This window comes from Aythya ferina (genome assembly GCF_964211825.1).
Source record: "Aythya ferina genome assembly, chromosome: 16".
Classification (NCBI taxonomy): Eukaryota; Metazoa; Chordata; class Aves; order Anseriformes; family Anatidae; genus Aythya; species Aythya ferina.
In genome coordinates, this window is record NC_140315.1 from 14,259,768 (window position 1) to 14,329,034 (window position 69,267).

Consider the following 69,267-nt stretch of genomic DNA (forward strand, 5'->3'; position numbering starts at 1 on the left):
GCACTCAACTTACAGCAGCTTTCTCCGTGCTTTATTCCTGGATGGAGACATAGGGCTCTGATATGCCTGTTGTAAGACCAGGCCTGTCACGTTGTTTGCTGTGGGACGGCATCTCCTTACAGTGATGGGTGGACAGAACAAGCATGTGAGAATGTCTTCCTTTGTGCCACCAGATGACAGCATCCTCGCTGGGGACACTGCGCTACAGTCAGCAAACATACTCCATGTCTCCATCTGAGGCCTATAGGCAGTGAATAAATCACAATAGGGCAGGTTCCCTTCCCCAGAACGGGCACAGGCGATGTCACGATGTCTGTGGCACTTGAGAGCAAGTGGTGTTCAGCTGGCACGTCTGAGCCGGCACTGGTAATTCCTCACGGGGCCTGCCAGCAGAGGAATCCAAGCAGCCAGCCTTTGGGGATGAGCTGAAAATTCACTCTGTTGCTGTGGTGCCCCAAATTCCCAGCAGCATCTATCAAATGGCGTGTCGCAGAACCAGTTTAAATGCTAAGCAAGCTCTGCCTGGTAACTCAGATACCTCCACATTGTGTTTGTTTTTTATTTTTTTCTTGTTGATTTATTTATTTACTGGTATCCAAAGAGAATCATCTGGGGGAAAGATGTTTGCTGATGAATGCCGATGGCACTGCCCTATGGCATGTGGGATGGGGGAGGAAGAGAGGCGCGAGGAAGTTCAACGCATGGCATTAAATGCCACCACGGCCAGGCTGGGTACAGACTTCTCCACGGCCGCAGAGGGACTTCTGAGACATGTAATGAGTGAAACCTCTTCTCAGAAATTTTCTTCTGAAGCAATTATTTCTGAAAATAAATGTTTCAGGAGAAAAAGGTATGGATTCTCCCATTGCTGCTGGGCCTTTAGTCTACAGGAACCACCGATGCCGTTCTCTGTCTCAAGTCAGAGCACTACGAGTGAGCTGCGTCCGCCTCCTCTGGGGGACCTCCTGCCAGCCACCCCAGGTCTTCTCATGGCTGTTGCCTCTCTGACACGGTGCCCCTGGGAGCAATGTGCCCACCCCGTGTCCTAAAACCCTGCAGAGCATGGGGAAATGGGGCCCTGAGCCGTTTATGGCACCGAGCTGGGGAATGGGGCAGCTCCTGGTGTCCTTCACCTCCTCCATCCCCACATGGCGCCTCGCACCCCCTGCCAACAAATATCCTTCAATACAACCAGAAACGTGTACGGGGCAGACGGAGGCGGTAGGGCTCAGCGTGACGACCACCCTTGGGACCACATTTGTGAGAAAAACACCTTCAAACTCTAACTTTTGTGTTTATTTTTCTATGGGGGGGACGGGCACCGGACCGCAATGGCGGCACCCCCTTCACCGCACTGAGGCGAACCCGCTCCCGGGGCTCCCCTCACGAACCAGAGGGGCCGGGGGGCTGCGCTATGAGCCCGGCCGGAGGGCGGCGAGCCCGGGCTCGGCCCCTCCATCCCCTTCCCCTTCTCCTCCCCTCCCTCCCCTCAGGGCCGCCATTGGCGGCGCCGGTGCCGGGCGTGAGGCGGGGCCGCGGCCCCGGAGCGGGGCGGCGCCGGCAGCGGCGGGCGGCAGCAGGTGGCTCCGCACCGCTCGGCTCCGCTCGGCTCCGCTCCGCACCGCTCCGCTCGGCCCCGCAGCGCCCCGCACCGCCTCGCCGAGGCCCCTGCCGCAGCCAAGACGCCGCGGGCCGTGCTCCGAGTGAAGAATGGCGCGGCCAAGCTGGCCAAGCCACCGGCGGCGGCGGCGGCGGCGGCGGGGGAAGCCCCCGGCGGTGCCCCCGGCTCCGGGCTGTTCATGGAGCGGTCGCAGAGCCGCCTCAGCCTCTCCGCCTCCTTCGAGGCCCTGGCCATTTATTTCCCCTGCATGAACAGCTTCGACGAGGAGGACGCGGGTAGGGGGAGAGGGAGCGGTGCGGGCTCGGGGCTGGGTGGGGGAAGGAGCCGAAAGGGGCTGGGGAGGGGCTGTGGGGGGCGAGGGGACGGTGCCTGCCCGGCCACCGCTGTGCTGGGAGCAGGTAGCGAGGGGGCTGCGCTCCCAGGGGTCGGGGGCTGGCGGGGGAGCTGGGGGCTGTGGGGTGCCGGCACTCGCCCTGGCCCAAGGTGAGGGCTGGGGGTGTCAGTGGTCCCCACCTGTGGGCTCCTTTTGGGGTCCCCTTCGGCTCCCCGGCCACAAGGAGCGGCTGCCCAGGGGTGGTCCAGCACCCACGGTGTGCCTGGCGCTGGGATGCCCACCAGTACGCATCAGGGAGCGTGTGTCCGCGGAGGTTAGGAGGGAAGGCGTTTCGTGGCGATGAAACATGCTCTGTCTTCCCATCGGTATCGAAACCGGGGGAGATTTGCCAAAGAACAGCTTCAGCATCAGCCGCCTGGTGCTGGCTGCCTCCAGGGAGGAGGTGGGTTTGCTGCCGGACATCGCGGCCGGCTCTCAGGCTGGTTGGGCTGAGGGGTGCTGAGCCTTCAGGGCTGGGGAGCGGGGCAATCAGTCCCTTTAAACGAGAGTGAAGTGGATCATGACATACATGGAAGTGCAGAAGCCTCTCAGAGCGGGTGCGGTGGTTTTTGTCTGCTTTGTAAAGACGTTTCTGGCCTCAAAGAGTTGGCAGTGTCCATAAAATGAGACCAAGCTTCAAAAAGAGGGCTGTAGGGTAAGGAAAAGCAGGAAAGAAATTGGATTGAATGGGAAAGGAAGGGCACCGGGTGCTGGAGAAGGTGCCGGGAGTGGAGGGCAGCACAGCAGCTGTGTGGGTAGGGAGGGCACAAGGCAGTGGATGCAGTGGCTGTAAGCGCTTCATCTGTCCCCAGTGGCTCACTCGTAAATGAAAGATGTTTTTCACAGTCCGTGCTGTGCAAGAGACCGAACCCATACATGAATCTGAGCAGCAAATAATGAAAGTTGGTAACTAAGGCGTGTTTTAACATGGACTGTCATGGTTGCATCCCTCAAAATGCCGGCATGCTCCTTTGTCTGGGAGCTCATCCCAGGATGTGCAGATGCCAGCAGGAATACATGGGCAAATCAGCACTGCTGCACCTTTAACATTGTTGTTTCTAAAGGAATTGACGTAAGAATAAATTCATCATCTGTGTGATTAACTTATGATTGTCATCAGCATCATGCAAGGATGCCAGGCAGCAGGCAGAAGATTGCATCCTCCAGTGGATAGATATTTATTTTAATGTTATCCTCAACATTTTGCTCTTGATTTATTTTCACTTCATGTTTGGTTTGGATGCCGGGGAGCATGCATGGCGATAATGGGAGCTTTGGGAAGTCTTGGCGCTGTTGCTTCAGAAATGACTGATGGTGAGACATGCTGGAGTACAAGCACCCGGCGCGAAGCCCTGAGCAGCATTTCGTTCCCTGCTGCCCAGCCCCTTTGCTCGGCACTGGGTGATGGTTTAAGCAAATGCTTCCTGTTCCAGCGCTTAGAAAAATGGGTTTGCACACAATTGTATTTATTTATTCACACTTAGTGAATGCTCATGCATGAATGCTGATAGGCTGTCTTTATACAGCACAAGTGCTCACCTCTGAATTAAATAAATCTACAATTAAGACCTCATTCTCCAGCAGCTTAAGAGAGGATCTTGCCTGCCTGAGTTAGCCTCATCAGTAAAGCTGTTTGGGGTGCTGTGCAGCACACCGGGGATGTTGCAGCGTTTATTTCTGTATTTTGTGCCTCTGAATGTGTGTTCAGACACGTATGAGCAACCAGTAAGGATGAGTGTGTGCTGCTTTGTATTTGTGTGTGTGTGTTAAAACCAGAAGCCTGGATTTTTTTTTTTTTTTAAGGAAGTAAATGTCACAAAAGGGAAATGATAAATGATGAAATTGTGCCAGAAGAGATTCTGTAATTTTCATGCCCATGCGTAGAGTGAGGTTCTGACCAGTTTGGGTTGCAGTGTGATTTCTGTCCAAAAAAAAAAATAAAATCTTGATAGCTCATTCAGGGAGGTGAATGTTGCATATGGCAAGATGTTCTCCACAGGAGGTGGCAGCAAAAAAATAAATAAATTGATCCCACGAGCATTGGTAAAGTAAGCAAGCTTATTTCAAACAGGCACATCATCCATTTTGTCTGAAGCTGAGAAGCACATCTTTAGGAGAATGCTCATCCTACGGAAAAAGACGAGGAGTTGATAAATGGCCACACCACTCCTTCTGAACAGAGGTGCTTGGGAACTAATGAGAACTCAAATCATCAAACAAGGACAATTTTTGAGTTGTTTCATTTGAGTTACTACAGGTGGGTCAGATTAAAGGGATTAGAAGGAAGTTTTCAGGAGAGCCCATGCTGAGAGGTGTGGTGACATGGAAACAGCTAGCCAGGTTTGGCCAGTGCTGGAACCATCTGGGGGTTCTAGGATGTTCCACTTTTTCTCTTGAAAAATGGATCTGCTTTTGAGAAATGCTTTTACTTGTAATGTTTCCTTTTTTGTATTGGCCCTTTTGTTAGTGTCCATCTTTCAGGCAGCAGATGAGAAGGCTGTTCTCAGCTTCTCTTCTGCTTGCCACAAAACCGGTGATGATGTGAGAAAACTGATTTCTCGGCAGTGGAGTGGATGCAGATGCTGCTCGTATCACAGTGCACAGAGGCTGGAGGCGAGTATACACAGGACAGTGATGGCAGTGAAGGACCTGGAGCGAGAAAGTGGATTTTCTGAATGCTTCCAGAGCTAATCACCCCGTGGGGAGGGGGTGATAGAGCCTCAGATGTGTGCCGTGGCAAATAAGATCACGTGCCTGTCTCTCCAAAGAGATGGATGTGGAGTGGCACTGAAATTTGCTCTCCTGTGTTGTAATACCCTGTTCATTCCTCAGCTGCTTACACAAAGAGGATACTCTGAGCAAACACTGAGCTCTGTTCGCTGGTAAGCTGCAGTGGGGCTCTGAAATAACAGAAATTACTGTCTGCACTCAATAGTGTAAGGACTCGAGGTTAATAACTCTTTTGATCTCGGCATGGTAATGTTGCTGTGCTTCCTGCCGGCTGAGTGCTGCTGCCTTTGCTCCACGAAGGTCCCCATCAATGTCAGCGGAAGGTAAGGATTCTGAAACTGTGGTTATTACCTGCTTAGGTGTTGGTTTAACTTATGCAAATGCCTGTCCTGAACTCTGTTAGTTTTTCCCTAATGGAGTAGTAGACTAAAAAGAGTTGTTTTTTTTTTTTTTTTTTTTAAATTAAGCATAAATGTCCAAACGGTTACATGCCTCTCTGTACAAAGCAGGGTGGTTTGCCTTGGTTGCACTTGTCCTGGGGATTATTCCTCTGCCCTGCTGGCCTTTGAGGGCCTGCCTGCCATCCCGGGGCCCTCTCCTGACTTGCTTTGCCTGCTGTCCATCACCAGCATGTTAAATGTGACTGACTGCACTCTGTGCACGTTTCTCTAGAAATGCAAGCCTTAAACCCATGCATATTTTTAACTAAGCACAAATCTTGGTTGTGTGAAGGATCCGCCTTGCTCCTGTTCTTGCTCCTGGCTGGAAGCAGCAATTTGCTGTGCTGGTGGCAACGTGTCAGAAGGGCCTGAACTGCGAGGTGGCAAGTGCACGTGGCTTAAAAATAGGCTGTCAAGGACTTGCGATGGCTGTGGCAACCTGCCTTGGGGACAGCTCGCGAGCTCTGTGTGCAGGTTGCAGTCAAAAACCCCGAGCAGTGTGGAGCAGGGTGCTGGAAATCCACCGCGAGAGGTCTTGGCACTGTCCAGGACCGAGGAGGATCCTTAGGGTCAGTGGGGATGTTCTGCTGAACCCTCTGCTTGCTGCAGAGGGCCTGCACGTCCCAGCTGTGGGGCTTGGAGTTTGGGGAAATTCTCTAAAGCAGAGCAGAAGGCGAGGATTTGGTAGAGAGCAGTAGCAGTGACTTGGAGGTGTAGGCGAAAAACCCTGTGGGCTTTGGGCAGGAGAGGGGAGGTGGTTGTGCGGTGGGGGCAGTTGGTGTAAGAGGGGTCCTGGTGGGAATCCAGGAGCAGCCCTTGGCTCTGAGGAGAGGGGAGCCTCCAGCCAGGACCCTGTGCGCTGCAGAGGACACAGATCCTACCTGAAGACACACAGGTAGGGAAGGGCTAAAGATCACTGAAGTAAGGGCAGCCTGCTCTGAACTCTGTGGAACCTGCACGTCCTGCGGTGTCTCTGAGGAGTGGCATTGTCCTGAGTGCTCTCAGAGCTGGTCCTTGGGGTTGCTGGAGACACTGTGCGTGAACCTCAGGATCCAGGAGCACTTCTCGTGCCCGAGTGTCTGCTCCAGCTGTGCTGGGACTGAAGAGTGAGGGGCAGGCGTGCACCAGCTCCTTTCTCTTCCATCCCGAGTCCTGCCTTCCTTGGGAAGGAAACCTGTTTGCACTGGGAGCAGGCATCTAAGGCATGCCCCGACAGAGAGACAGGTTGGATGTCTGGGAGCCTGTAACCACGGGTCGTGTTGCAGATACAGCTGCCCTGAAGTCCAGGCATCCCTGAGTTACAGGGATCCTACACCTGTGAAAGCCTGGAGAGCGAAGAGGCTCTGATGAGGAACCAGCAGGAGCCGTGGTGCAGCTGCAGAGGACACGTCGGAGTGCAGCAGGTCAGCGGGCCACGGCCACGAGACGGCAGGAGGAGATCGTGCCTCAGCCAGCTGGAGCCAAGTGTCTGGCAGAGAGAAAATGGTTTCCAAAGTCAAAATGTCTCCTAGATACTGCCAGTAAGCCTTCTTGTGGCAGCTGCTTGTTCGGAAGAGAGTTGAGCTCGAGATAAAATTCAGCCTCGGCTGCTGCTTTCACACGCTATCGAGTACTGGCAGATGCACTGCGCCACGATCAATTGCTTTGAAGAGCAACTGTGTGAAATGTTAATTCAGTGGGTTGGTAAACGTTTAATACCGGGCTGGAACAATGGGCTGGGTGCAGGCTTCTAGGTTAGTTTAGAAAACTTTTTTGTCTGGGTTGTATCTGCTGAAATTCTCTAATTTTAAACATTTAACTTCTCTATAATTTTAAACATTAAAGAGCCGTGAAGTTATTAAATAGAGAGATCCCCTATGTAGGTTTTCAAGTTGCCATGGATATTTCTCAATGGCAACACTGTGCTGGATTGGGGTGCACATAATGTTAAAGAAAATGATGATTCAAGCATTACTCTTTTTTAAAAATATATATATTGAAATTGTTAAGTCCTTGTGGTCTGCTTTTCCTTCTTTTGGATGAAGCTAAGAGGTTTACAGACTACCCCAAACCCACTTTTATTAATTATTTGGTAGGTAGGTAACCACATTCACACAGAGAACGTACGGAGGACAAGGCAAATTATTTGCACAGTGGGGATGTTAAGTATTTTTCCTGTTAACCTTTTACAAGTGAGATGATAGTTCATCCCTGAAGCCCTGCACAAACCTAAAATCTGGGGCTCATCTGGCAATGCGTTACCCAGGGGATGCTGCAGGGCAAATCCGAATCAGCCTTGGAATAACCGGGTGTGGAGGGAGTTTGCTTGTGGCCTGATCGCTGCTATGAACCTCGCTGGCTCTCTTGTGCAGGAGGCAGTGAAAGCTGTGGCTTTTCATGGAACCATAGAATGAAAAAACATGGCTTTCACTGCCTCTCCGTGGGGTGTACCTTGGCCTCAGGTTGTCCTGGTTGGAAGGAGTGCCTTCCTCCCAGCTGGGCTCGTTCTGGCTCTGTGGAAGCAGACCTTTGTTTTACAAAGGGATTAAAACTAAAAATAGGAATGATTTTAGAGGAGCTGCTGGAACAATCACTCTTCCATCAAAGGAAGGTGTATGGAGTGAACCAACAGCAGAGGTGCCGTGGCTAATGGCTGCGGAGCCTTGTCGGGACTGAATCCGGATCAGACTTGATGAGTATCTTCCACCGCAGACCTCGGATCGGCACGGAGCTTGCCGGATTGTGCTGTTCCTGCACCTCCTGTGCAGTGAAGGCACTGCACTGAACTCTTGGTCCTGTGGATCCGCTGCCCGCTGTGTGACCGGTGTGCACGGGGAGGGCTGCAGAGGCACAGTAAGGATTTGTTCGCCTTCGAGACCAGAAGGGAGCGAGAACCCCGTGAAAGAGTCAGCTTTAGGAGCGAGGGACTTGAAACCTTTTCCTTATTTTCCCTCTACCCACAGAACTTGCTTGCAGTCGTGGAGAGCACAGCGCTGCTTCCCTCGAAGGTGACGGCGCCCAGCCGGCCGTACATCTCCTGCCGGATGCTGTGAGGATGTTGGTGCTCCCCAGCCACGTGTGCAGGAGCTGTGGAGGGCTGCCTCTGTGTCATCTCCGCCAGCCACAGGGGAAGTGTCTCTCTTCCCCTTGTTTTGCTGTCAATTTGCTGCAAATAGAGAAGTGTGTCCCTGGAAAGCTTTCTGTCTAGGAGAAACTGTTTCCTTCCTGCTTCTATTTCATGTGAAATTAATTCTAATGCAACATTTATTAATTCAAAAGCACTCTGTTCTCCAGGCTAAAAAAAATAGTCTTTACTCCGTCAGGTTCCTGCATCAGAACAAGCTGGGAAGTGCTGGAAGTGCTTTGCTTCAGCGTTTCTGTTTGACAATGTATGAACCTGCTTCGTGTGGGGGGATAATCATGTTTGGTTGGAGTAGCTGTTCTGAGAAATAATTTATCTGTGCAATTATGTTTTGAAGCCCTATCTGCCCGTATTTGAGTGCCTCGGTTAGATTAGAAACATGAGTGTTTTAATTTAGGGGATGGTCTGCAAGCTGCTGACGCAGTTAGTGGGCAGTGGGACCTGCCTTACGCGGGCTTCTCGGGCCTCCCATCTCCTCCGCCCCTGCTCTTTCCCGCAGCCACCTGCCTCGAAGCACGGCCAGCGTGGTTGAACGAGGATTTCTAGTCCTCTGCCGAGCTGCTCGGCACCATTTGAATATCCGTGTACCCCAGGAATGCTCCTCTGAGGTTTGGCTTTGGCTTCTGGGACAGGCTGTGAGAGCTGCGCTGTGTGGGGATGTGTCAGGGCAGGGATCGTGCAACACGAGCGAGGCCTCAGCAGGTGCCAGTGCTCTGACCACCTGCTGGCAGCACGAACGAACGGGGCACGCTCTGCTCGTGCTACCAAACTGTGCTTGCCTGGGATCAGCTTTTAAGCTGGATCTTTGGCTTTGCTTTTGCAAAGCAGCATGAATAAAAGGACTGGAAGCCCTGAGCCAGCTGAACTTCGCATAGGAATAAAGCAGAGCTCAGCACCCCCTGTTTTTTAACCAAATCTAGCCACAGTTCAATCCCCGTGGCAGTTAATGGGTTTCAGCCTCGTGCCATTAGCATTATATCACCTTCTTCCAACACACAAAGAACTCGCACGATCTTGCAGAAGCCAGTTAAAATGTTCAAGTGCTCAACAAGCTGGAGAGTACAGCGTGTACAGGGGTGAATCTCACATTTCTGTTAAACCTGGTTTATGACTAAGGAGCTCTTGCTCATGTCTGCGTGTCCTTACTCCGAGGAGCATAGGGGTGGGAGGTGTCCTTGAGAAGTCACTTGTCAGCACCCCAGCTTGTTGTCATCTTCCTGCTGAAGTTTCTAATTAGAAGGACAGCTTTCCTGAAAAATTCAACCTAAATCTTTAAGGAAATTAAGCGCGTTACTGGTGTCTTGCTCCTAGTGACGCGGGAGGCAGCCGATCGCTGCTGGCTGTAGGGGAAGGCTTCGCTCCTCTTCCCCGTGCTGATACCCCGACGTCAGGAGGTGACCGTCATCGCCACGGTCGCTCTCTCTCGTCCCTCTCCCTCCTTTTTAGCCTCTTGCTTTTTACATTAAAGAAGCCTGATTTGGTTCTTAGCACGGAGCACTTTGCCAGCACTGCGTTGCCCTCATTGCTGTGTTCAGGCTCTTGCTCGCGGAGCATCATGGACACTGCTCTGGCTGAGCTCTGCCCGGCTGCTAGCAGAGAGGAAATCATCCCCCACGCTTCGGGGACGACGTTCCTATAAATGCACAGCATTTGCAGGAGCACCCCTCTTCCTGACTTGCGTTTTGGATGTGATCCGTGCCCCTTTCCAGATTGTTCTGTGCAGGATTGCTGCCTGGCTGCTCATTCCCTCTTTGGCCTTTGTGCATTTAATTTCTTTCTGCGTTCGGAGCTACTGCTTGTGCCTTTGCTGAGTCTCCTCTCACTGATTTGTGGGGTGACCTATTTTATCCCGTCGGTACCCGCCTAAATTCTGTGTCTGCCATTTACCCAGACCTGTGCTGCGGGACATTGGTGGGATTTGGGGTTGGGGACATGGCTATACCAGGGAGCTTTGTCCCCCCAACTCTGGGCGCACTGCACTGTTTTGGATGGTTTTGGCAGCCTGAGAAGCAGAGACCTGTAACTGAGGATCCACAGGTGAACTGCAGCATCCCTGCAAACCTCTTGGGACTGTGAGGTGTCTCCCTCCCCATGGCACGTGTGATTTTGTCCCTCTCTGGATCTCACCATCCCCGTAGCTGTAAGAGCTCGGTGTTTGCGGGGTCAGACCTGCCTCCAGTGCTGTGGGACTCCCACCGGCTGCCCACCGATACCGCGAGTACTGACAGCTAGCAGGAAATGTGTCCTGCCACGGGGATGGGAAACACGGTAATTGTGTCACAGCCAAGATGTCTAAGAAGATTAATGTGTTTTTTCTTTTTTTCTTTTTTTTTGTTGGAAATCCAGCTCCTCATTTAGCACTTCTCAGCATCTTGGAAGGATTGTGTGGGTGGCTGGTGTTTTGTTTTTTTTTTTTTTTAATTTTATTTCTACTATTTACCTTTCCTTTCTTGTATTCGATGCGTGAAATCGCAGCACAAGTAAAAAGGAAAAATTGACTCCAAATTTAAATGTTGCTGCTTTATATCCGTATTTTGTTTTTAATTGCATTGTCAGGGAAATAAATGAGAAGGCTTTTCCTCTTTCATGCTTGTCGGACTTCCAGCTGTTGTAGCCGGTTTGTTCCTAGAGAGCCACATCATGGCAAATACGACCCAGTAGCGCTCTGATGTCCATCACGTGCCGCCTCCCGCTGGCTGAAGCCCTGTTAGCCCATACGAGGTCTCACTGGTGGCCCATGGGATCGGGGCAGTTGCCCTGCAGCAGTTCTGCGGGGCCCTTTTACCTCCACAGGGGTTTTAAAAATTCATCCGATGGTGCAGGTAGGTAGCGATCCATTCTAACTTCTGTGGTTTGATAGTTGGCCACTGCTCCCCACCTCAACAAAACAAAAACCCCACAACCAGGATGAGTTGCTGTCACAGCCCACTGTTACGTTTCCCCTTTGGTCAGAGGTGATTTCGGTACCTGTCAGGAAGCACACGGTTTTGTACCTGGTCTGCCTGATCCCTGTACATCTGCCTTTGGGAATCACAGCCCACAGATGCATCCCCTCTGGATTTGGGATTTTTGTTTCTTTGTAATAAGACGGAACAGGCTAAGTTGGTGTAGCTCAAGATAAAAACAAGCTTTCTGCCACGGATCGTGGTTTTGACAACCAGAGCACGTGCTTGTTTTAAATATTAAATATGGAAAGTTGGGCAGAAACGCCTGCGAGTTTCGGGCTCTACTTTTTATTGAAAAGGAATGGGATTTCGGGCCGCATCTGCCCACAGCCATTGTGAAAATCAGCAGCAGTCCTGCTTGTGTGAGGCTGAAGCTCTGCTGGTCCGGGCTTGAGCCAGCGAGCGGAGGAGCAGCCTCGGGATGGGAACAGGCTGATGGAGGAGCACTGAGAACGCTGGTGTGGAAACCAGGGCAAGAAATGCCCCAGGTGGGTGTGCAGACCAGCACCTGGCCTGGCAGATGGTACACATGAAATCAGAGTGGTTTATGGAGCTGGTTTTGTTAAAAGCTTCCTCGTGTGCTTTTGAAAGCTGCCAGCTTGGTCAAAACCCACCGCCCGGGCGCTCCGAAGGGGCTGCAGGGACACCCGTGGTGAAGCTCTGACAGCCCCCTCGTGCGGGCGTTGCAGGCTGCCACGTCCTCGCTGCCTCTCGGAAATCAGACGGTGTCAAAATGTTGCGCGGTACGGGGACATTTCCATGGTAACGTCAGCATCCCATGGCACCCGCTCCTGTGCCATCGCTGTGCCTTCCTCCTGCGGCTGGGGCCGTCGCGGCACCCAGCTACGGGCTCTGTGAGCTGCGGGATGGGGCTGAGACTGGAAGAGGTGCCCTCCCTGCCCGTCGGGGTGCCTGCAGTAAGGCAGGTATTCCTGCTTTCCACGGGGCGGTTCCTGCATAATTCAGCTTTAAAGCATCTGCCCCTGTTTTCCGCAGCGCCGGAGGAGCAGCATCTCGCTGGAAGATCTGCCGTGCTCCTGGCACCCCCAGCACCTGCTCCTACCTTCGGCTCCTTGTTGGGGGCTCCAAGATCACTCGATGGGGGAAATGACCTTGCCACACGTGGGGCCAATCCCTTCAGCAGCCTCCTGCATGCAATCCATCGGCTGCTCCGGGCACTGCTGGCCCTGGGGCCACCTTGGACAGCAGCCTCAGGTCTTTGGGTAGAGCCCCCATGGTTTTGGTCTGCCTATAAATGCTTCAGTTCCTGCTGCTACTTCTGCGCTCACAGTGTCCCGCTAGGGTTCTCAGCATTTCCCATCTGTTTTTTCCCCCTTTTCTTTCTGTATTTACACGTTTCCACCAGGTGATGTTTTCCAAAATTAGCATCGTGGATTTCTTCGCGGTGCAGACAACACATGTTTGTTGGCTCCTTTCCCTTGACATCAAGAAAGCTGTTCTCAATGTTTTATTGATAAGCTAGAGACTTGGCAAGGAGCAAGCTGAAGATACTCTCTGTATGGCAGCCCGTGGCCGTTCCACCACTGATATTTTCCACTCCTTCTCGACTCTCTGGGACAACAGTTTGTTTTGTTTTGTTTTGTTTTTAAATCCTAAACTCAATTTTGCCAAGATCCAGCCCAAGCCAGGTGCCCCTACCATGGCATCATGTTGGTCCTATTTCACTGTTTCCTATTTTTGACTCCATGCCACCCAGTTTACCTACTAGAGAGGCCCATGAAACGTTGTATGGGTGGTTGAGGTGAAATTTGGCTTGCAGCTGTAGGAGTAATATCAGGCTAATTATCCACAGTCCGTTTTCGTTGGTGTACTTGACACCGTTTTCACAGTCTGTTCGCTGCAACCATCTGCTTGTAGGACAGACTGACTGTGGAAAATCAGGAAGTCTTCATTCGGGCCACAATTGTGCTTAATTTCCTGAAATCTCTAAAACTGTTTATTTCCCTCAGCACCTGCCGTGGCGTCCAAAGGCTGGGCTTCCAGAGCTGAGCTGTCCAGGATATGAACCGCACACGAAGTGTTTGGGAGGCAGGCGGTGCAGGGGGAAGTGAATCCTGGTGGGGTGACATCATGATGGGCTGAAAACATTTAATTGATCAAAATGCTCATGAATGATTTCCCAGGCTTCTGTCTGTCCTGTTATGAATGTTTTTGTGTACGGGCTGACTGATACAAAAGTGTTCTGCAGGTGTCGGTAATGTGGATTCGAGCAGTATTTTGCCTTAGTAAATGGTTTGAAAGCTGGATTTTGCCTGCTCTAATGCTAAATATCTATGATAGCAAAGATTCTCATCCTTTTATTTCAGTTTGTAAGGAAAAAAAAGAAAGCTTAACATCTTGATATGAGTGCGTCTTGCTAGGCATTGTGAAAGATTCATTGACCTGTTCTCGTGAGCTCTTACAGTTCTCAGATTCGAGATGAAATTGCAGTCAAAAGCAAACATTTTAAAACTTGCTGATCTAAGTGGTCTAATAGTCGATGTGTTTTTTCCCTTAATTTTCCTGTGCTTATCTCTTCAGAACTGCAGGTGTTCAGTCCACTAAGGCTGCAGCACACAAAGAGGAAAAGAGCTGAAAAACTAGGACAGAGTTGGATTATATTTAACAATGTTCTATTTCAACTTGACAACCAGCTATCGAACACCTACAAGTTTGCGACTGTGATTCACTCGGAAGCTGACATAACTGATGTCACGTTGTATTAATAGCTACAGAATCGTAACTGCATTTAGCAGCGAGTTTCATTAACAGCCTCTACAAACACACTGACAATCGTTTGAAAACCTGAAAATATTAGGTGTATATAAAAATGGATTCTGCCATAAAGGAACCTCCCGATACTGCCAAATGTGTTTACAGCAAGTTCTTGCAGGTGTTATGCATAATAATTCCTCTTTAGCACTTTCAGTTGGTCTTACTGATGGCAAAAAAAAATAATGTTTGAGAACTGATCCACGCTCCTAAATTAATTCCAAGCTGCTGATCTAGTCGGGTTACACACGAGCATGCTTGGCGCTTGCGGCCACAGCAGTTTTCTTGGCAAGTGGAAGCTGTCCAACAGCCTCCTGAACGGGGCAGGCCGTTGTGTTGGGAGGCAGTCGGTAAGCCTGCAGGGGTTGTAGTTAAACACTTGGGTTTCAGCTGGAAGTGTTGTTCTGAAAGCTGCGTCTCAACAATTCTCTGCGAGCTGAACGGAGCTGCCTGAGTTCAGCTCCCTGTGGAGCTCCGCACGTTTTCCTCGGGTGGGCTGCTAGCCACCTCCGAGATTTTCCGGGGGAGGTGGGAGTGCTGAGCGTTTCCTCCCAGCTTTTTTTTGGAGATGCTGAGTCAGTAGCTAGCGATGGTGGCGTGTAACCGATCCTCACCAGCCTTGGTTAGCTGTCCCGGGCTGAACGAAGCCGTTACTCTGCGGCCTTTCCACTCTCCGTATGCACTGTCTTAGCGTTTGCCTAACTGGCAGGAAAGGTCAAGACTGGCTCCAGAAGTGAAATGAAAACTGAGAGTCCAGAGGGCGTGTGGATGTCAAGATATGTGCTCAGACTCTTGCTGGGACCTGCAGCCTCCCCTCCCAAAATGTCTCTGGGAGTAATCTGTGGAGCCGTACGTACATTTTGGGTAGGCTTTCTAAACTCTGGGTACCTCTGAAAAGCAGTCCGCTGCTCCTCACGGCAACCATCTCCTTCCCTCAGTTCCTTCTGTCTGTTACATACTTTGCCTGGCCTCTTGTCTTCCTTCTTGCTATGAATAATTCAGTCGGGTTTAAATTTTAAGGCGACACCTGTCTCATCCATCTACCACCCGTATTTGACACCTGTCACTTGGCTTTTGCCACATCCTGGCTTTTGCTAACCTCCAACATCCGGGCTGGCCTCCCCTGCCCTCTTTGAGAGGCTGCCAGTCTCCCGAGACCAGCAGGGGTGAACGACGAAAATGCAAACAACAGCCCTTTGAAAGGCAAGGGAACAGCATTATTTATTTTAAAAAGATGGAAACCATGGGCAATTTTTCTCCTTGTACCTCGCAGGGTTAGAAACATTGTCTTCAAGCACAACACCAAATGGCCCCTCTCCCTTCCTCCTCATAGAGTCCTAAGTAGCTGTCCAGACAATTAAGCATATTTTGTGATCTTCCCATGACATGGCTTTGTTTTAAACGTTGCAGTGGCAAATCTGCATTGGACACAACCCAGCAAGCGATCGCACCACCTCGGGCTCACCGTGTCTGTGCTGAAGCAGCCTATGACAGCGAAGGAGTGTAATTAACAAGGCGCACAGAACGAGATTGGAAAAAGATGTGAAAATAAGCAGAAGGATTTGAAAAGGATTAGGAGAGTAAATGACAAACCAGTAGTTAAATGGTGCATGATTAATGACTGTAGAAGTAAAAGGTTGACTAAATATTGTGACTCTGTAATGGCTGCCCCAAAGTAATAGAAAATACTTAGTTCAGAAGGCTCCAGAAGTGGATTTGTATCGACGCATGCTGACTCTGGGGTTAGATGTGGCTTAGGTCTTAGACATTGGCTTAGGTCGAGGTGAGCACCCCGGGGCCCTTTCCTGGTTGAGTCGATGACCTGAAATCCATCTCCCACCTCTAATATGGCAGATCACCACCGAAGAGTCAGGTGCCCACTGAAGTCCTGCGGGGGTTTATTCCCGCTGTGAGCCTTGGCACAGGTGGTCATATCAAAACTGCCTGGAGTCACCGAGTCAACCGGTGGCTTTTTGTGGGATTAAAGGAAGTACATCGGTACTGCAACATGTTGCTGTGTGCTGCAGAGCCTTGTGTGGGCAAACAGAGCCTGGAGGAGGTGCAGCTTCCACGGTGGTTAGAGGAGCACCTAGGAGTTACTTGGGGTGACTGGAGGGAACCTGGAGTACCTCGCTCTAACTCTGTCCTCATGCTGCCTTTGTCACTTCTGAACGTACCTCCTGATCTGGGGCTGGATTTTGTCTTTTTTTTGTGTCATTATTTCTTCATCCTGATTTTCAAGGAGGCACCAAACTCCTGTGTATATTTAGCAAATACACTGTTGAGAACTGAGCAAAATATGGGTGTTCTTTATTGATGTAGCACCTGTCTCTCTCACCTCTCTACTGTTTTAGGGTCCTTGCTGACGTTGTCTTTCCCTTCAAACTGTTTTCTTTAAGACACAGAAGAACAGATCTGAGGATGGCTGGAGGCCCCAAGCTGTATCGTTAGGTTTTAAAGGGCAAGATTTGTATCGAACCTCTAAAAGCCAACAGAAGTTCAGAGTGCCAACCCATAATATCGAGATGCCGACCAGAGATTTGTAGCTGACCCAGTTTTTCCATTAGGAACATTAAAGCAGAGCTGCAAGGTAGGGAAACTTTGAAAGCAACTGAGAGGGCTGAGCACACGGTTTTGGCTATCGTGACGAAAATTTGCTGAGCATATTCTTTAACCTTTGGGTTTTGGTGCATGTGCTGCTTAGAAGGGAGGAAGCTATGTAGGGCATCTGCTCTCTGTTCCTCACTGGGAAGATGTTCAACATTGGAGGAAACCGTTTCTATGGTTTTCTTCTTTTTTTAAGCAAAATCTCATTACTGTCAAGAGTAACATTTTTCCTTGTACTGCTTTTTTATGACAACAGCGTTGGCCATAACTCGTGAAATATAATTACAAGTTTCTTAGGTCTTTTTGCATGTGGGCAACCAGCACAAACCTTCCTGAAGGGGATGAGATTTTAGGGAGATGGTCTTGTTGACTCTAGCAAGGAATCCCACAAATCTTCTGGAGGCTGTAGGCACCTTCCCCCAAGTCAGAGGCCTGGGGTGTGCGGCGTTAATAGCCTGTAAGGCTGTAAATAGTTAACTCTCAACAAAATGTCTGAGTGACTGTCATCCTGTTGGTAAAGTTGGCATTAAAGGTGTATATTAAGAATCTCTTACTCTTCAAAGATAAAACCATCTATATAAGATGAGTCAATATGAAACGTGCTGTCCCTGTGGGATGAGGGACTGTATGAGAGATGGATTTCTATTACCCATTTGCTTTATAATTGGGATCCTTGAATAAGGTTCTGTGTTTGTTAAACACGAAGGAGTGTGTGTGTGTGAATTTAATTTAATGCAACTGCTGTTTTATTTGTAGTGCTTTCAATAGGAACATCTTTCCACTGTAATATAACGGGCTGTGCAGGACGGGTTTGGCTATGGCAGGTAGGCTTTAGGAGAGTTCAGTTCTCTCCTGGGTGCGTTGCAGTGGGAGTTACTGGGAACAGCCAGCTGTGAAAGGAGAAGAATAGATCCCCAGCCCATCCTGCATGTAAGAAATCTCGGAGGACTCTTACGCAGCGCCAGTCATATAAATTGAGTTCAGATGGAGAAGAGAGCTGTAAATAGGTTACTGTCAGCCACCCATCATCCGCCTCTTGGCTTCAGCGGAGTGAAGGTGGGAAACAGCCGTATGAAAGAACTCAGTGATTGCAAAGAGAAATTGCTTCTTAGATGAAATTGATGTCATCACTTGCCATGTTTTAACGAAGAGATAAGATGCAGCGTTTCCTCTTCCAGATTTTCAGCGGACTGGCAGCCTGAGCATATCAGTAAAGCTGTCCCAAGGAAAATCAGACTCTGTGTTCAGCAGCTCCCATCTTTTGCGGTTTAGTCTTTAAGCATTAAATTGCTTTGAGCTCAATAATTTATCTCCCTCCAACTGCCTTATTGTCACTTTGATTTATTAATGCGTTGGCTTGGGCAGCTGTCCTAATGCTGTATCACAGCAAAGCAAAACCAAGGGCTGTGCTGAGCACAGATTGCAAATGTGAGCACGTTTTGTGTGACCAATATACCCTTCCTCTGTAGCTGGTCCCGGAGGGACGACGTGGTTGGTTGAATGGGCATGCAAAAACTGGAGCTCCTCAGCTCTAACCTCGTTTTAGCACTCGCTGTCTCTCTCTTCCAACACTCACCCTCTTCTTACCTTCTCTCGTTGTAGAAGAACTTGAGCTCATGCTCTCCTTCTTTCTTTTCCTTCCCAGGAGTAGGTTGCGATGCTTAATTAGATAATGTTTGCAGAGCGGTGAACAAAAATTGCCAAGGGTTACTGTCCTCGCTGGTATTATTAGAGCTGGAGAAAGGCTGCCAGAAGGTATTGATTACTTGGTAAAAATAAGCCCTTCAAACTTCTTTGGTCTTTATTCATTACTGCTTTTTATCTTTGCTTCCTGCAAACATTTCAGAGGGTGGATTTGTTTGCCAAAAGATCAAAACAAAGCGTTGACAAATCCCGGTGCCAATTTGTAGCCTCCTGTGTGGGTGACATCAGAGGAGTTTTTGCAGTGCTCTGGAAAGTCTTTCTAGGATTTACATCCACTGGGATCCTGGAACGGCTTCGTGACCAAAGCGTCCAAGTAGCCAGGTAGGGGTAGGAAACGGAGTATCAGAAATAAGGAGAGAATTTCTCTGGGGTTTGTGAAATGCTGTTATTTGTAGAGGCTTGTATATAGTCTACAAAGTTCACGTTGGTTTGTTTAGTGAAGGTTGCTGGTGGGTTGGGTGCAAGCTGAGAGTTGTAATGTACAGGGGGTGCTGCTGAGGGCGTGGGGGCTGGCTGCTGGGAAGGGCTCGCTGCCTCCTGTGTTTTCCAGTTCATCTCACAGCGATGCTGTACCTCGTGTACCTCAGTGTGAAAAACAAAATGTCACACTTTGAATTCATTAGGCAGCTGTGCAAAGGACTGGGGACCGTTGGAAGAGAAAGCTGCTTTACATAGCAGTAAAACGCAGTGGAGAAAGTCACATCTCTGTAGTAGAAAAAATGAAAAAGTCAAATTTTGCATAACTTTCACAGGGCCGAGTCGTGCTTTGTAAGATGAAATTTCTGAGAAGGGTTTTACAACAGAAGGACTCTGAGAAGGAATGTGACTCGCAGGGTGCCAGGAGGATGCACCGCAGTCTCCTGTGGATCCAGAGAGCTGGAATTGTGATTGGCTTCAAAATCAAACGCCTTATAGCCTACTCTGATTGAAGCGGGTGGTCGGAGCAGACGTGAAATCCAATGCCTTTCTCCAGAGTAGGCCAAGGGCAAGGCATGGACCTCCAGCCATCTGCACACCTATGACCTGGTAACTGCTGCAGCAGGGAGACAGAAACCTGGGTTTGGGGGAGCCTGCGAGGTGCTGCTGTGCGTGTGTCAGACTCGCAGACGGGTTCTTTGGTTATCACAGCTCCCCTTCGTGTTCGTTTTCTGCCATTATTCCCAGCGCTGAGCTCCTGTGAATTAGCGTTTGGGTAACTGGGGAGGTTTTAAGCAAATACTGCTGACTGCACGCAGTGAGGGACCTCCAACAAGCTGAGACCCGACCTGTCGCAGAGCAGAGGGCACATCTGGTCAGAGCCATCCATTAGCAGGTCCTGTGCTGGCCTGGCACGCCAGCCTGCTTGCTGGCAGCCCCTTCTGGGCCTGCTGGCCGTCATTACTCTGCAGCAGTCTTGACCAAACACCGGCTTCGTTCCTTTTAAGACTCATTGCAATTCATGAACAGAAATGACAAGAACCGTCAGCAGCTGCTGTAAACTCATCCCCCAGTGCTAGTTGCTCAGATTTCTTCTAGAATTAACGAAGATGTGAGCAAGCTTTCCAGCTGCCTGCTGTGTGAAGGATGGGTGAAACAGGGATGTTTTTTTTTCCATTTTGTTAAATCAAGAGGCAGAAGGAATGTGCAGCTGGGTAGGTACAGCACCAAGACGAGGCTAAAGGGAGGGGTGGTGGTGCTGCTAGGAAGTGGCAGAGAGGTTTCTTTTATTATTGAGATGTGTCATAACCCATCAGTATCCTACAGACAGCAGAAGAGCCATGGGACACCAGACAGCGAAGACATGAAGTATGTTTTTAACGTTGTCTCAGTGGAGCTGTTTGCATGTAGTTGCCTGTTTGAGGAAACCCCTGAGTATAGGTTGTAATCCTGGTGCTGCTCAGGAAGTCCTCGTGCGGGTGTTGCAGCATCCCGGTGGTCCAGGCACACTCAGCATGCCGAGGGGTGAAGAGCTGGTGCTCTGCGGGGGAAAAGGGTCCTGGTGGGCTGGGCACAGATGGTCACTGGTAACCAGTGATAGGACCAGAGGGAATGGCCTCAAGTTGTGCCAGGGGAGGTTCAGGCTGGAAATGAGGAGACATTTCTGCTCAGCAAGAGCAGTCAGGCACTGGGATGGGTTGCCCAGGGAGGTGGTGGAGTCACCGTCCCTGGGGGTGTTCAAGGGAAGGCTGGACGTGGTGCTGGGGGACATGGCTTAGTGGGTGATGGTGGTGGTAGGGGGGTGGTTGGACCAGATGACCTTGGAGGTCTCTTCCAACCTTAATGATCCTGTGATTCAGGGCGCAGGCCCAGCCTCCACCCACAGCCCAATATATTCCTCTGCTCCTGATTTTTATCCCCTCCCTACTGGTTTAGTCCCGTTGCTTTTCAGTCCCTTGTTAATGCCCAGCAGTGTCACGATGCCCCATGGCGAGGAGATGGCACTTGGCAGCGAGCAGAGTCCGCTGCCCCTCTCTCGTCCCGATGCCCTAAATCCTTGGGACGAGAGGTTCTGGGCCGTGGGTTGCCACAGGGCTGCGGTGGGGCAGCCTTTAATTTTAGCACGTTATGCTGGATAATGGCAGTAATAGAAAGTCAATTTATAGGCAAGAACAAATTGCCTTTTTATGTGGGGAGGAGGATAATTCCTCCCCTGTGTTACATTATTAAATTTGTAATCTTCATTTCTAATGCTTTTCAAAAGAGAATATTAACAGAATCTACAATACAGATTTTAAATTTATGAGCTGCATTTTTTTCCCCAAATTCGTCAGATTGTATAATTTATCTTTAAAGGTGAACTTCAGCAAGGTTTTTTTTTTTTTAACTTAATGAATTAAAATCCCTTACTCGCTACCTATCTCTGGACAAGCTTAAAGGCTCCAAAGATACTTAAATTTTAAATAGAAATAATGGAGATCTATTTCCATCTTTGCTGAGTGGTGAGTTCTGAGTTCAGGCTTATTCCCTAGCGATAAAAGACACCAGCAGAAAAAAATGACACATTTTTGTATGCCGTTTGCGAGGGAGAAGGCTGTGGTGATGCTCTTTTTTGTTGCCAGGGAAACCGAGCACTGAACCGGTGGCAGGAGAGGGAGGAGAGGAGAGGAGAGGAGAGGAGAGGACGATGCTGCTCTGCCCGAGCTCGCTCCGAAATTCTCACTTGTGGTCAGGGACTGCATGGGCTGGGACCTGGCGTCTCTCTCCAAAACCCATTTTCTGATGTGCCTGAGGTTCAGTTTCATGATAGCTGAAATAAGTGGGCAGTTGCAGCTCCGTCCTGGCACAGGTCGCTTCTGGCACGCAGGCAGATGGATGCGGTCACCAGCGTGGTCCCTGCATGGGGTGCTCTGAAGACAGCTTGGGGGGAAAAGGGGTTGTGTGGCCAGGTACCAACCTCAAGAAATCCCAAGGCCTTTTTACCTCAGCACAGCCTCCACTTAAGCATGAGAAGGTGTGTACAAGTGAAATGCAGGTCTAAAAGCAAGCGGCTTGTGGCACGGACACTTGGCTAGCAAGGGTAACGTGCGGTGTCCTCTGCTGACCTCTGGGGCCTTGCTGTGCGTGGCCAGGAGCTGCCTGGTGACAAAGTTCCCACCAAAGGTTGTTTCTTTACGTTAAAACGTTCCCTCCCAACAAACAGAGATGCACATTGCTGTGTATTGCCTGATCTTGCTGGGCGGGCAGTGTTGTCTGCAGAGCTGGCACTGTGGACGTGGTCATCTCTTCTCATTTCTGCTCCCCAGGTCAAGGGAGAGAAACCAGCGAGGTGCTCTAAAGCATTGTGTTCATCCCTGCTCCTTCTACAAAATGCATTTAGAAAGGTTTGGCACAAATTGTGGGTTTTTGGTGAACTTGCTGCCATGTATGTGTCACTGGGTAATTCAAACCAAACGAGGTTTTTATGATTTTATACCCAGCGCTCCCGTTGTGCACGCAGGAGACAGATGCAGGAGGCGGTTATGTGCCTGCCCTGTCTGTGGGTGAGCACGTCGCTTGGATGGAGAGTCCTGCACCTCTGCAGGGGCTGGGCTGTGCAACATTTTGCTTGGCTGGGAGCCTGCTAATGACCTTTCAGCGTCCCAGTTTTTAGTGGTGGATGGTGTTTTTCAGTGCTTGATGCGTTGCCTTGGCACCAGTTGAAGATGCCGTCGAGGCGGTGTGATTGACAGGGCAGTTCCCTGTGTGACATGACGCGGTGTTTTGACCGCTTTGCTTTGTAATTAACCATGAACCGCTTATGTTGGAGCTTAAAATGTGACGGCTGGCCCTGTCCTGCCTCCAGGCGCAGGAGGCCTGACCCTCTTCTTCCAGCAGCCAGAAATTGTGGCCACGAAGGGCAGGGTGCTCTGCTCGCACCCCAGCTGAGCAGGACCCGGCGCTCGAGCTGTGTCAGGGTAATCCGTGCTCCTGAAAGGTGGCCGAGTGAGACAACCCGTGTGAGCAGCGTGCCTCCGTCTGCAAGAGCAAGTCTGCTGCAGGTACTCCGTGAAAGCACCTTTGCAGAAGCCTGCCCCAGGTGGTTGTATGGCCTGGTGAAACTCAGCCGAGGAGCCGAGTGCCTGGGATTGTTCGGCTCTGCTGGAAGCCAGGCCATCGTCTCCCTCTCTCTGCGTCTACAGTGGATCAAATAACTGCCTCCAAATGGACGCGAGTTATTAAGCAGTGTGTATAATTAAAGTCAGCTCCTTGTGAATTTGATCATTCATTTCCTTAAGGAAAATATGATGAAGTAATTACAACCCAAGCTAAACAGAAATCAAATGCTATTCTAAGTGCGATTCTGCACCATGAGTCTAGTTTATGAATGACTCTGGGGCGCTGTGGCTTCGTGCCTGTTACAGAAACGTGGCTGCATTTTTAATTGTTTATAACAAATGAACAAAAGACTGCATGACTCATTTATTGTGTCAAGACCAATGCTCGCTCTTTGTGCTCACACACGTGGTTTTGACAAAGTGGCTTGCTCTTAAAAGAGCTTTGCAGGGACAGAAGAGAAGAGAAAAATCTCGTGAATGAGATCTCATATTAGAGCTTGTCAGCTTTTTCCCCTGAATTGTCTGAACGAAAACTAAACTTTACCCGCTTTAGCTGTGAATTTGAGAGGCAATTCAGTGCTGAAGCCAGATCCCAGTCCTCATGCTCTCCTCTCTCTTGATCGCTCCTTTAACTGCAGCACAGGCCTTCCATTTCAGCTGAATTTGGTGGGGAGCTAGGAGAGACGCACACCCTACGAATGCTCTGAGAAGATGGCTATGGTGGGGAGAAAGATCCAAATTAGTGCCCCAGAAAGAAGGGTCTGATAAATTGTATATCCCCCGTATTGCAAGGTGTGTTGGCTTCTCTGAGAAGCTTGGGTTGCTCCAGGGTGCTCACAACCTCAAAGTCCCCATCCACATCAGGAGAGCACAGCTCAGGAGCAGGCTGTGCGAGGTGTTTTGCCCGTTGCCTTTTTGCAGTGAGGAGCAGTGAGGTGGGCTCTTCCCAGAGGTGAGCTTAGTGAGCAGGCAGGCTCAGAAGGCTCATGAAGGGCAGAAGAGCTTCTTGCAAAGCTTCCTGGTTTAGCAAAGCACAGGCAGGGCAGCTCTTTCATCTTCTGCCGTCATTTTCTTACAGTGACGTTTTCTAGCTGCTTTATTTTTGAGAAGTCACCTCATTTTTGTGATCCTCTTCTAAACTGAGAGGTTTTCTGCAGCTCAGGCTCATTCATATTTCAGATCCCGGACTTAAACAATGTCCTCAGAGTTATTAATAGTTTAAGATGGATGGCAGAATTAGGACAGGGTGCTCTGCTTCAACTCCCTTGTAATTAACCAGAAATCCTGACCTGGCCTTTCTAACTGATGTTGGTCTGCTGGAGGACTTCCAAGGACACCTGTCGGCTCCACCGCTGGTCTTTCCTGTGAAATAACAACGGGAAAGCTCAGGGATGGCCCTGGCAAATGAACTTGCCTCTCACCTTTTGGCTTTTCATGTTTTCATGATGCCCAAATCTTCATAGCTTGCAAAGTTTGGGGTTTTGAAGCGAGGAGGTTGTGCTTTGAAGCACTGGTCATTGGTAGTGCTGTGCCTGACATTTCCCCCGGCTTAATGGGGAACAAATATTGCCATGCAGTGGTAAACGAGTTTGTGTTATTTGTTGTTACTAATAGCCCGGGGCTGTGCCAAATGTACCTGCTGTGCTTTGAGCCGGCCAGCCCAACCTTCCTGGGCTGGGGGTGTGTTTAGGTAGCAGCCCCTGGCACCTTCCAGCCGGGACGGGCAGGTGCCGAGGAGGGGTGGTTAAACTCCAAGTGACCCTCAGGCCCCCCAAATCCAAGAAGTGGCAAGATTGCCTCCCCTCTTTGCTCTGCAGCGTGTATCTATGTCGCTCATTGCATTACAGCTATCATAGCAAGGCTTTATTTTTGGTTAAACGAATCGCTCCTCGCTCAGACAGGAAAGAAGATGAAAAGCGCCCAGGCTGTGGCTGGGAGACGCGGCTCTGCCCGGGGCGGTCGCTGCAGCGTCAGCAGTGCCGTGCCTGCCTGTCCCTAGAGAGCTGGGCAGCCAGCAGGGAGGGATTTGGGTTTGCTGGGAGGCTGTTGAAGAATTGTTACAGCAGTGAACGTGCTGCCTGCACGCGGACGTTTCGTTTAATTGCTCTCTCCTGCAAAGCATGGCAGGTTGGGGTAGAGCAGGGGGCAGCGCGCTCCGTTTTCTTATAGAAATAAAAATGCAGAACCAGCCAGCAGGAGAAGCTGTTCAGGTTCTGCTCCTGCAAACGGGGAAAGCAAAAAAGACACATGGAAAGAATTCTGAGAAGTCTCACAGCAAAGCAGTTCCCATGAAATACTCTGAGAGAAATGATCAATTTTTTATAGTGCTGTGGTGCTGTAACTTTTTTTCAGTGAGGAAAAGCTTATTCCCTTTTTTAAAAAAATTATAGTCAAAAATCTCTTTAAAAGTCATTGGCAGCGCAGTATATAGGTTTACCTTTGGGTTTCTTAGCTTTGTCTCTTTTGTAGGTAGGAAAATTTGAGATTTTTTTTTTCCTTCACTGACATGTGATTTGTTGAAAGTTGCAGAATATTAGGATTGCAGAACTCATTAGAAATTTCTAAATGAGACCGTTGGCCTTTTTTCTTCTCTTATACAGCCGAATTATCAAAAAGGTCAAATAATTAAATGTAATATCATGGAAACCGTTTGTGTTTAACCTCAAAAGGAGCAGAAAAAATAGGACATTTTCCTAGTTTAAGGTAGGAAAGCGTGTCTCAGGAAGATGGGCAGCAAAGCAGGGATTCACTCGTGCTCCCCCAGCCCGGCGGTGGAGACGTGCGGGTATCGGCGGGGGGACAGCAAACTGCAGCCGGGGCAGCTTGGAGGAGCAAACTCCTGAGGAACTGGGATCTGGGCTGCGGGGTGCTTGGGAGCTGCAGGCAGGCCTGAAAACAGACGTGTGGTTTTTGGAGCTTCCCCTGCTCAGGCTGGGAGGGAGGTGAAGGCAAAGTGCTCCTCAAAGGGCTGGGGTGGGTGGAGGGAAGGACGGGCTGTGCAGGGGAGCGCTGGATCTGCGCTAATTTTAGCGTTTATAGGAAGGATGAGGAAGAAAGTTAGCTTTGGCCTACCTAAATTAAGCCCTGATGGGCTTTAAAAATAGGACTGTTGCTGTACACAGACTTGCAGACGTCCCGTACCCCCCTGAGCTCTGTAATGCTCCTCCATGGGGCAGGGGAAGCTCCCTCCTGGGCATCCCGGTGGGTAAGGAAAGGAAGCCTCTGGGGCTGCTGCCAGCTGCCTTCTGCCAGCTACCTAATAAAAATAACCCTCTGAATGATCCTGGTCTGCTCCGTGGGTGCACTTAATCTGCACAGATTAAGAATGAACATGTTAAAATATTTTTTCCACCCCACGGAAGATTTTCTGTTTAATTTGGGAAGAAAGGGTGTGACTTTATTAGTGGCTGAAACTAGGACAAGGGGAATGAAGCAAACAGCCTGATTAGTGCCCCTGTTTATCCCCAGCCATTTTCTGTCGTTTCTGGTGGATTATTCAGGCTGTGATGATAGCCTGGCATGTTCTGGAGCACGGCACAAGCTGCCTCTCTTTAGGTGCTCATAATTCACACTCCATTACGATGTCGACTTTGGGAATACTTGGCAGGATGTTGGAGCTTGCCAGGCATGATGAGATTGAGTTCATCTTGTTAAACTGCATTCCGAAATGGACTTATATATTTTCCCTTAGCAATAGCATCCCCTTAGGAGAACAGCGTGGCTCTCTCCAAGCACAGCTACCTCTGTAAAAGGGCCGGCGGTGCCCAACGCTGCCTCTCAGCTCGGTGTGTGCCAGGCTGCCGCAGGTGCTGGCTGCTCGAGCACAGCTGTGGGAAGAGTCTCCTTTTTTTTTTCTTTCTGATTCTGAGCAATGCAGTTCTTTTATTAATCACAGAATTGTTTCATGGCACGCAAATCTTCGCACAGGTCTGTAGGGGTTCAGCATCTGACCAAACAGGAAGAAATCTCACATTTTTAAAGCCGTTAGGGACAACAGCGCAGTGACAAAGGGGAAATGTGAGCGTGTTGGCTCTATCTCGGTAGAGTATTGGAATATAAAAAGCGGGTACAGTGGGCAGTGCTTCAGCAGAACCCCATAGGGTGCTGAGCTGAGGTGCCCCCGCGTCTTGTTCTTTATGGCCAAAGGTGTGCCAGAGCCGGGCTGTTGGACTCGGGGATCCTTCCTCATCTCAGTGGGTGATGCCCTCCGGATGGGCGATCGGTGCTTTCTTTGTCCATTTTCAGCCCCAAACTGGCTCACACCTCCTCTTCTCTGGGGCAGACCTTCATGGAGGAGAAAGCCAGAATCGGCTCTTCGGCTTTGACCTCGGGAGTGAAGTCAGAGGCAGTGGAAAATGAACGGACTCGCAAGACCTCCTTTGTGCAGGCAGGTTCAGCACCGTCTGCTGTGCAGCTCGGGGAACATCTCTGCAGGCTGCTGGGTCCTGTCCCACCCGTCCACGCGCCCTGGTGCCCCTGGACGGGTGCTGGCAGCAGGCACGCGGCGCTGTCTCGTTCTTCTCCCTCATCTCTGCAGATCTCTGCTGCTCGTCTCTGCTTCTACACGCTCTGCAACGTGCTCCAAGGAGCGTGTCGGCTCAGTCGGATGGGTTTTTCTCTGTTTCCCTGCTGGGGTTGTCAATTCTCCACGCTGTACGAGTGCTGCTTTGTACCTGGGCCTCGGTTTGGAGCCGGGCAGATAATTCAGTTGTGGAGGAACCCAGGTGTGCAGCCAGAGAGCTGAGCATGCCCAGGTCGATATCCCACAGCATGCAGGGATGCACACCGATGCGCGCTGCCTGGCTGGGGTAAGAACACGACACAAATGCAGCCTCTTTGCTCAGGCTTGGACTGGTCTTTCCTGAAAAAGACAGACTTATTTTGGCCAGAGCTTTGCAGTAAGAGCAAATGCAACTGGAAAGTAAGCATCCGAGTGATTTCTCTTGCTGATTTTCCCCCTTGTACTCCGAGTTTGGGAACGAAAATGCTGCCCGGGCTGCTCTGCTGGACGCGTAGGGTGTACGGGGTGGCCTCGCTGGTGCTGCTGGTCGTGTGCTCTGGGTACCAGCACGTTCTGGGCTTCAAGCAGCTGGTTAATTTAGGAGCAAGGCTGATCGAGTTGAAATGCAGTCAATCTGTGATCTAAGGGTTAAATCAATACCAATTAATTCCGAAGCGTGGGAGGGCCTGTACCGCATCCATCGCGCTTTTTGTGGCGGTAGCATTCAGCGAGCCGAGCAAACAGAGGGGAAAATTGAAAACAAACCGGGAAAGAGAAGGAAGATACCGAGCACTTGGGTGGTGGTGGGATGGAGCAGCAGGAGGTGCTGGAGGGTGAGGTGAGGACAGCAGCGCGAGGGGCGCGCTGTGCCGCCAGCACCAGCACCACAGCCCCCATCGCGGTGTCATCCTGCGCGATAGCGCTAATTGCATAACCACGACCTTGTAACGAGCTGCTGCAGAACCCGCAGAGATTTTCCAGACTCGCTGTTCTCTGAGCACAGAGACCTGCCAGTAACAGAACGAGCCAGGTGGCGGCTGATGGGGGAGAGCGGGAGAGACGGCGGCTGTTTCCCTGGGGAGAGGAGGAGGGTGCCACTGGTTTGCTCCATTTATTTACTTCCCAGCCCCAAGATTAAAGCAGATACAGCTTCTGGGGCAGTCAGTTCAGCCATAGTATCCACATCATCCTCGTGAAGGGATGCCTCACAGTGCAGCTGATGGATGACTGTATTTAAGGAAGAGGATGCTCCGAGGGGTGCTGAGCTCTGTACCTGCGCGGTCGCCTTACCCCTCCTCATCCACTGCTGGGTTCTCTGGAGGAAACTTCTGCTTTGTTGGTCTGATGCTGCTCCGAGGCAGAATTAAGGGAATCGTGATAATGAGGTTTAATTACTACAGAACAAAATGGTGCGAATATAATTAATACCAGTCAAGAAGGATTTGGGGAAAGTGGGTCTTGTCAGACCTTTTTATGCCTGTTTTAGTGGAAGCAGGTATCTGGGTAAATGTGATGCGTATGTAAGGATTTTGACCTAGAACAACATGACCCTAAAAAACGTGGTAGTGACAAATAGATTAAAAACTTGCTTCACTTCTCAAAAAGCACTCGGCAAGGAAAACTCTTAAGGCAAGAGGCTGTTTCCAAGGTCTGGTGCCATTCAGTGTTTTCATTTGGTGTGGAGCAAACATGGATTTAAATCTTACCAAATTCACAGGTGAGGAGCACATTAGCAGGGTAGTAAATAGCACTGAGGGTGGGAGAGTTGGATAGAGCTGCATGGACTGTTTCCTAAGATGTCTTCGTTATTTTTTTTTATTACATTTTAAAGTTCTCCAAGGCCATACCAGCAGGGCATGCAGGGCTGCACAGCATCAGTGAGGCGTGATGCTCTACCAGGAGCTTACTGGGGTTTTGGGAGGTGCAAGGAGCAGCATTGAAGATGGGAGTACAAGCTGAATTCTACCTTTGTACTTTATTTTTTGCAATAAAATGCAGTCTTCAATTCCGACACGCTTGTTCTCAACAGGGTGTTTAAAACCCAGGAAGGTCATTAAAATGATTCAAGGGCAAGAGGAAAAAAAAATGCCAGAGCATGAGAAACATAAAGAGCTCAGTCTGCTTAACTTGTCAGAAGAGATTGAGAGGTGACGACTACGCTGCAAAAGAGCCTTTCAGCGAGAGCACAAGGCAGCCCTCGTGGTGCAGAAGGACATTAAAAACCTGATGGCGAAAAGCTGGAGCCAGGCAAACTTCAGTCACTTCTTTAAATGTCAGGCAGTGAAATAAACTGCACAGGCAAATGGCAGATTCTCCATCCCTCTCTCTTCCAGGCCGGAGTGGGTACATTTTTAGAAGATATTCTTTAGCTAAACGTAAGTTGTTTGGCTGGTCCGAGCTGCTGTCAAGGCAGAAAGCCTGTTGAAGTGTCTGCTGCTCCCTTCTGGTCCTTGGCATCCACGAGGTGCTGGGTGCCCTCAGCTTGGGAAATGAGGCAAAATGTTTCTTCCCAAGGTCATTCTGAGCCTGGCTCTGCTCTTCAGCTGCGTGTTGTGCTGCAGGCTCCATCAGCTGCTTACCCTTCGCGGCTTACTGCTTGATTGGAGGAGGTGCAGGGAATAAATCCGGAGATGCTGCAGGAAACGTCAATACCACTCCAACTTGTTCCAGGTAGCACCAGCGATGGAGACAAATGGGTTTGCCAGGCAGTGCTCACAGGGGGCTGATCATTTACATTCTTGATCTGGAAAGGAGTTGAAGGCTTCGGGTTATAAGGGAGGAGGTCCTGCCCCGGCACGATGCTCCACGTTGCCCAGAGGCTGCTAAGAGCAGACAATTGCTTGCAAAATGTTTTCGGTGTGCAGGCAGGCAATGCAGGTTTGTGCTGACTCTTTCCAGGTATGTTACTTCTGACCCTGGTCTTCTCTCCCAGCTGAGGGAGTTGAAGGAATGTAAATTTTTGTTATGTGCCAACCCCAGGTAGGGTTTCACTGAGGGGTTTAAGCAGCTCAGGACCCTGCATCCCATCTCTGATGGCATCTGTGGTGCTCCTGCGGGTGTCGGGCGGCAGTGGTGTGGGAGCTTGCCTTTTTGGCAAGTCACATTCCTCCCCTTCTGCTCAAGGGAAGCTTCTGGCGAAAAGGTGAAGGGGAACGAGGCTGGGGAAACCTTTCTGTGGAGTAACTGAGGATGGTTTGTTGGGTGCAGCCGTCCATGTGTGCTCCTACCTGGGAAAGGAGGGAGGGATGAAGGACTCGTCACTGCAGTCACAGCTCATCCTTTGCATCTGACCTGCTCCTGGCTGGTTTCCCAGAGTTTCCCCAGTACCATAATCCCCCTTTTTTTCCTTTTCCCTTTTAAGTAAGAACATCTACATGTCACAGAGGTGAATGTGATCAGGAATACTGATCACCCACTTGCAGAAGGCCTGGAAGAGCGAGTGAGGGGCATTTGGAATCGCCTGGCTCCCAACGCAGGAGGCAGTCTGCCTGCCTGCCCTCCCTCCTGATCCCATTTCTCAGAGCAGGAGGCAATCCGCCTGCCCTCCCTCCTGGTCCCTGGTGCCCAGCAGCAGGTGGCTGTGCCCCAGCCTCCAGCTCCGGGTGATGCAAAGCCACGAGCACCTTGCCTGGCCCCCAGCCTCTGTCTTATTGCCAGATGTGGACATCTCATCAAGCCATGTAAGCCTGCACGTCTCCAGGCATGGCTAACTAGATTGGAGAAATAACCTAGAGGATGTTTTTTTTTTTTAAGCAGATGTTGTATAGCTGGGCTACTGGATGTTTTTCCTTTCTTTTCTATGTATTTGTCAATTTGTTGCTTTGGCTCTGGTTGCCCACCCGGGTTGTAGTAATAACGAACCTCCAGGGTGCAGCAGAATGAGCGTGCTGAGAGTGCTCGTGTGGAGGAGGGCTGGGAACTGGTGGATGAGGTGCCTGAAAGGCTGTCTGGGGAGGTCAGTGAGAGGCAGAAGTGAAACGGCCCATCGAGGCTGTCCGCAGGGCTGGGGGTGCTCTCTGCAAGGAACCCAGAAACCCCGTCAGAGGCTCCAAGCAAACCGCACAAGGCTTGTAGAGGTGCAGCAAAGGCAACTACTCTGCAGTGGTTGGGGAAATAGGTAAGGCCGTTTCATGAGGCTTTGCTTTTACTGGTGCCTTTACTAATATTCTTGCCCCAAGGTTGGATCTTGGAAGCACTTAAAAAATACCTGGTTTATGTTCGTGGGTCTTCCTGATTTATGCGACACGCTTCATACATTGCTGCAGGCACACAAACAATCCCAGCTGTAGTTAACGTTAACTCAGAACATGTGTGTCCCAGCTTTTAGCCCACGGGGACGCACGGATACGTGCTGCAGCAGATGTGGGGACAGCTGCTGGTGCAGAGCCCGGGGGCCGATGTGGTTACCCGGTCGGAAACCTCGGGATACTGGAGGAAAAGGGACTTCTGGCTGAGCTTATAGGAGAAATTCTGTCCTTGCATTTCATTGCAATTAAAATTCGAGAAGTGGAATTGGAAGTATTCTGGTATCTTACTGATTTGAAACGTGCCTGTTACGCTAAGCCCCAAAGAGAAGTATTTTTAAGTCAAGCGGCTCGCTGCACAAAAAAGTGTTCTGCATATTTTAGAGGTTTGTACGGTTACCCGCATATTTCTCTAAAGTAGGAGGGAAAGACTTATTTCCTTTAATATTTGGAGAGCTGGGTCATTTCTTCTGCTGGGCACTACTTGAAGACTGGCAGATTTCTGAGAGCCGTGTGGCTTTGCAGCACTGCGCTCTCCTCGGTGCCATCAGGGAGGCTGCTGCCGTGTAACAAGAAGTAAATTAATAGAAATAATCAGGAGGTTTGGGGGGTTAGAGGTTTGTTCCTGAATCCGGATTTAACGGATAGGCACCTTTAAAAGGGTTTAGACGTTGAGCTTTGTTCAGAGAACTTGCAGATGATGTGTTGCAGGATGAGCACTGTATGTGGGATGGAATTTGGAGCTTCCTCGCTCCAGCTAAAGCAATTAATAGTAATGGTATTCATTACATGCTCATTACATAACGTGGCTTGTTCTGAGAAACAGACTGCTGGAGCAGGAGGATGGAAATAGCAACTGTTAATTTCAGAGGGCTGAGCCTCTCAAGGTTGCACCCAGGAGGGAAGAGAGCCTGCTTAATTCCCTTTGCGCTGCCCCAAGGGGTGTGCAAAGGGGAATAGGCCTCTCTGCGGGGTTTTCCACTGCTGGTGCCATTCCAGGTGCCAGCATCAGGGAATATTTTGGTTGTTCCCAGCTTTTCCCCTGCTGGGACGGTTCCTGCCCTCGCAGCACTCCTGGTGCTGCCTGGCCTTACCCATCCCTGCTGGTCCTTCAGTGCTGACCATGGGCTGTGGCTCTCAGCTGCTCCACGCAACCAGAGGTGTCAATGTGGGATTTAAGGAGTGTTTCCAGGCTTTTTCAAGCTGCACACCTCAGTCTGCCCGTGGTTATTGTTGCTTGTCATCACAAATTGGGTAGCGTTACGCACAGAGCCAGCTCGCGTGCCTGTGTGCACCTGTGCTCGATGCATAATTAATTGGTACAAATGCCTGAAGTAGGTAGGGTGGTGTGTGTACCTGGAGGATCTGCTGGGCCCTGGCTTGCTGAATCTCTGGGTTAGCTCCAGAGCCGGCTGGGAGCAGTTGCTGAAGCAGGGCTGAGAAACAAAACCCAGCGTGAGAGCAGAGTGCTGCCTGGCTGCCAGCTTGCCGGGCTGGGCTTCTGAAAGACCTTCCCTGCTTCTCCTTGACTCTGCTGCTGCAAAAGGCTGGGAGAGCAATAGCTGACTGACTGCCTCTTCTCCCCTTTTGTTCCTAGATGGGGATGGTCGGAGACTCAAGGGAGCCATCCAGAGGAGCACAGAAACGGGGCTGGCTGTCGAAATGCCCAGCCGGACCGTCCGTCAAGCCAGCCACGAGTCCATCGAGGACAGCATGAACAGCTACGGGTCCGAGGGAAAGTAAGTCACTGAAAGCATCTGGGTAATCGCTTGTGGGATGCTCAGTTCTTCTTACACCTATTAATTTTCCTCCAGTGTGATAGACGATGTCTCTGTCAGACTCATCTCAGCTGCAGGTGTACTGCCCATTCAATTACAGCAGGTCTCTCTGCCTGCATAGCTGGCACATCCTTTAGCTGTTTATATACTTTTTTAGTGTCCTCATTATTCTGAGCTGAAGCAGATACCCATTACTTTTAACAGCTTTGCTTTTAGAAGAATAATTCAGGGTGAATAGCTGAGGCCCATTACAGGTAATAAATTATAAGCCGGCAGTCTTTAATGTTGCACAATGGCTGTCTCCCCTGTTTCAAAAGAGCCTTTTGCTTTGGGAAACAAAAAATATCTAAAAAAAAAAAATGTGCAAAGGTGATAAAAATGATGCAAGTAGCGAAATAATTATTCTGATATCAAAGTACATATTTAGAAACACTAGTTAAAAATACTTATTTAGAAACCGTAGTTAGAAGTTTTGTTAACAAACTTTCTTTTCTGTTTCATCTGAGTTAGTGTCCTAAAAAAATGTATTTTAGAACTGTTTTTTGACCCCAAGAAAGGTTATAACACCTCCTATTGCATTTAGGCCCTATAACTGAATGCAAAGCAGTGGATTCATTGTCCGTAACTCCAAGGACTGACTTGTCTTCAATTCTCTTTTCTCTGTTTCCATTGCTTGAAGCCATAGATGGAGATTATCGTAATTTTATTAAGATGGCCATTCATGGGATCTCTGAAGAGGCTAAAAAAAATAAAAACATAAGAAAACAAAACAGTATTTAAAAAGGGGCAGTCAATATATATATAATCAAATTCCATGCTTGTAGGTGTGAGACTAAAATGTTTGTGTACCTAAAATGAGTCCTGCTTATGTACCACACTCGGCTTCTCGCTGCGTGCTCTCCCTAGCCCCGTGAGGTATTCCAAGTACACCGTGCTGCTAAAATACCAGGGTAGTCCAAAGGCTCCCTCGAATAATTAATGCAATTCTGGTGTTAAATAAGTAACGGGCTGTAAATTAAGAGCTACTTTCTTTAGCTTTGGAAGTAGGCTAATCCTGGAAAGGCATCATAGATCTGTGCTGAAGGTTGGAAATAGTAATGAGGCACAGGCTGCGATAGCAATCTTGTCACTCCGGAGCTGTGATGTACCTTATCTCTTCCGTGAGCCCTTGTCTCTGGGGAAATATTCCTTCTACACCACCACAGTCCTGTGGCTTGGAGTTCTGCCTCTGCTATGAGATTCGGAGGATTAGTGATTAAGTTCAGTCCCTTGGCAATGCAGGGCAAGAATCTGCTTTTGTGCAGAGCAGAATATTTTTCTTTTTATATTTACATAGCTTATCCTCCTGGGAAGGGGGTGTAATTCTCTGTGTCCTGTCCTTGCACATGCTGGCTGCTTGGATTGGTCTTTCCTGGAGAGGGAATATTTCTGCCAATAAAATATTGCACCCGGCCGAGTGCTGTTTTACCCTGAGGACAAGCTGCGTGTAGCTACCAGTGCAACAAAGAAGTCAAAATCCTGTCTTGCAGTCCAGATGTCTTTATTAGAACAAGCCTGATGGTTGGTATTCAAGCCTCAAACGTGGCCAGAACGTCCTCACCAGCCCCTCTGCCAGGGATGGGACAGTTTCTGCTCCCACTTCTCTGGAGTGTGTGATAAGTGGTTCCTGGACTCTTTGTTCCTAGGTGGGATAATTGGGCTCTCTGGAGAGCCCACGGGAATTGCAGTTATCTGCCTGAACCACCAGCGATAAGCAAACGGGGCCGAGAGTACAAAGAGCAAAGAGGGCTCTATTCTCTTGAAACATGGTGGCAGGAGAGTTTCTCCGCTTTCTTTTCCCATTGCGAAGAAAGGAAGTATTGGGGGAATAGCCTCGAGGGGCAGAAATGTATTCAACTAAATCAGATTTCTGTTGGTTTCTCTTGTTTGCTGTAGCTGTGTTCCCAAGGAGGCAAAATGAGGATTCGGATGACTCCATTAACTGTGGCAAGTTTATTTTCTTTTTAATGCTGGCTTTCTGACTGGTGCAGATAGTCCTTGGTCAGAGACATTTGTTGGCAGTGTCTGTCAAAAACCTGGTTTCCAGCAGCACGAGGTTACCCTACTTCTTCCTGCCCGTGCACCTCTTTGGTATGTGGATGTGGGAAGAAAATTCATTTAAAACATCGTCTTTCCAAAGGGCTTGTTTCCAAAGTTCGGCATAGTTTCATAATCCTCTTCAGTTTAAGGGCTAAAAGGACAACTTCCAAAGGTGGCACACTGAAGCGATCAAACATTTATGTAAAATTTTGCTGCAGAAGGCCTTAAATACCTGCTCTCATGCAAACACACTCTTGAAAAGTGATGCTGATGGACTGCTGTCGTGTTTCCTGCAAGGAGCTGTCTACAGCTGCTCAGCTCAAGTGCAAAGAACCACAATCGAAGACTTTTATGTATTGCATGATTCTGAGCAGCTCTGCTTATAGTGTGAGCACCAGACTGCCTGAAATCTGGATCATTTTATGGAAGGCTTATTATACAGGGATGTACTTCTCAGATCCCCTAGGCCCTCCTTCAAGAAAATGCTCATTTCAGGGTCTTACCCAAAGACTGGAGTATATGGAAGATTAGCGGGTCTGAAAGATGACTCTCCCAGAATTTAAACTCCTACGACGTGTCAGTAAGTGCTGACAATGTCTCACACTGCCCCATTTCATTTTTTTCCCAGCCGTATTATGCAGCTTTTGTACTGCACGGTAGTTGTGCACCAGTATAGGAAATTAATGTAATAAAACTCACTGTGTGCCCTTATAGAAGAGAAAGGTGGTATTTATTTTAAACAAAACTGTGTTCAGCCATTCAGACTTGTAGGTTTCTCTCACCAGCTCTCTCACCCCGCGTGCAGGTGCCAAGCCTCGTGCATCTGGGTGCTCTGCCAGGCTTGGTTGGGTGCTGCGGGGAGGAAGCACCAGGGACACCATCTGTCAAGCCCTCACTGCGTCTTCTAGGTTGTTCTGCACAACAAACTTGTTCTTGGACTGCTTTTTAAACACTTTCTAGGACTTGTTTCCTATTACGGGCTGATCTTTCACTTCGGGGTCTGATTTTCTTCATCCCCCATAAATCCCACACAGAGGTGTTTCCAATCGTAATTCACCCAGCCCAACCTGGTTCTGGTTACAAATCCCTACAGCAGTATTTTCTTCTGAGAACATATGTGGCAGCCTGCCTGAGAGGACAGCTACCCAGTATAGCAACTCTCAGGACAACACCAAGATTACCCAGCGATAACACTGAGCACAGAGGAGGAACTCCCCAATAAACCCTTGGGATGCAGCAGGGCTCCCGCTCCGTCCTGGCTCCCACAGCCTACCTCTTGTTTTGGCTGCGTTTTGATGCAGCTGCACAAAACCATGTGCGACATTCAGCAAGCGACAGATTCTGGACTTAGGTGTGCTTTACTCCTGCCAAACACTTTTCTTATTGAAAATGGAGCAGAAAGGCAAAAAGGGACCTGGAACAACAGACTGCTAGCGGCCCCAGTCCCTAATGTGTGGCACTTGACAGGTTTTTTGTTCTTGCTGGCTGCTGCTGAGATGATGGTCACAGAGAGCTCAGGTGACGTTTACCTTAGAAAAGCCCAGCAGGTGATGACCAGCAAACACTTAGAGATGTGTTCGTGCAATTTCTGAGATGAGCCTGCCTGTCCAGCAAGGACCATCCTAAAGGCTCGTGCTGGAGCTGTTCAGTGAGTGCCTCTTCTTCAACATCTGCAGCCGAGGGACTTCCAGACTCCTTTATGACAAATCACCTCTAGGGCTCTCCTTTTATCTGAGTCTTTTAAAAGAAGAAAAAAAAAAAGTGTTAATACAGCTCAGGCTGCAAGAAATCAAGGCCCAGGGGTCTCGATGGAAACCAGGGAAGGCACGGAGAATTGTTCCTGTAGCACACCGAGAAATTCATCGGCCTCTTCACCAGCAGCACACCTTCCTGTGCTGTTAAGCTTGACCAGCGTGGCTTGGAGAGGTCGCAGCCTTGAAAGCTGTACTTCCAAGACTGACTGCAGTGAATCCCACCTGCAGGAACCTCTTGAGGAGCAGGCAAAATTGCTCCCTGACGGCAGGGATCTTTTATTCAATGTGCCTGAGAAGTTGTGGTCTGTAAAACCGGAGCTTGCCTGGCGAGGTGGGGAATGGGGGAGGTCTTTGTACATAATTCCCTGCCTATTTTTTATAGCACAGCTTAGGTGGCAGAACTCATGCAGCAGAAGGATCCATACACAAAGGGAGTACAGGGTGTTACAGCACATAAGACAGTACGTCACGGTGCTAAAAATGCTGCAGAAAGCGGAGTGGCCAAGAGGGAGCGGAGCTTGTTGGGAGGCAGAGACGGGAACGCTGCCTGCCTGGGAGGAGATGTGCAGTTGGTGCTGTTCGCTTCATTTTAGGTGCTGCGGGGACAGGTGTTCACCAAAGCCTCTCACTGCCAACGTGGAGGCTCCTGCAGCACTCACATCCACTTGGACAAGGCACGGGGCCGTGTGCCCAGTCCCACGACGCTACAGTCAGATGTACAGTGCATTAATAATGCCTGATAGGCACTGTAAATATTTTAAAGGCAGGGGCAATGAATGTTAAACTAACCAGTTGTGCCTTCCTCCACAGCTGATAGATAGTGACTTCGCTTTTGTGTGTGTTAGATGCAATTTAAAAGAGCTCAACATCCAATATGGATGAGTGCGATTGTGAGGCAGTGCGCTCCTGCTCTCTGAAATTGGACTTCTGATGTCTTCCTTCTGCTCAGATAAAATAACTATTGAATACATTATCATTCTCAGAGGAGACTTTTTTCCCTCTTCTTCTGGATGAAGTGCGTCTTGCTGGCCCAGTTTTTAAAGGCAGAACAACTTCCACCTGCAGGAGATGCTGGATATATAGCAAATGGGTTAATTCGGCCACGCAGCTCAAGCCACTGCTGCATGTTTAGTTGCATGGCTGTGTTCAGGTAACCTGCTTATTAATTACCCCTTTGTGCACTAAGAGGATGAGAACAAGTCTTTTAGAAAATATTTACAGGAAGAGATCAGTGCTCTCTGAACCTCAGAAATGCCCAAACAAATTCCACGTATGTACTAGAGGCGGTGGAAGGAGCTCCCCTTTTAGGAGCGGATCACTTCTAAAGGCTTGAGCTGATGGCAAACAGGTGGTTGTGTGGACAGCACAAATACTTCACAAAAAGCAGAAGACAAAATGTTGTCTTCTGAAAATAGCTGCTCTCCGGGGGCGCGGGGTGGCTGTGGTGAGGCTGCAGGCTTCACGAGGACCCGCGGTGCTGACCCCACAGAGGTGCAGTGCTGCAGGAGTCGGGATGTGCAGCTGTACTGAGAGATGGAAACGGGGCCTGGGGCCCAGGGAGAGGACACGGAGTCACCTCAGAACAGCCCTGGTTGTGCCAGAGCTCTGTGACAGAAGGGCTGCGAGAGGAGCTCAACGCCTCGCTCTGCCTTCCTTTGGTGTGGACACAGCAGCCGGTACGTGGCCGTCACAGGCTGGGGCAACTGAGGGCAGTCCCAAGGTCTTGTAGGAGAGAATCGCAAAGTGTTGTATCGAGGGCAAAGGAAAGGAAATAGGCTGGCTTGTGCTTCTAACTGACAGCTCAAAAAATGGTGTTGAGGGCTGCCTGGGAAGAGATGGGGAAGGAAAAAGTAAAACCCAGAGACAGATTGTCTGGGGGTGATTTTTGGAAGAGGTTCATGAATGATGTGCATGAAGCTGCTCTGTCTCGAGGCCTGGCTGTGGACGGGGTGACCTGTGCAGGTGTTTCCTATCCTATTTCATACGAGTGCTGCGACGTCCTGACAAGCTGACTGTGCAGCCCTGTGCAGCAGAATAACGGCGGTACCTGGCATGCAGCATCCCAGAAGCAATTTAAAAATAGATTTAGAAAAGAGGTCAGACAAACTCCACATGGACAAGGGTAGAAATTAATGATACGTTTTCCCTGCACGTGTCTGTGCAGATGCACGCTGTGCATGCTGATGTGCAGCGAACAAGGGGTGGGGGTGAGCTGGAGGCTGAGCACAGCCACGGATGCAGGAGGAGAGGAATCGGCACAGGTGCTCCGAGTCCTCCTTGTACTGCTTGCTATTGAAACGAGCACTGTCCTTCTAGTCAGTCAAATCCTGACTGGTTTACAAGCGAAGTTACAGCTAGTTCTCCATCGGAATGGACGTGAAGGAGAGCAGCCGTGCTGTGACGGAACCGACTGCGGGGTGATCTCCGCGTGAGTTGTGAGTGCAGCCCAGGCAATGCTGCCACCTCTGAGGAGCAGAGGAGCAAGCAGCTGGCAAAGAGCCCTTCAGCCACTCCTCAATTACACTAAAGAGGACAGATTTCATGTGCCCCGACCTGCAGCGTGCATCACAGGAGTGCAGTCTTCAGAGACTGCTGTGCAGATTTCCTAAATCATTGGAATTCTCACTGCTGTTAAAAATGCGCAGAAAAAACCAACTAGGCAATTTCAGCTCCAGCCTGAATACACAATTCTTAATATTCTGTGAACACGCAATTTTGTTTTACACATACACATGTCACAAAAGAGACAAACTCTTCATGCAATCACCTTTTTCGTGAGGTCGGGAATGAGAACTAGGCGTGCGTTTGGCAGGGGCTGCATGCGGGCTCTGCTTGCGGCTGCCTGGAGCGGGCAGGGCTGGGCTCCCCGCTCTGCCTTCCAGCTGGAGCCTTGCAGGCGGTGCTGTGGGATCTTGTCTCCCTCTCGTGGGTGTCCCAGCGACTGCAAGGACAGCGATTGTCCCCTGCGGTCCCGAGGTGTGTCCGTGCTGCAGGTGCTGTGACGCCGTCAGCGTGGCGTGGAGGCACCCACGGTAGCTGGCTCATGTTCCTGGCTTGGTCTTTGCAAATGGCTCTTATCCATCCATCTGAATTGGGTTTTGCAGCTGGTGCTGAGCCTTGGGGGCTGCAGCTGATACCTGTGCAAACAAAATTAATGTTACTGCATTTTTTTGCTGATGCTGCTCCGTAGAGACAGCGTTGGTTGGCTCAGAGACCCCAGGATCAACCACATCCTGAGCTCTGTTATGCTGCTGCCTCTGCTTTGCCTCCTCACCTCCTGCAGGTGCTCGAGCACAATGTCCTGTGCTTGTCCTTGACAGCCTGGAGGTGTCCTTTTCCTCCCTGTGCCTTCAGGTCAGTAACAGAATCGCATTTACTTAAAAGCAATCCCACCGCACACCCCCTAATCTTTAACTTCATTAAAACCATCCTCATTCAGCTGGGGCAGAGCAGAGCCCATGAATCATGGCTAGCGAAAGCAGGGGGCCAAAGAAGAGACAATTAATTTCTTTCCAGCCCAAAAGGCTGGGCTGTGCTCTCTGGGTGGAGGATTTGTGCCCTTCCCCAGCAGGCTGACACGTGTCACCTGTTCATCCTTCTCGGCGCGCTGCTGTTCGGTTCCGTAGCAGCAGCCCCGCTCCCCGGGGCCATGCTATGACAGTTGCTATTTGCAAGTCAGCTGCAAAATGCTCCCTCTTTATTCCTGCAAGCTATTTTTAGCACTTCTCTTTACACTGAAATAGAAAAGACATCCTTTATTGGTGATAACCAGGTTACAGTAGCATTTTCTGCCCGTAAGGTGGAGCGTTTCGGGAGAAGGAAGGGTGCGGTGTGCCGGGGCGTGCTTTAAGTGATGGGACCAAAAGAGTGCTGTGCTCTCTCTTCTGGGTGGTGGAACAAATGTGAAAGGCCTGTCGGGGCCAGAAGCTCCTCGTGCAAGGAGGGTGATGGCCCTGTCCCGGGGATGCTGAGGGGGCACCGTGTCCACCCCAGCAGCGAGCAGGGGAAGCGGTCGGGGCTGGGACAGGCTGGGTGGGTGCCCAAGCACTCTCCAGGGCTGCGCTGGAGGAGCTCTCTTCCCCCCTGCTTCAGCTGTAGAAACAGCAACTGAATGTATGGGGAGGGTCTGTCCCACAGACTCCAGCCCACACCGTCCTCAGCCCCCCTCACTTGCTCACTCCAGCTCCTCGCCGAGCACTTGGTGCACGGAGCTCAGCGAGCGGGATTTGAGCACCCTAAATTTAGCCGGTGCAGCTCAGTGGTTCCTGCTGTTTTCTCTTCCCATGCATGCTAAATGTCTGCAGTTGTGTTTTCCTCTCCCCCCTCTCCTCTCCAGGGAGAAGCAAGAGCTTTCTTGGAGATGGCTTATGATTTTTCCAGACAGAAATTGTTTCCATTCCAGGTTTATTGGCCATACCCGAAGAGATGTCCAAGAATCACTAAAAGCCCAGCAGCCTGATGCAGAGCTGGTGTTTCTGATGCCTATTAAAGCAGGGCTGCAAAAGCCCAGCCTCTGTACAACGTAACTGGCAGTCCCACCAGCTAATGGCATGATCTGTTAAAGAATTACTTCCCTGTATCTTCCTTCCCCAGCCAAACATAACAAAATGAGGGAACGTTAATTGTCTAATGTGATACTGAGGCTGGCAGCCAGACTGCTCGAGTCTTTGCCTTGGCCTGGGGTTTGAAAGGGGCTTTTGCCATCCCTCTGAAGATCAGCCTCACGGTAGGAAGCAGCACAGGAGCTTTGCTTCTCCCAGCTGCTCCTCACCAGTGGCGGTGGGCAGCCAGGCCGTGTGCCTGCAGCATGGCCCTGCTGTCGGGGTAGCGATGCCCTGCGGCCTGCCCCTCGCTCCAAGTGGCTCTGACAAGGGCGCATCATTTCGAGGTAGTCCCAAACCCTCCGACTTCTGAGTCTGAGCAGAGATAACAGCGACGTTGGTCTTGCTGCGAGCTCTTCCAGTCGCTGTTGTTCACCTCCAGCCCAGCAGCTCTTGTTCTCTCGGGTGCTTTGTATTTTTTTAACCTCGCTTTTCTCGTGCTCCTGCTGTTTTCCTCCGTGCTGGAACATGGTTGATGGAGCTGCAGCATCTGCTGCCCCATTAAGAGGTGCTCTAATTTGGTGGGTTGGAGGGGTGTGCCGGTGTGCAGGACCCTGTGCCATCCTGCCAAATACTGGCATCAGCCTTCAATGTGAATCTGTGCCCCACAGGTAATGGGAAACAGCCCCGTGGGGCGCACGTGGTGAAGTATTTGGAGTCCTCGGGGGGCAGAAAGGCTTCTCCTTGCTGTCCTGCAGTGAGCAGAAAGTGGGGTTTCTGCATGGGCTTCTCCCAGCTGTGTCCCCACCACGGTCACTGGCCAAGTTTTGCCTCGCAGCCCTGCCCTTGGGACGGGGAACTCACAGAGCCCCGAGGCTGAGCTCGCTTTGGGCTCCTGCAGCTCCAGGCTTTGCTGCTGGACTCCTTTGTTACCCTAACCCCGGGCGTCTTGTCAATGAGACCGAGCATCTGCTCCGAGCACGTTGGTGAGCGTTTCCCTGAGCGAGGTGTCTCACCAGCTGGTTATTTACGCGCTCGTTCAGGTCACGTACTCCCCGGGGTAGGAGCGAGACCGAAGTTGTGCCCATTTATCTTCCACGAGTTGAAGAGAATAAAGAAAACATTTACCTTCTGGCTGAGAGTCCCTTCATCCCCTGCTGAATCATGTCTTTCTCTGTCGGATCTCCTGTTTTTCGAACTATTTTAGGTTCTCCAAGCGCAACTTTTCATCCTTTTTTGACCCTCTGTGGACGGCTCACTGTGCTCAAGGAGCCTCGCTGGTCTCCCGTGCGGCAGAGCTCCCTCGTTCCCTCCTTGTATGGGCAAATAACCGGCCTTACACAGCCTGTGCGCTCCCCCTTCCCCTGTTTTCCCCGTCGTGTTTCCCTGTCCCTGCAGATTCAGCAGCCCTGCGTGTGCACGCATCTGTCCCCAGTGCATGACAGGTCCAGGATCTCTGTTCTGTGCCTTGTGCTCAGGGTGCTGCTCCTGGGGGCTGCCCCGTTGGGGATGGGGAGAGCTGGGCAGTGGGACAGGGACCCTGAACCCATGGGGTCCCTGCAGGACGGACGGTGGCACTGGGGACACACCCTGTGCCTGCGAGGAGCTGGTGACACTGAGAACAGGCTTAGATATTCTCCGCAATTAGTGCCAATTATAACTCCTGCTGCTTCTGTCGTGTCTTGGAGTACCACCTGGGGTGCTGGTGCACGCCGTGGATGCAGGGTGAAGAAGCGCTGAGTCGAGGGAGGCTTCGGGGAAGTCTGCCCCGCTCGGAGCCCATCCCAAGGCTGCCTGTAGGATGCCAAGGCGCCCTCCTCCCTCCTCCTTTCCGCACAAGGTGGCTCGTAAGGAGCTGGAGGGCAGATGCTGAGCTTTGTGCGCCGCCTTCCTCGGGGGAGTAAACAAATATCCCGGCAGGCTGAGACCGGGGCTGCGAGCAGCTAATGAGAGCTGAAACCTCAACCTGAAATTACCGCTCTTCTGGGTGAATGGGGTTAAAAAAAGGTTGATTATATTTTTTTTAATGTCTTTTAAATGTAACTGGCTTGCAGGGGGGATTCAATGGATGTTTGTGAGCCCGCAGTGCACAGCCCTCCCCGGAGGCAGGGCTTCTCCCCATCTTCATCACCAGGGTAAGCTGGAGGGAACATGTGGCCCTCCTCGCCCGTTCATTTCGAAGGAATTAATTCCCAAAGCAGCGAGCTGTGTCACTGTGTGGGGAATGCCCCCCTCCAGGGGCCTTTGGAGAAGTGCCGGGGGCTGCACGTTGTGTGGCTGCCCTGCGCAGCACCTTCCCCGGGGGGCAGCACGCAAACCCGGCGCTGCAGCGGGGGTAACCCCACAAACCTCCTGCCGTGTGTTGCAGCGGCTGTGCCGCGGGCTGCTGGTGGAAGCAGGTGTCAAAACCACCCAGTGGGCGTGACTCCGGTGTTGAGTGATAGGAAATAGGGCTCTGGTCAAGAAATAGGTGAGTTGCTGTGTGCGTCTGAGAGAAATGGGGGATTCCGTCCCAAGGGGATGGATGTCAGCACCCCTAAGCTCCCCTCTGGCTACTACTCTAGCTGTGTTAATTCCTTCCCAAAACTGAAGGGTGGGAAAGGAGAGCTACCAAGCCAAGCAGCTGCTCAGATGGCAGTGCTCCCTGGGAGAGGTGACAGGCTGCACGTGGGTCTGGGATGGCAGAGATGTGCCCTTGCAGACGATTCATTAGAGATAAGTACCAGCCGACTGGTGACTGCAACCATCGTTGCCTTTTTTTTTTCTTTTTTTTTTTCCTCCACAAGGAAAAGGATTTTAAATGGATCCCATGTAACAAAACTGCCTTTGAAATCACTGAGCTTTGCAGGGGAAAAGGCTTCTGCAGATGCCATTCATTTCAAGGATATATTAAATCAGGCTCTTTAGTTACTGGGTTGCTTTAAAATGCAAATTAACCACTTGCCAAAATCCATTTATTTTGCAGCTTGAATTTCAGTGGAGTCCATCTGGCATCTGCTGGGCAGTTTAGTGACTTCCTGGGGAGCATGGGCCCTGCACAATTTGTTGGGCGTCAGACCTTGGCCACCACCTCGATGGGTAAGGAACACAGAGATCTTACGTGGCTTAAATTGAATCTGGAACAGACCACTCCTACGGCCACCTAATAACGCGTCCAGCAGCTGCTGCTCTACCACTCCTCCGCTCTGTTTCTGCGTTAAATCAAGTAGGCTTGGCTGCGAGGGTTTGCTGATTGCTGCCAGTACAGCGTTAGCAGGGGAGCACCAGCTTTATGCTTTCCTCCACCAGAGCTGAAAGGCACAGACTAAGCAAAACGCAGCTAAAAACCTGAAAATGCGTCCTGTGCATCTTCCTGTTTGCCCTCTGCTGCCCATCAGGCTCTATACAGATTTTCTTACCGTATACCATAATTGCATTTTCCCAAGCAGCCTGCAACTCTGGGTGTTCCAGTTTGGGAGAGAATGGAGGCTTGCTGCCACTGAGGAGTATGAGACTGAGTCACCAAAGCCGTGTTAAAGGGCTGAAATTAGAGATTGCTTTTGGAAATGTGGGTTTGAATCACTGCAGAGCTTCTGCAGAGTGAAGCAGGAGGAGATCAGGCACTTAGGGCCTACGGTTCCTTACAGCTCATAGTGGGCATGACACAAAGATTGTTTGTTAACATTTTATTAGCCCACAAACGTATTGTTTTGAAAGTGTTCTGTCTGTTCTGACATTTTGGTTTAGGGGATGTGGAAATTGGCTTGCAAGAGCGAAACGGGCAGCTAGAAGTGGATATCATTCAGGCCCGAGGACTGACACCAAAACCCGGCTCCAAAACACTGCCAGGTAGTGTGCTTTGACCTCCTATAACAGCTCACTGAGCTTCAGCCTCCTGTCACGCTTGTGAAAAGGAAAATTTTGTATTCTGCTTGGCTTCTGTGGCAATAAGCAGTATTTTTGTTGTATGGAAAATAAGGCTGGCTGGGCAAATCTTTTCACTGCTGTACATGCCTTCTTTGGGAATAAGAGAGACAGAGACGTGGCACTCTGTCTTGTCTAAAGTGAGCATGAAGGTTTTTTCATATTTGACCATATTTGTGTTGTGTTTTTTTTTGTTTTTTTTTTTTTTTCAGCTGCTTACATCAAAGCCTACCTGTTAGAGAACGGTGTGTGCATTGCGAAAAAGAAGACAAAAGTGGCCCGCAAATCTTTAGACCCTTTGTACAATCAGGTGTTACTGTTTCCTGAGAGCCCTCAGGGCAAGGTATTACAGGTAAGAGGAGTGGGTTTCAGGTCTGTCTCTTTCTCCCCCACCTGTGCTGGAATATACTAAGTCTGGCAAAGAATCTGGATAAATAACACAAATGAGAAAAAGCTAATAATGCTTTCATGGAACTACATGCGCTCTGTCTGAACTTAACAAAAGGAAAAACCTTTTTTCTTGCTCAGACTGTTTATTATTTGATACCCTGCCAGTAAAAGGTTCCCTTTCTTTGCTTCCCAGGAAAAGGTTCTTGTTTTGTTTTCCAGTTAGGAGATAGACAGTATCCGTAGGGGCTGAACAGCCTTGCACCATAGGTTTCTTCTGTGTTTATTTGCATTCAGAGCACTCTGCTTTGGCCATCACCCAGTCAAATATCCTACCTATTTCTACCTCTGTTCTTTTCCTGCCATACATTCTCTGCCATACTCACGTTTTCAATCCTGTACGTATGTTTCCAGGGCAAAGAGTGAATGCCATTGGTTAATTCGTACCTAAATCATTCCCATCCAACAAACCCTGGCTAAAATCCACTGGAAATACTGATGCAATTAACCTGTGAGTTTCTGTTGCTTACCTCTGCTGGCATATGAATTGCCAGCTAATCTACTGGATCCTTCTCCTTAGTGAACTCTTCTTCGTTTACCTCGATCAGAAGCATTTTCCCCTGCTGCAGGCAGAGCACACGTTTTTGACTGAAACGTGGTAGGGCCTGGCTTGGTCTGGGTTTTCTTACCTGCAGCCTTGCTGCCGTGTGGGCCTTCACCCCGAGTTCTGTGGATCACAGCACAGCCACAGTGCTGTTACACGGAAGGTGGAAGCAAGGCAGGCAGCCTAAAGTACCTAGAAATTAGCTCACAAAAGGTGTTGAAGGTGTTAAGAACTACGGATTTTATCCTCAACAAGGATGGGAAGTTGAGTATGAAGCATAAATTAGTCTTCATTTCAGATATGTGAGCAGCATTTTCCAGATAGTCTCCAAGGAGGTCAGCTCGGGGTGGTGTGAGCTGGCAGAGCCCAGCTGCTCCTGGAAATGGTCCCCTGGGTGATCCAGTGCTGGGTCTCCCTCGCCACCATTTCACCTTCTGCCACACAACCATGGCTGAGAGGGTTCTCTTGATCTTTTTTCTTTTTTTTTTATCAATAGACCTTTTTCTTTTTTTTTTTTTTATCAATAGACCTTTTTTTCTTTTTTTTTTATCAATAGACCTTTGTAATAGGACAGTGAGAAATGCCTCTGCCCTGCTTTGCCACTCAGTCAGAAAGACTGCTGCCTTCCTACAGGCAGAGGCACAGCAGAAACCCAAAAGCAGGCAGTAACTGTCAGTATATGGTCCTCTCAAGCAGTATCCTAGCCATGTCCTCGCCTTGGCAGCAGCCCTGGTGCAGGAGGACAGCCCTGCTGCAAAGAGGGGTGGAGTTGTGCCTGCCTCTTTGCAGCTCTGCTGTCCTGTGCCCTGCTCCATTTGTGGTTTCCAGTTTGTCTTAAGGACCGGTTTCAGTGTCTCATTGCACCTTGCACTGTCCCGTTGGAACTTACTAAAAGGGAATAAAATTAAGAGCCTGGCTCTCTGCCAGTTGCTGTGCCACCAACCCAGCTTTCCTCAGTGCTTTGCTCCATCCCGTGCTGACATAAACATTGATGTTTGATGTCTCTCCTACCTCGTTTTACAGAAAACTCTAATATTCTGGTTATTCGGAGCCTAGGGAAAGAAGCTCTCAGGATTAGCCAGAGATCCCTAGTCACCATCATAACCCATCGTCCTCATCCTCTCGTCTTCAGAACATGAACTCGCTCTGGAGTCAGTCGTCACCTTTGTCTTGAGCCACGTAGGGCCACTCGGCCACACGCAGCCCTCCAGCATGCCTAAGCCCATGACCCTCACTACATCTGTGCCACCCACTGGTCTCCATCGTGTCGTAAGTGTGATTCAGCTTCCCCTGCTTGGCTGCCAGCTCTCTCATTAGACCCTCCTCTGCGTCTCCAAGCCGTTCTCGGCAGCCTGTTCTGCTGTCCCCGCATGCTGCCCCGTGTGTGCCCCTTACGTCACCAGTCCCGCTTGCCAGCGCTCGGCTCCTGCCCTTTCTCCAGGTGAGTGACCGTGCCTCGTGGCCATCTGCCACACGCCATGAGGCCTGAGTGCGGATGTTAAGACACAGACTTTTCCTCAAATGGTTGGCTCTTGGCCCAAGTTATTGCCCTACTCGGTTTTTGTTGGGTTATTTTTCCAGACCAGGAGCCCTTCCTTCCCTTTTCCCACCTTGTGCACACACTTGCCTTGTCCAGCAGTTAGAGCAGAAGAAGAGAGTTTCATCCACACGTGCTTTCATTTATTTTTTATTTTTCATGGGGAGAAAAAAAAAAAAAAAAAGTCTGGTAACGTTCAGATTTGTAAAGCTGTGCTTAAAACAAAGGTAAAACCATCAGCCAAGCTTCACGTCACCAACAGCATAGCATATACCAGTGTATTCCTGTTGTAGTGTAAAACTTTCTGTTCTTCCCATGTAAAACTTTCTGCTCTTCCCAGACTCTAGTAAAGCCCAAGGAGGTTGGGTAAACAGAATGCACAGAGATCCCTCTGATCCCTCTGATCAGATTGCTGCTTCCCAAGCAGGTGTACAAGTCTGAGGATTAATTGTGCTTCCCCCCTCTTGTTTCTCAGGTGATAGTCTGGGGGAACTACGGACGCATGGAGCGCAAGCACTTCATGGGAGTCGCCAGGGTCCTCCTGGAAGAACTGGATTTGTCAACTTTAGCAATTGGCTGGTACAAGCTCTTCCCAACCTCCTCGATGGTAGATCCCACTACGGGCCCGCTCCTGCGTCAGTCCTCACAGCTTTCCCTGGAGAGCACAGTGGGACCCTGCTGTGACAGGTCTTAGTGAGTAAGGAAGGGGGAACTGCTTTTGTTTTTTAAACATGCTGTCAAGGTTTTGTTTGCTGGAACTCTGACCTCAAGCGCAATGCATGTTCAATCAGTTCTCGTGGAGCTGGAAGAGGAGGATAAACCAGTGACCTTAGACAGAAGACGAGGGGGAGGGCGCTGTACCCTCTCCGTCCGAGGAGGAGGTGCCATGGGGCATGAGTCCTAGTTGTCAAATTAGACATACACCTCTTGTTTCACTTCTCTCGCTGTCATTCTTGGACCCTTGTTTCAGATCAGTATTAACCCTGGAAAGTTGCAGCATTTGAAAGAGTATGGGGGGAGTAAGGAAGGCATTTTGCTTAACCGTGCATCTTACAAATTTCTTAGGTTCTTTCTCACAGTACCTGAAAAATTCAGAGGCCAATTTCTGACCTAAAAAGAGCAGGAGTAGAAAGTTTGAGAGGAAGCATTCGTTTTTTCTGAGATCTTTCTTCTTGCAAGAAAGAAAAAGAAAGAAACCTGCAACCCTTAAGTACCCATTCCACGTCAGTGAGTCACGTTAACTGTAACGCTGTCGTTGCTGTGTTTTCAAACTGTGCCAAATTACCAGCAAGTGTCTTTGCCGCGTTACTTGTCTGCCACTGCTGATGAAGCATACTTGGTGGGAGAATAAGCGCCTACTTAGACCAGACAGTTTGAACAGAGTTCGAGTTTAGCAGTCTAATTAACTGCAATTTTGCTCAGTAAAAAAGCACTAGAAGTGGGAGCTGAACGTCAGACTTGCTGCTTGAGATAGGTTTTATACTGACTCCCTCGTTGCTGTGCATCCTTCAGCCCCAATGTCTTCTCTCTCCTGCTTTTCTTTCATCTCCTTTGTGCTGGTACATATCTGCTGGAGATGCTGCCCTTCCTGTTGTGCTATTGCCTGACCTGAAACAGGACTGTTTTATTCTGCCACGGGAGAGGAGGTTGAGATTTCTTTGGGTACAGAAGAAAGAAACCTCAGGTTGTCATCTGACAAGAAGGTGCTGGAGGGCACACGATCCTCCTTGAGGAAAGAAAGTCGCTGTAGGCAATCTCAGTAATACACAGGCATTGGCAAGTGTCCTGAGAGAGGAGATGTTGTCCCCAGAGTATGGAGCAGTAGTGGGTGAGGAGTCTGGAGACCTGGTGGTCACAGCATGTATATTCTGTTATTTTAAGTGCAACGCTAGCTGTAAAAGAGTCTCGTAGATGAACCCAGTAACGCACATTCTCTGAGCTGCTGAGCTACAGCAGCTGTTGTCAGCAGTCACATGCTGGAGTAAGGCATGCTAGATCCTTCAGACAAGTCAAAACTTCTATTTGAAAACACTGAATAGCCAAAATAATGGAGAATCTCCAACGATTTCCTGTTAAAAGGCCCTTTCTGGCTAGATTTTCTCATAGTCTTCATGAGGATTTGATGGCTGTGGTCTCCAAATGAGCTTTTGGAGATGTTTGACTGTGATTTAATAGTGAAGGTCCCATGTCGTGTTCAGGAGGGAGCAGATTCTTGGCCTGTCGTTGAGGAATACTGAACATTTATTTCTGCATGCGGACCTTGGCTTCGTTAGAATAAAAGCATGAGTGTAGAGTGGATGGTAAAAGCAGTTGCTTTTGGTCCAAGCTTGTCTATGGCATTTTAAATTATTTTGAGATAAACTGCAGGATAGATGCAAAAATAATAGGCCTTACCTTAATGTCTGTAAAAATGGTATAATTACAAAGGAGAGGGAAGGAGGAGAAGGGACATAGAATTAATAGGTTTTTGAGTCTTAAGTGGCAAAAGCCTCAGCATTTCAGATAAATCTCTTAATTTCCTTGATCAAATATGTCTCTGGCCTCTCACTAATTATTTTTTCTAATCGTATTAGACAATTTCTATATATTAGATGAAGAAAGTTTGTTGCATGCTGATCAAACTATGTCGTGGCTCTCTTATTTTAAAAAGAAAAAGCACATTTACTGTAATTTAAGTCAGCATCCTTTCCTCTTGGTATGTAGTGAGTACTAGGCAATATTGTACAATATGTGTATGAACTAGAATAGATTAGGTAGATTTAGTGGTTTGTAGCACTGGATCTTTTAATAACTACGTCTTTAAAAGGACCGTGGGGAGCTCCGGGTACATTCCAAACCTGGTAACTGAGTAACAGGGCTTCTGTCTTAAGGAATGCTGAAAACTTCATATTGGCAATCGTTTGGACATTACCTACTAGTAACAGCTAGTTAATCACATTTTTCCTGGGTCCAGTGAGATGAATGCAACATTTTTGCAGTCTTTCACGGGGAGTAGGAGACTATATATGCCAAAAAAAAAATGACTTTATTTAATGACTCTGTTGAAAAGCTCGGTTCCTCTATGCCTGGCAAATGTAACGTGTCTCTGTATCTCATCCCTCCAAAAGCTCTGCAAGCTCAAAGTCGATTGGTTTTGTTAAAAGAGGACTACTTCACATCGAGGACTATCTTCCGTATGTTTTTAATCATGCTGAAAGTTCACTGTCAGGGTAAAACAAAGTTATGCTTCCACTTGTGTTACTTTGATTAACATCTCAGGTTCTGAGTTTGGAGGCAGTTTTAGCAGTCTGCTCTGGACTGTTTTCTTCTGCATTTTTTCCATGGTTGACCATCGTCCAGTGATTCTCACTTTTGTTTCGAGTCACTTCCAAGTCCTGTTTCTCCACAGTAAGTGAACGTTACAATCCCTGGCTGCCATGCACAGCACAGTCATGTGAACTGGCGAGTCCAGAAATAAACCAAACAGACTCAACAAAACCAACAGCCCTTCGTAAACCAACAGACTCACAGGAGCCCTTTTCAGAGTGCCCATGGGGCGCAGAGTTTGGAGTCAGTAAAGTTGCACAGTACTGCCCAGCCTAAATTCTTGCTTCACTCATGCCCACGATTCCTGAGCTGACCAAGTCATATCATGGTTTAAAAAAATAAAGATCTTCTAGTTACCCATCAGTTTAAAGACCCCCCAGTGTAGCATCCAAGGCAAGTCTCAGGCTTGGGATAGTTTATTGTCATAAAACAGAAGCTTTTTTTTCCCCTCAAATTTGACTTGCCAGTTTCTGTCTAAGGTGTTGTAATGTGATAGTTGTGATTATCAGTGCGCTTGTGTAAAAAGTAGCAGCTTGCTAGGATGGTGAGCAGCTGAAAACTAAACTTTGGTCCCCTTTAGAAGTCCTGACTGAGTTTTTCTCCTGTGTCTGAGTCTAGCTGTTAGTTATAATCAGGGAGGGGGAGAGAGGGAGAGCGGGAGACTTAAAAAAGCCAACCAACCAAATAAAAATAATTGAACGTGATAATACGTTTGGTCTGTGAGTGGTGATGAGGGATGAGACTGAGGAGAGATGAATACCTGCCCAGCTTCAGGTTGGTTCCTTGATCCTTGTGCACAAAATACTACATCTCAATAGTAACGGGAAGGTTGCTTGCAGGAAAAGAAAAAAAAAAAGGAGAGCTGATCCCTAAATGTTTCCTGCATTCCTGTTACTATGGAAAATGAGGAAATCCTGACGCTGAGAGCATCTCAGAGAGCAGTGATCTCTCCCCAGTGTCCCTCCCTGCACCTTGTGGTCTGAGCAGACAGCAGCCGTGACCGCAGTGAGCCCAGGTTTGTTCAGGTGCACGTGTGATGTTCTCCTGGTGTCGCTTTCCCTTTGCCCCGACACAGCTGGGATGCCACAGAGACAACACGAGGTCCTCGTTCTGCAGTTAAATCCAAGGGTCCTCATCCTGCAGCCAAAGCCCCGGGGGCAGGCTGCTGTGCCTCCTTTACACCGTGCAGGCGTCCGCCTCCGCACGGCCACGGCAGGATAGGGGCCGGGGGACGTCGCTGTTCTGCCGAGCACATCCCCAACACTTGGCCATGGGTTGTTTAAACGAATATTGCAGATTTCTTTGCTTTGAACGATGATATATATTTAATGTTTCTAGCTACTGGATCCTTTATCAATGTACTGTTCTAAATTGCAGGTCTTCTGGAGTCAGAATATCACAAGTTCCTGTAGAGGAGCTGTTTTTAAGGTGTTGAGGCAGTTAACAGAATCTCAACCTAAGCATGTTTAGCAATGTTTAGACAGCAAGACAACTTTTTTATGAAACTCATTTTAAGTTAGTTTATTACATGCTGTTAGTAATATTTTAAAGCAGGAAAAATATTTTTCTTTAAAGACCAAATGATGTATGTTTTTTAACGGATAGCATAATTTAGTGTTTTCAAAACTGTTTAATGTTCTCAGTATGGAGTTTACTCATTCTTTTGATTTCTGTGTTCCTTGTTATATTTTATCAACTTTTTTTTTTTTTTCCACAAGAAAAGAGGCATATGTAAATAAACACCAGAAAAGAGTCCTATAGGAAATTCTGTTCAAACTGACCATTAAATTATTAGTAAATATTTGTCACTGTTCATTAAATCTCAGCTACTATTCAAGCCTTTGTTGAAAAAGAATTGATGTTGTATTTTCAAGATGAAAACAACTTAGCTAGTTTTGTCATAATCCTGTACTCTGTATAAAAATCTTTTTATAAAGAAAGTCTAATAGGCTAACAAGCAATAATCTATTCCATTTGGTGTGCACAGATTGTGACTTGCAGGCTGTAGTACATATTGTTGATACAGTTTATAATTGTCTTCAATCTTAATTCCATCACTTTTGAAAAAGATCCATATGAACTTTGATTGTAAAAAGGAAGATTGGGCTGTTGCCTTGTAAGAAATACCCATCGTGTAGACTTCGCTGTGAGTATGTGTGCCCAGCGACATGAGATCTCTCCTAGGTGAAGGACGAAGCAGCTGTAGGTGACTTCGTACTACAGAGTTAACAAATCCTTTCGGTATGAACTCGACGACTGTTTCAAGCACCCTGTTTTTCTTAGGCTATTTAGTATTTGTAACTCAATACGAATGGTTCCCACTGCCACTGTAGCCCTGATTAAGCAAAAAAAGCCTTTGCACTCTGGGGCCACACAACTCTGCCCAGTAGCTGCCTGTTTTCCTCGGGATGGCAGGGGCAAGCTAACGGGAGTTTTTTTCAGAGCAGCAGATTGAGCTGCTCTTCTTTAAAGGCTTCGTGGGTTGTTTTGTCCATTTCATAGATGGTATTTGTCCATTCCGTTAGAAAATTCCACCCAAGGCAGAGGAAGGTTGCACCTTTGCAGAGGCTCGGGGGGATATCCCAGCCGTGTGAGACGGGAGCAGGCTGTTCTGTGCCAGTCTTCAGATAATGCTGGGCTCGTCTACAGATTTTTCCAAAGTGGCAGGATCAGGATATTGGATTTTAAGGCAGCTCTATCATTGATGAGTGCATAAAATAACAGAGCTTCAAACCAGCATCCCAGTCCATTGCCTGTGGGCTCCTCGCAGCGTTTCCCATAGGAGAAATCCCTGCCTCGTGCTCCAGGCGGCCAGCCACGCAGACAGCGGTGATGCTGGAAGCCCCAAGAAGTGATGAAATAATTCCCAGTCATTTTTGAAGTGCTTGGAGAGCAAAAAGAGCTGTGTAAATGCAAAGTGCCAGCAGTAGCCCGGGAAAACAAGCAGACCTTAAAGCACCTTTAGTAATGCAGAGGGACGCACGGAGACCTGGGGCAAGCACCTAACGCCAAATTGCAGCTCCCCAATTTGAGCCAAACATTTAGAAAAGAGGACAATCTTTGAAATCCTTTCCACGTGTACCTCAGTGAACACCCAAAGCATGTTCTAGTGGTGTCCTCATGTGTGTGCAGCCAAGACTGCCCCTGCCTGCGGGGTGCTTGTGGCCCCTGCATGGCAGAGCCCCTGAGCTGCGCTCAGCACTGCTGCGCCCTGCCTGGGTCTGGGGGCTGCCTGGCTGCCAAGCGCATCCCAGCACAAGTCAGGGAATGTGGTAGTTCCCCTGGGAATTTGTCAGCGGTTCGGTATTCTCTAAATGTGGCTTTTGAGTCTTAAACTCACATTGCCAGACTTCTCTCCATGACCAGGCAGCCCCCAGTCCATGCCAAGCCCCCACTGCTCACCATGCAGCAGCATCAGGCTCTGCCAGGCACCTGCAGAGGTGCCAGCAGCCCTCTGCCCTCCCTTCCCTTCGGTAGTGGCTCCCATCCTCGGTGGGGCAGAGGAGCAGGGTCAGTTCCTTGTGTAGCATTTGGTCCTTTGCACTTTAGCAGCTGAAGCTGAGAGGGAGCCAGCACCAGCCCTCTACAGAGCACCAGCAAAAAGAGGCTGAGACCGAACGCTTTTCCCTTCATGACTTCCCAGAAGCTAAAATGACAACCAAAGTCATGGTGTTAAACCCCGCTCTGCTGGGCCAGCGTAAAGGCAGCCTTTGCATTTATGCAGCACGCTGGGCACCTCGCTTGGGCTTGAGACCCCTGGCTCAGGAAGGAGAAGGCTTTGCTTTGCAGGAAGGACACAGCCCAGGGGCAGCAGCGAGCTCTGCTTGCTGAGCAGGGACGTGGGCAGAAGAGGGAGGAATCGAAGCACACCTGCTGCAGAAGCCCACGTGCTTTTCCAGTGGCTCATTTTTAAGTTACCTGGGCACCACAAGCTCTGGTGGCTGCCCCCTGAGGGCTCCAGGTCCCCCTAAACACAGCCTGGGTTGTTAAATCTTGCAGCAGGTTTTTTTCTGGGGCTGTGGTTCCTTCCCCAGCGCCACTCTCTGGTCTCTGCTTTGTGATTTCATCCCCTGGACCTCGAGCTGCTCTGGGCTTTCTTTGGAGCCAGGAAGAGCGAATCCACGGTGCATTCCCTCAGCCTCACTGCGCTGGGCTTGCCTCCCTGCTTCAGGTGGGAAGGACGTGCTGGGGGCGCAGCGCCTGCCCCTGAGACCCCTGACACAGCACTGCCATGGCCTGCCACCCGCCTGGGATCCGTGTCCCGGCTCTATTTTGTGGCATTTCAGACCGGGGGGGTCCTTCCGTGCCGTGCTTGGGTGGAGCTGGGGGTCAAACACATACCACACCATGCAGGCGGCCAGGAGACAGCAGGGACAGGCAGGAGCCTCTGCTTTGTGCTGCCCCCCAGATGCTCCCCATCCCTCTCCACCCGAGGCCTTACTGCAGCCCGTGGGGACGAGGCTGCCCAAAGCATCTCCCATGCTGAGCCGTCCGTCCCGCGGGGAGCCCGGGGCACTGCTGCAGAGCTGGCCTCTGCTCGGGGCCGGGGCTGCTCCCCCGGGGCCCAACCTTTGTGCTTTGTGAGCTGCTCCACAAACCCATCGCTTCCGGGGCGCTGAGCGGTTGCTGCCCATTCCTTTCGCCTTTCTGTAGGAGCAGGGGTGGCTGATCCCGCTCTCTGGGGGCTCTGTAACCCGCTCCAAAACCTTTTGGAGGTTTTTAACGCTGTCTGCTGAGATCTAACCTTGCGGGGCTGGAGGAACTCAGGCGATGGAGCCAGGCAGCCTGCTTGCCCCCCGTGTCCCGTGCCCGGTGTTTTGCGAGGTGCGTGGGCTGCCTTGGGTGGAAGCGTTGGGCGCGGTGCCCGAAGCGCGGCGTGCCGCGCCTGTGGCCGGAGAGGGTTCTGCTGTACTTTTTTCCTGTCTGTAGGTTTTATTCAGACAATATGTAACGATCGAGTGATTTACAATTCAGTGTTAAGCTAATGAAAACGTTGATAATGGTGACAATAAAAACCTTTTTTTTTTTTTCCTGCGGTGTGTCGGAGGTGTTTCATGGAGTGTCTCTGCACTCGGCTGCCACCGGGATTGTCTCTGACCCCAAATGGCAATGGCAGCTTTGTGAGCAATGTGGGATCAGGGGAGCCTGAGGATCCCCAGGGAAATGCAGGTGCCACCGGGTCCAGGGGAGTCCAAGCTGTGAGCCTGCAGGAGGGGAGGGCCTGGGGGCACTGCTTGGACACACGGGGCGCCCCAGGGGACCTGCACAAACCCTTTTCCCATGGGAACTATGAAGCATTGCAGAGCCCCAGTTTCCTGAGAATTTCCTAAAGGTTTTCTCATGCCTTCACATCCCTCTGCGGGTCAGCAGGGGCAGGACTTCGGGGCAGGGCAGCTCCCAGCCACCCTCCTGCTGCAGCCACCGGGCCCTGCCTGCCCTGAGGACAAGGAGGAGGAGGAGGCGGAGGAGGAAGATTCCTCCAGCCTGGCGCAGGGGGGTTTGAATGGCATCTCCCACCCTCAGCCCATCTCCAGCTTCCAAAAGCAGGATGGGCTCAGGCAGTCACTAAGCAACGGGTGACCTTCCCAGCGCAGCCTGGCAGCTCAGGCTGCGTGGAGGCAGCGATTAAAGCGAGCAGGAGCCCTGCCTTCTGCGCTCCCAGCTCGTCACCAGCTCCATGCACGGCACAAGATGAGCTCCACGGTGCAAATGTCACACCACGAGCCCCTTTCCCTTCGCATCATCCTGCAGTGGGTTCTGCAGCTCACGGGCACAGAGCTGCTGAGCACACGGGTCTGCCCTGATCCCCGGGGAGAGGGAGAGCCTGGCTCAGCCTCTGCCTTGTGTTTTCTTTCCTGTATCCAGCTCCAGCAGGGCTGGCTGTCACCGGGTGTTTCACTGCCCTGCTCTCCTGCCAGCCGCTCGCTCTGCCCGTCCTGGTGTTGCCTGCTTGGGTCTCCTGCTGCAGAGCTCCGAGCCGAGCTGTAAAAAAGCCGAGCCAGGAACAAGAACGTCCCAAATGTCAGCAGCCCACACAACTTTGGGTGATCGCAGGGGAGCCCGAGCACTAGGAAAGGTGGGAATGTGAATGTGGGGGTGGAGGAGTCTGGGGTGTCCCTGTGCAGGAGCAAAGCCTCCACCCCACGGTGGGTGAGGAGCCCCAGCCTGGGACAGCCATGCAGCCCCCAGCTCCCTCGGGTGCCCAAATACCCCACACATCCACAGGGATGTTCCTGCACATAAATGTGGTGGGGCACAGCGAGCCAGGCACTGGGCTCAGGCACACCTGGTCCCGCTCGTGACAAATACCCGACCACCACCAGCTGGATTCACCTTTTATTAAACTTCCCAGAACAAAAGGAGGAGAGAGCAAAGCCTGCCCTGGAGCCTCCCCAGTGCTGGCGCCCTGCATGCCTTCCCCACCAGCAGAAAAATGGAGAGGAAAACCACATCAGAGGGGGGGTCAGGTAGAACTAAAAGTGAAAATGTCTCTTTATTGGGGGGAAAAAATGAGATGGAGCTGCTCCTGCTGCCAGAGCCCTGTCCTGCTCCTGCAGATGAGGCAGGGTGGGCACGGGGCATGGAGGCACCAGCTGGAAGCAGCTTCCCCATTAGGGATTTTTGCTAATGATCTAATTAGGGCCAAACCCTTTGCAGGTGGTCTGGGGAGGTGCTCCCTGGGGCCGAGCCCTTCACACAGCCTGCAGTCCCTCCTGCCCAGGCCATCCCTGCAAGCGGGACGCTGCCCCCCAGCTGAGCCTGCAGGACCCCTGGCAGCGGGTGGGGAAGCAAGAGAGCGCATGGGGCTCAGCTTGAGGGTCTCCAGCCACCCAGAGCCAGCTGTCCCCATGTGCTGAGGCAGAGGGAGGCCTGCAGCCCACCCCTGGTGCCATCCCAGCCATGATCCCGCTGTGTGGCACCGCCTCACCTGCGCCCAGAGCTGGGGGCAGCTTGCAGGAGACCCCCGGCCCTGCAGGGCTCACCCACACGCTTCATCCACAGGCTCGCAGCGAGCCTAACGCAGCCCATGATGCTGGGCAGGGGGGTGGAAGAGGAGGAGGAGGGCAGTAATAACTTAATTTTGGGAGTAGGGAGGCGGGAAAGCAAACCTACAGCCCGCTGGTTTAACATCACGGGGCCTCTTGCCAGACCCAAACGCTCGAGCCCACCTGGGAGGGAAGAGCAAAGAAAGCCGAGGGTGTGCAATTCCCTGCCTGCTCCCCTGCCAGGGGAAGGATCCTTTATCTCCTGGGCTTCGGGCTGCCAGCTGGGAGGGGAGAGGAGAAATGAGGGCGCCAGGAGGGACCTGAGGCCTCAGTTAATCGTCTGCCAAAGCAGGGCCCGAATGCGCTCCTAGATGGATTTCCTCCGCGGCCGCGGGCGCTGCCGGCACCGGGGGCTGCCAGACGACAGCGTGCTCGCCGGGGAGGAGCCGGTCTGGCCCCGCGTGCTCAGGGACACCTCGTCGATTTTGTAGGAGATGGAGTTGTAGTAGACGGGGTTGGTGTGGCAGCTCAGCGTCTCGGGGTGGGAGGGTGCGGGGCTGCCGCACAGCGGGGCTCGGTAGCACAGGCAGGTGCAGAAGGAGGGCACCTTGGCCGAGGAGTTGGCCGAGCGCCGCCGCCTCTCCACGTCCTCCTGGACCAGGGGGATCAGGTTCAGCTGGCTCGTCCGCTCCTCCGCCGGGAGGAAAATGGCCTTGCTGCTCCGGCCGGCCTCGCCGGGCGGCGGGTGGAGGTTGTTGCGGGCCCTGCGCAGCGAGGCCCTCTCCTCGGCGTCCCGCCGCTCATCCTCCGAGTTCATGGTGAGGAAGCGCAGCACCACCAGGTTGAGGAAGGCGCCGATGACCGTCAGGCCCACCAGGATGTACATGAAGCTGAAAGCCACGTACGGGGGCTTCTTTTGCAGCGCCTCGTTCTTCTGCAGGGCCACGAAGTCGCCGAAGCCGATGGTGGTCAAGGTTATGAAGCAGTAATAGTATGCGTGGAAGAAGGTCCAGCCCTCGAAGTATGAGAAGGCCGCTGCCCCGATGCACAGCGTGCCCATGCAGGACAGAAAGCCCACCAGGACCATGTTCTCCATGGAGACGTTGGTTGTCCTCATGCCCAGGCATTTCTTGACCTTCTTGAGCAGCAGCCGCACGAGGGTGTTCATGCGCTCGCCCAGGCTCTGGAACATGACGAGGGTGAGGGGGATGCCCAGGATGGCGTAGAACATGCAGAAAACTTTGCCGGCGTCCGTGCCCGGGGCAGCGTGCCCATAGCCTGTGGAGGGAAGGGGACAGGCAGGCGTCAGGCCCTGGCGGGGGCTCCCCTGGGAGCCCCTCCCAGATTTAATTTCCCACCGCTGTGGGGAAATCTCTTGCAGGACTCGAGGACAGGCACAGCGACGCCATGAGCCGTAGTGAGCTATTCACCACCATCCCCCCGACCTCCGCTGTGCTGGCACCCACCTCGCTTCGTTTGACCAGCCAAACCAAACCCCGCGGCCCCTGACCTAAAAGGACGAGTGAGCAACGCACTGCGAGCAGCCCGGCTGCGTGGGGGGCTCGGAGGAGGTGCCCAAAGCTTGCTGCTGGGTTTCCCTGAGAAACCACCAGGGCTGAAGACGCCTCTGAAGGTGCCTGCAGAGCAGCACCAGCGAGCAGCTCGCAAAGAGGGATCCTTCCTGCACTGCTGCCTGGCCTTTGGCAAACAGACATTTGTGTGTGTGTGTGGTTTTTTTTTTTTGTTCTTTTTTTTTTTCTTTTTCCTTTTTTTCCGGGTACCTGATGGACTTTTGCTGGAAGAAATGGGGAGAAAATGTGCTCTTTTTACTTTTGTTCAGAGCTCTGACTTGGCTCCACCTCTGTCTCCTTTGCCAGTGGATTTCCAGGGCTCTTAGGGGAAGAGTTAGCACACAGCGATGGGAAGAGCAGAGGATGACAAACGCCTTGTCCTGGGCTCTTGGCGCACCTCCCACTCCAGGAAACTCCTGCAGGTGGTAGGGCTGGGAGCAGAGGACAGCGTTACCCTCGGCCACGCTCTGAGCTGCAAATGCAGGGGCAGCAGGGAGTGACCGGTCTCTAATTGCCGGGTCTGTGCACAAACCCGTGCAATCACAAATGACCAACTTAATTCCTGCATAGCACATCTCTCAGAATACAGAGCAGAAATGCGACTGCAGTGGTAAAGGAGAAAAAAAAAAAAAAAAAAAAAAAAAGGCAGTCAGATCCCAGCCTAATAACTGAGTGCAATTATCAGGTCCTAGGCTACCAGGTAATACAACGAGAGCAATGAGGAGGTAAATACAATGATACAGAAGAGCAGTAAGTGGAAAAACAGCTGTTGTACCCTGAGAGGCTCCTGAAAGAGCATATGACTGATGCTTTCAAAATGACAAAAGGAATTAGAAAGAGTAAACACAGCTACGTTGGTGCTAAAGCTGAGATTCAGAGCGCAGCCCGATGGAGAGGGAGCTGACACGCCAGGCTTTTAAAATATGGCACCTGGGCTGAAATTATTTATTGCACGGGGCGTGTAACACACTTCCCAATTGTTTGTCACAGGCGACAGAGGAATCATGTTAATGAAGCTATAACCTGTCGTGGGGTGAGGGGGATTTTCCCATTTGCCCCGAAACACAGCGTGTTCAGCTCCCCGATGTGTGTGGCCCTTCCACGAGGCTGAGATGAGGAGCTGCTGTTAGCTGCTGGCTGTGCAAGGCAGGATTTGGCCTCAGGGCTCCTGCCCCCAAAAAACATCTGCTGGTTGAGCTCCCAGCCTGAGGAATGACCCAAGCGGGGATCCCACACCTGCCTGCCCTCGGGGGATGCTCGGGGTGCGTGGATTAATGGAAGTGGGTTAATTAAATGCTGCGAAACACCTATGTGGCTAACCTCAGAGTGAAGGCAGTCCTCGTTGAATTTAGTGTCATTTCATCGTGAGATAGCAGACAAACCACATCTGGGCTCTAGTAAGCGTGTCTACCTGGGGGCTCCATGCAACTCCATCATTCCCCCAACCCAACCCAACTCACCCCCATCCCCACCCCCTGTGGGTGCCCGCACCTGTGTAGCTGCTGGGGCTCCCCGGAGCAGCTCTTGCACAGCCCCACAGCTGGAGTTTGGCGGACCCAGAGCCTCCTGCCCGGCTCCCCAGCCCACCTCTCTGCCTGCAACCCTCCGGGGGCCCGGCGTGGCTCCCACCCTTGCACCCAGCCAACTTCTGCAGCCCCGGGACCGGGGGCGCATCGCACCCCGCGGCTCCTGCCCCCCGCTGCGCCTCCCCAACCGCGGGGGGGCCGGCCGGGACCCCCCAGCGAGGCAGAGCCCCCCGCCTGGGGTACCCGGAGCAGGGGCTGGCTGGAGGGGGAGGACCCGGAGGGGATGCGGGGCCGGATGGAAGGGGGGCACCGCGCGCTCCGGCGCTCACCGATGGTGGTGATGACCGTGATGGCGAAGTAGAAGGAGCCGGCGAACTTCCACTGCCTGCCGGCTCGGTGGGGCTCGGCCTGCAGCACCAGCCGCTCCAGCTCCCGGTAATCGTCGGCGGAGAAGCGGTACTTCCTCCGCAGCTCCCCGCGCTTCTGCTCCAGCAGCCGCTTGCGGCCGCTCTCCGCCTCCGACTCCAGCGCATCGAAGACGGCGGCGCCCACCAGCAGGTAGGAGAAGATGCAGAGGATGAGCGCGGCCGTGCGCAGGTTCTGCCGCTTCATGGCTCAGCCCGGGCTCCGCATGGCCCCGCCGTGGGTCCCCCCCTTTCCCCGTCCCCCCCTCCCCGTCCCCGGGCCCCGCCGCCGCGCCCCCGCGCAGCGCCCGCGCCCGCGCACCGCCCCCTGCGCGCCCCCTGCGCGCCCGCCGCCGCCTTGCGCGCCCCCAGCGGCACCTCGAGGTGCCCCCTGCGCGCCCCCGTGCCCGGCCGGGGGGTACTGGGGGCGCTGGGGGCGCGCAGTGGTGCTGGGGGTGCTCAGGACCCCCCCCGAGCTCTCCAGCAGAATGGGCTGCGGGAGGAGCCGGAGCCCGCGAAGCGGAGGCCCCGCTTTGTCGTCTCTGGCTTCCCGAGCTTTTATGTAAGCCTTCTGCTGCCTTCTTAAAAATAGGATACTTCACTGGTTGGATGGTGTCTGCCTCAAGAACTAAACTCCCCTCCTCTTGATCTGGAATAGGCAAAGCAGGCGGGCAGGATTACATCCCCTCCTGGTGCACCCACCCCACTCAGTCCGGAGAGGACAGGACGATTCGGGCTTTAGCTGCACAAAGGAGGTTTGAGTCAGACACAGTGAAACCTTCCTAACCCCGCAGACAGGGAAACACCAGAACGGATCACCTGGGAGGTTGTGGCAGCCTTGGCGTGGAGGAGTTTGAGGTGGGGAAGGGGACATCAGGCAGAAGTGCCGTGGGGACAGCTGATGGCCCTCGGGGCAGGACACCCCTCGCTGCTCCTGCAGCTCCTCCAGCCCTGACCTGTCCACAGCCAGCACCAGGGACACGGTGCCTGTCCTGCTGCAACCCTGAGCTCCTTTCCACCCTGGCCACCTTCCCACTTCCTCGCGGCACCCCGGTGCCAGCACCAGTAGTGAAAGTTGTTCCCAAACAAAAACTGCAGGTGCTGGTGCCCACAAGCTGTGGGAGGATTGCTGTGTGCCACCGCAGCACTCACAGCCCCTAAATCACACGGCAAGGCCTCCACTGGAGGAATGTGCCTGGTTTGTGTTCTCCTTGGCCTTGCTTGCAGCCCTGCCAGTGGGTCCTGGGATGCTGTTGAGTCTCCAAACCTAGGGCAGTGTCAGGCCACCTGCAAGAGGAGACGCTCCTCGTGCTGCTGGTAATTCTTTCCACTGGTCAGCAACGACATCTGTGACATCCTACCTTGCAGGAAGGGCACAGCAGTGCTCCTGCTGGTTCCTGGAGAAGGACACAGATCTCGCAGTGACCACATCACTCTCTTAGGGGTGATTCTGGGGCCCCAGTGCCCTGCAGCTCCAGTTCTGAGTTCCTCAGGTACTTGGAGCATTAAGATGCTATCCAAAGCCAGCTGCTCCATGCAGCTGCTGCAGCAACGTGCCAGGGCAGGTCCAAACGTGCAAAACACAGGGAGACGCTCTGCAGCCACGGGAGAAGATGGGCACAAGCTGCCTGTGCAATCCCTTTAGCAGCAGCTGAAGGAAGGACATCACTGGTTTCTCCCTTGGGGGGTTGCTGTGAGCATGTACACAGCCTCTGTGCAATAAAAGCGGCTCAGAAGGAACAAGGGCAGGGGCAGTCTCCCAACAAGAACCCCCAGCACCAAACCCAGGTTGGAATTGTTTCGTGCTTCCCTGTGAAGCTCGCTCCGTTCAACCTTTGGCTTCCCAGCGCCTTCGCTGTGCTTGGGAAGGTTCACGTGGCACCGGCAGGACCAGAGCAGGCAGGGTAAGGTACCTCAGCATCGATTTCCAGCGAGAAGTTGCGTTATGAGATTAAATGCCTCTTTTTTACTGCACGGGGAGGCAGAAGGCAGGTGAGAGCTCTGGAAATCGAGCAGCAGCTGCGTGGTGTGCTGCTGTTTTCAGAGCCTGTGAGCGGGACAGGCGCTCCTCATCCGGCCAGCCCTGAGTGCAAACAAAGCCAGACCTCATCTGTGCTTCAACAGGGCCTAATTAATGTGTCTAATTGGCTCACATCTAATAATTCGGGGCTGGAAAGGAATTTATTAAAAAGCTTTCCTAGTTTTAATGGATTGAAACAGGCAAAGCTGCTCAGCAGGCTCAGAGGAAAGAGGCTAACACAGGCCGGCAGCAGAGGCTGTTTGGGGGGCTCCCGGAGCTCCTGCTTCCCCCTGGGCAGGAGTTTGGGCAGCACACAGCGCCCTGCCCAGCCGTGCCCGTGCTCCTCTTTGCTAAAAGATAAGGGCAAAGCTGAAGCTGGGGTCTGAGTCCCTGCCTTCTGCTCCTTCCTATGGCTGAGGGACAAGGGGCCATAACTCCCTCCAGGCAGCTGCTTCCCTGTTCCTTTCTGGAGGTGGCTGTAGACGACTCCTTGCAGTATCTTTGCATTCTGAAACATCTCAGCAATCTCTCTCCTCGCTGCTGTCTGATGTACGTAGAGATGGGTGCACGCTGCCAGCCATGCTCCAGCTGCTCTGTGCCCCTCGCTCGGTGCTGGCCGGACCCAGCACCCTGGGGTCCCTGACACACCGCCTGCCCTCACACCACCTGCCACCCTTGGGTGTCACCGAGGGCTGGAGGCAGGGGGCTGGCACCTCCCCGTGCTGAGCTGTGGAGTGCTGCAGGTCGCCGAGTGGCTCAGAGAGCACCGTGGCACGCTCCTCTTCTTCGGTTATTGGAAAAGAACAAATAGATGTTTTCTTCTGCCTTAGTAAAAGCATCAGCTCTTCTGGCTTTAATGCCATTTAATACTGAGATTATAGCCTCGCAAAGCCGCAGGATATTTTTAAAGCAATGGATTAGTTCATTTCTAAAAAGGATTAGATACTGAGATATGAGTGCCCACACCAGCTGCAGCAGGCTGGAGCTCCAGGGACTGCCCAGCAGCCCCAGGCGTGTGGGGCGGGGAGCTGGGCACAGTGAGTTGGGCACCTTTAGCTGGGCATGGTGAGCTGGGCATGGCAGCAATCCCCTCTCCACACCAGGTGCCAGCGATGCCCTCTTCTGCAGATACAGAGACTGCTGCCCCGTGACTGCACTGATCGTCCTGCACAACACCCTCCTGCTAGCCAGAACTAGCCTGCCTCTCCTCCAGGCCATGCCCTGGGCTATTCGAGGCTCCCCCTGTTTGGTTCCAGAGGTTTGCCCCTGCTGTAGCTGAGGGTGGGAGTCCTGGCACGCCGGGGTGCCTGAGCATCACTCAGGATCCTCCTGGCTTTCCCTGGGCTCTGGGATCTCTCTGCTGCCTCCCCCCCGACTCTGTGCAGCCTGGATGGCCGCAGGCACTTTGCTGTGCAATCTGGAAGCTCAGGCAGTGAATTAGTAAAGTGCTGGGTATAGAATGAAAATATAAACCGGTCACCAATGCAGATTGCCTCTGTGTGGTTGCTACAGATGAGGCTTGCGGGTTGCAAACCCCAGGGTACGTGCGGGTGGGCACAGCCCCGCGTGTGGCTGTCCTCAGCCTCCTTGCCTGCTCCCAGCCCTGCCAAACCTCGGCTGTGCCTCCTTCTGACACCCCGGCACCCCACAGCCGTGGCAGAGCCCTGCCCCATTTCCTGCCCCATTTCCCTGCCTGCCCGAAGTGGGTGCTGCAGCGCCCGCACGGCCCCATGCCCCTTGCTCCCCACCACAGCTGGAGCCTGGGCAAGGAGCGCAGCTGGGCCGCAGACGTTGATGGTGCTCTTGTCAGTTTGTGACCACAAACTCTATTTTCAGCCTAATAAGTTTTTTATGTGCTTGGAAAGCTGTCAGCTGAGCGTCAGCCAGGCACAAAGTACCTGCCATAAATGCCTGGCCGGCACCCAGCCGGGGAGGTGCTGCGCTGCTGCAGTGGGGTTTTGATCTCGGCCACTTCAGTTGGTTCATTTATTTACCTTGAGCACCTCGGCTTCAGTAATAAAACCAAGATAAAATAATAAAGTTCCTGCTTGCTAACCAGTGGAAATACTTGCTGAGAGGCTGCTGGAGTGGAGCAGCCCCGAGCTTGGGTGAGTGCCCCCACGCAGCCAGGCTACTCCTGGGACAAGGGGCAGAGGCTCAGTGAGGGCTGCCCAGCTCGGTGCCCTGCACGGTGACACCGGGGACAAGCAGCCACAGCATCGGGCTCACTGCAGGACCACGGCCACATCAGAGCCTTGGCTGAAGGCAGAGCAGGGCCTGATCCTGCTCCCACCATGCGTAGTGTCACGGTGCTATATATAAACACCTTCCCCGCTGCGAGCCGGGGCGCAGAGGCTCTGGGAACGCATCGCAAATATTCAAGTATTGGAAATATCCCACTGTAACCGGGGAAAAGTGCATTGATTATTTACAACGAGTGGTCCCTTCCCTGTGCTGCTGTCTGAAATCAGAGCTCGGGGACTGAGCGGCGCGGAGCTGACTGCCTTCCCCACACCGGCTGGAATGCGCCGGGCACTGGTGTGTTGGGATGCAGTTTGCTTCCTCTCTGGGAGGCTTAATTGGGGAGCTGAGAGACATCTGCCCTGAACTGCGAATGCGAAGGGTCCCCTGTGCCTGCCCCAGCCCTGCCCCTTGCTTCCCGGCGCTGCTCAGAGGCTGAGCTGGGTCCCTGGGGCACAGCAAGCGGCAGCAGAGCCACGGCTGCTCCAGGCACCAGCGCCCCGTGAGTCAGCCACAGGGAATCAAATGAGCCCCCGGTTTTTGGGGAGCCGGGCACACCGCCTGTGAGGAGCAGGAGAAGCAGCCTGAGGCTCCCCTGGGACGAGGAGCAGCTGGGTAACTTTCAGGTGTCTCCTTTGAGCCTCCTTTGGGGTGGGAGGTGATGCTGTCCTGGGTTACCGTAGGGCACGTCCTAGCAGTGACAGACCCAGGGCATGGGCATTTGGGGTTTCTGGCTTGGGAAGCAGATGTCCACAGATGGAGCCTGCTGCTTGGTCCACCAGTGACCCTCCCGTCCTCACCCCGTGGCATGGGAAAGCAAAATAAAACCTCCCAGCCGGTGCTGTGCTGCTGTGCTGCTGGCTTTGCTCCCCTGGGGACTACCCAGAGCCACCGGCAGCAAGCCCAGGGACGAGGAGCTCTGAAAAGGAGCCAGCCAGGAGGGGGAAAAGGCGCTGACCCCTGCATATCCCCCCTGCACCAACACCCCTGCGCTGGGGGCTGCGGGCGGGCTGGGTGCGGGATGCTGGAGCTGCCGGCTCTGCCAGCAAGGGGCTTGGAGGAGGGATATAGAGAGAGATGCTCTAAAAACCAGCTCATCCCCACCGAGCCTGGGCTCACGGAGCCCTCCAGGCCCGGTGCAGCCGCAGCTGCTCTGTAACACACATACAAATGCGTGCTACGGCTGCGGCTGCTGCCGAGCTGCAAGTCAGCGCCTCCCGGGCTCCTGCCCCACGCAGGTCCCACCCGCAGCACCTATTTATAACCCAGGCACTGCAGGAGTAATATCAGGCTGGTGGCCTCACACAGGCATGCTAAATGTTGTTCTATTTATACGCTTTGCTCTTCTTACAAGCTGTTGGTCTCCCAGATGCCAAAGCACTGCAGCACAGACAGACTCAGATTTCCTCCTTTCCTGAAATACCCACCAGCAGCACCCAGCCCCGTACATATTTACCATTTTACCATATTTACCGTTACACCTGCAGTAGCTGCAGCTGCTGTCCCTTTCCAAGTGCAGTGGATGCCCTCAGTACATGAGATAACCTGCGGGGTCTGCACCCCTCAAGCACAATGAGACCGTTGTGCTGGAGAGCTGAGCGCTGGGCCTGGGGCTGCATCTCTGGGTGATGGGGCTTTGGGTTTCCCCATCCCTCTTCCCATCCACCCCAGCCACCTTCTTTCAGGACGTACCAGCTGCACCAAGCTCCCTGGAGAGTTAATTTCAGCCATGCATCACACACTGTGAACGCCAGTGGGGGCAAATCCTCTTTTCAGGCTTCAGACTCCTTCTAAAAATCTGTGCAAAGTTAAAATAAAGATTTAAACGGAGCTGAGTCCTCTGCATCTAGCTGTCAATGGCAGGGATGTGTTCTTGCATGGGGTTCTGCATGCCAAGCCAAACAGTTTGGCATTCTAGGGAAATGAAGGGCTCGTGCGTCTGTGCCTCTGTGCTCATGCCTGTTAATTTTGCCTGAACGGCTTCCCCAGGCTGTCGGCTCAGAATTGTCTTTAACATAACAAATCTCAACCGTGCTTGCAACAAACCCTCGAGTAAGAGAGGTTTATTTAATGAAAGAAGAAACGCTGCCAAATTTCTGGGCCTGATCTCGATCCCATTAATGCCAGCAGAATTCCCACCACGTTGGGTTGTTGGTTGAGCCTGACATGGGGAAAGTGATTAAAAATCTCCATCAGTCTGATTCTGGTGGCTCACTGCTCTGCTGTGCTGTGCCAGGGCTGGGCAGGAGGGCAGGCACTGGGGGTGGGATTCCTCTCGCCTAATTTTGGGCAGCCAGCTGTCTGCAGCAGAGGGGACAGCTCTGGGTGCCAACCCAGGCACTGCTGTGGCTGCTCCGGGGGCACTGATCCCTTCTGCCACATGAGCACTGGGGCACAGCCCTGCCAAAACACTGCCAGCCCCTCAGGACAGGGGGAGGACAAGGAGAAGGAGGGACACAGCAGCTCCCTGCTGTCCCTGTCCCCTTGTTGGTCACCTAAGGGACAGTGCCACCACACCGGGTGGCTCGGAGGGGCCAGAGGGTGCCCAGAGGTGCCCAGGCACCGAGATGTCCCCTGTGGGACAGCAGCTGATCCTTGCCAGGGAGCAAGGGCTGGAGGAAGAGCGGCTGCTTTGCTCTCCATCACCCAGCTGAGAGAGCCAGGCTCACGTGCCAGCGGTTGTGCTTAATTACATGCAGCTAATAAAGGGCAGGAGCTCGGCTGTGCTTGTAGAGAGCAGTGCTGGCTGAGGACTGGAGAGTACAAGGTACTACAAAAATCTCAGAGGCATCATCCCAGCCTGTGGTTCCTTAATGGCTTTTGGTGGTTTGAGAGCTGTGGGACGCAGAAAAATGAGCTGTGTTGGGACTGCAACAGTTCCTGGGGCTTGGAGCTGGGCCTTGGGATGCTGATCTGTAAATCATCCTTAATGATGATGTGGGGGGCATTGGAGAAGGGAGGTGGGTGGGAGGGCATTTCCTTTTTTTTTTTTTTTTTTATCAGGAAAGGAGTAAAAGAATCAGAGGAGTAAAAGGTCAGAGCTCTGGAAGAGCACAGA

General features: G+C 51.5%; 2 protein-coding genes across 2 annotated transcripts; one reads left to right on the plus strand and one right to left on the minus strand.

The window, feature by feature from the left end:
• Nucleotides 1-1,599: 1,599 nt before the first annotated feature.
• Nucleotides 1,600-56,491, plus strand: RIMS4 (regulating synaptic membrane exocytosis 4). The gene is made up of 6 exons (XM_084537726.1): nt 1,600-1,896; nt 33,170-33,311; nt 44,690-44,802; nt 45,451-45,552; nt 45,840-45,979; nt 48,631-56,491. Exons 1-6 carry the CDS (start codon nt 1,800-1,802, stop codon nt 48,847-48,849), a joined length of 813 nt encoding a protein of 270 aa, XP_084393852.1. The 5' UTR covers nt 1,600-1,799; the 3' UTR covers nt 48,850-56,491.
• A 1,293-nt stretch (nt 56,492-57,784) lies between these two features.
• Nucleotides 57,785-62,193, minus strand: KCNK15 (potassium two pore domain channel subfamily K member 15). Its single transcript, XM_084537725.1, has 2 exons — nt 61,874-62,193; nt 57,785-59,725 (listed from the first exon to the last, which is right to left on the minus strand). Exons 1-2 carry the CDS (start codon nt 62,154-62,156, stop codon nt 58,815-58,817), a joined length of 1,194 nt encoding a protein of 397 aa, XP_084393851.1. The 5' UTR covers nt 62,157-62,193; the 3' UTR covers nt 57,785-58,814.
• Nucleotides 62,194-69,267: the final 7,074 nt, after the last annotated feature.

Bases quoted from the DNA above. Each gene is read 5' to 3' on its own strand.
- RIMS4 (XM_084537726.1), top strand. From the start codon at position 1,800: ATGGAGCGGTCGCAGAGCCGCCTCAGCCTCTCCGCCTCCTTCGAGGCC. The intron at 44,803-45,450 runs GTAAGGAACACA...ATTTTGGTTTAG, and splicing joins CTTGGCCACCACCTCGATGG to GGGATGTGGAAATTGGCTTG. The intron at 45,980-48,630 runs GTAAGAGGAGTG...CTTGTTTCTCAG, and splicing joins CTCAGGGCAAGGTATTACAG to GTGATAGTCTGGGGGAACTA.
- KCNK15 (XM_084537725.1), bottom strand. From the start codon at position 62,156: ATGAAGCGGCAGAACCTGCGCACGGCCGCGCTCATCCTCTGCATCTTC. The intron at 59,726-61,873 runs GTGAGCGCCGGA...TTCCCTCCACAG, and splicing joins CACGGTCATCACCACCATCG to GCTATGGGCACGCTGCCCCG.